Source organism: Sciurus carolinensis, chromosome 3 (assembly GCF_902686445.1).
Source record: "Sciurus carolinensis chromosome 3, mSciCar1.2, whole genome shotgun sequence".
Taxonomy (NCBI): domain Eukaryota; kingdom Metazoa; phylum Chordata; class Mammalia; order Rodentia; family Sciuridae; genus Sciurus; species Sciurus carolinensis.
In genome coordinates, this window is record NC_062215.1 from 79600311 (window position 1) to 79671098 (window position 70788).

Consider the following 70788-nt stretch of genomic DNA (forward strand, 5'->3'; position numbering starts at 1 on the left):
TTTGCGTTGTTTCCCACAATTCTTCATTTCTGAAGGTTTTATTTGTCATCATGCCTGGTTCTTCATAGGGTCTTATTGATATTTAGTTTTCAAGACTCTAGTTCTTTAGATATTTAAAATATCATCATTCTGTATGTAATGATTCTCTTTTGAAGTCCTCCATGGTGGCTTCTGTGGATTCTCACCTATGGTCTGTTGATCATAGATGCCAAATTCCTCTTTGGTTGGCATGAACTGAGGTTGTTTTGCACCAGAAAGGACTTGAATTTGCTCCTGCCAGGAGCCAAAGAGAGCTTTGTCTTGTTTGTTTGTTTGTGTTCCCATTCACTTTCCGCCCTGGTGATTTCCCTTACCCCCTGAGAGTTCAGCGTGCTTTCTAAATGTCTTTGGTCCAGGAACTAGCTATTTTGCAGCAGGAAGACCCTTCAGGAAGTGGAAGCCCTAACAAATTCTTTGGGCAGGGAAAAGTTATCACCGTTGGCTAAAATTATATTTTCAAGAGTATGTTCTGCACAGAATGGGAATTAAAATAAGCTAGATTTCTGGTCCCATAAAGAATGTGAACACTCAGTACACCAGGGGTTGATGGCTCACTTCACGGGAGGGCTGGACGTGGAGGTTTGGTTGCTTGGTACATCAAAGGGTCCATTTGTGATTGTTCATTTCTGATCTAGGAAAACAAAAAGGTAGCCAAAGCATTTTTGCTTGGAGACTAAACTGGGCAAAGATAAACTCTCTGGAGTTATGGTAATTTGTGGGGGAAAACAATTCCACTGAACAAAATCTGCTTTGTATACTTCCCAGGAAACACAATTAGATGCATTAGATGCATTTTTTTTTTTAGAAAACAAAAACAAACAAAAAACAAAAACAGAAAAACACTCTATAATCAAGTCTTTTAAAACTCCTACTATGTGTCCCTCATCAGCTCATCAGCCCCCTTTTCACTTTTTTTCAACCCTTAAGCCCAGTCTCCTTTCCCTTCAGATGCATTGTTCATTTTTCCATAAAGATGTAGATGCCACTGGAGGGGAGTCAAGGCCAGGCCTTCCCTCACTGACACCTCCTCCTTTCTCCTTCTTTTTTTTGGGGGTGCTGGGGATCAAACCCATGGCCTTGTACTTACAAGGCAAGCACTCTACCGACTGAGCTATCTCCCCAGCCCCATTCTTCTTTCCTACTTTTAAAGGACAAGCTCCCCGCTCACCGCCCACCCCACAAGTCACCTGTGCTCTGGCTCTCAGCCTTTCCTGTGCCCTCTAGGACTTTGATTTTCCTTGTCTCTGTCTCTTATGTCTTCAACCACTCCTGTTCATTGGTACGTTCCAGAAACATTTAAAACATGTTCAGGTCAGAACCATGGAAAACATAAGCAACCCTCCTTCAACTCCCCTGTGCCTTTCCTGTTACATCCTTTCTCTTCCCTCATCTTTCCAGTCAAGTTTCAAAAGAGTTGTCTAGAATTCCTGTCTTCATTTAATTTCTTTGTTTCTTCTTACTCATTCCCAATCTAGATTTTACTCCCAATGATCTATTGAAATTCAGACCATTAAGTTTTCATATTTTTAAATGTAGTCGACATTTATTGAGTTTTGCTCTTCTTGACTTCTTCATAACTTTCATCACACACACACACACACACACACACACACACATACACACATTTCTTAAACTTTATCTTAAAATGTCCGTTATAGAGCAAGAGGGTTGTGTTAGTCAGCTTTCTGTCACTGTGTCGAAATTCCTGAGGTAATTCATTTATAAGGAAGAAAAGTTTATTTTGGTTCATGGTTTTGGAGGTTTGGGTCCATGGTCAGTTGACTCCATTGCTTTTGGGTCTGTGACAACATAGTACATCAGTGCACGTGGCACAGGAGGCTGCTTACCTCAGTGTAGCCAGGAAACACAGAGATAGAATTGGGGTGGGGGTGACTGGAAGGGGCTAGGATCTGAATAGTATTCTTTAAGGGCATGCCCCCAATGACCTGACTTTCTTCCTTTAGGTCAACCAATGATGTTTAGTTGAATATCATTTATTTATCTTAAAGCCAACTTATTGTAAGATTATTGCTTAATGTAATAATTGCTATTACTGTTATAAAGGCACATTTTAGTATAAATCATCTTTATTTTTAGCTTATGTTTTTGACCTTTTGATTAAAAATTAAATGCACAGGTAAGTTATATTATTTCTAAAGTTTGTTTCAGGTGAGTAAACAGGGATTTTTAGTGTATCTGCTAGAAAAGGTTGGTGCTGGTCTGTTGGGATTCAGAATTTCAGCTTTGGTGGTACCAACTTATTCTTGGTGCAGAGACCAGAGAAACAACCCAGCACCAAAAAACTCCCAAGGGCCAACTCCATTGTTTTAGGAGAAGTTTCAATTTGCCCAATAGCCCAATGGTTCCTTAGTTCCTAGTTCTCATGTGAACGAACTATCTGAGTAGTAGGTATTTCCCACGGATTTTGTTACTTCTTTGTAAATATCACCCTCCCAGCATTAAGAGAGATTTCTCTTACATTAAACATTTTTTGAGTGAAGTTATTTTCTGGACATGGTTCTTTTTGTGGACAGTGCAGACCATGGACTCGAGATGGCAAAACCATTTTTTGGTTGTTGTTGGAAATGTTTTTTTACCTATCAGACAGCCTTCTACCCATGGGTCTCTTGTTTTCCTCCGTCTATAGCAAGACTGTCTAGTAACTTCCACAGAAAGGCCTGGCTGTGTAACGGGTGGGTGTTTCTGAAGAGAGGACCTCCTGTTCTGATGGGCACCCAGGGGATGTCGTGCATGTGATTCACAAAAGCAAAATGGAGGCTCTAGGGATGGGGTGTTTTCTCCCTCAGTCTTCATGGGAACAGCAGGGGCAGTGAGCACAGACACATGTCACCAGGGCCACCAGAGGAGGTGGATCACAGGGCAGGTTAATAGGGCAGAGAGATGTATGTGCCAGTCAGTGTGCTGTAGACTGCAGCACAACAGAATCAAAGGAAGCCAACCAAGATCTTCCTCAGAGTGTCCAAGGATCGACACCATCTGTCACCAAGGAGCTTATCAGATGCGTACAATCTCAGGACTCACCTCAGACCTTGCATTTGAACGACATCCTCATATGACTTACAGGTACATTATAATGTAAGATGCACCCCTGTTCTAACCCGCATTCAGGGCCTGGGCCTGCAGATCACCCCAGGGGGCCCCTTGCCATCCTGCTGGCCTGGGGTACTACTATCACCCCCCACCCCAACTCAGACTTTGTCACCTGGATCTTATTCATTTTCCTACTGGCCCGTCACTATGGGTCTATCTGTTTGCCCTTCCTCAGTAACTGGCTCTAATATTCTGTGTTCACCCAGGTAGTCCCAAGTCGTTGGGCACTGCCTGACTGACAGCAGGCTCCATTCAGAAGGCTGGTCAAGTCCATGACTGAACCAGCTCACACATGGTCCATACACCAGAAATTAAGCCTGAAATTCTTGGAAGGTTAGGTGTTTATTTTCATTGCTTAAGACAAGTTCTATAAGGTAAAAACAAAATACACAGGCTCAACGGCCTAGATATCAAACATCCACCTCAGACTGTAGCACTTAGGATTTCCAGAGCACTTGGGTTGAGGCACTTTTGTACCGAGACACACAGACTTTCCCAGGTGGTGGGGAGTGACCTGCTCTCTTGGGGATGCTGTTGCAGCTGCCTGGTGAGGTAGGGAGGAACAGCAGGAGACACGGGTCAGGACCAGGGTCAGGGCCCTCTCACGAGCAGATTGTCTGGTTGGTAGATGACACCGCCGCCTGTTTCCTCCTGTCACCCACCTTGGGACCATTTCTCGCCCGATAAACACCTTTGGCAGGAGGTGGGTGGGGAAAGGAAGGAAGGACCTGGCCTTTGCTCCGTGTCATCCTCTTTGGTATAAGGATGCATCCCCAGCCAGGGAGGGTTGGGGAAGGAGGGCAGCTGACACCCACTGGGGCGGGATCCTCACAGGTTCATTTGCTGGTGCTCTCCTGCTTCTCATTAGCAGGGAGTCACAGGCCCTCCTCGTGCCAAGCAAATGGCACTCTGCTTGTCCACCTTTTGGTCAGCCTCTCATCGGCTGGCACTCCATCAGGACCAATGTATATGACAAGCTTCTATCTCCAGCCTGGGGAAACACCTTAGAGAACAGACAGTTCCTCTGCACAGCCCTCTCCCATCAGTCACAGGCCTAATGAGGGGCTCCTACACTGAATTTTTACTCCTTATCACATAAGGACCCTAAAGCAGTCTGTAGACATTAGCACGTGCAGCCGCTGCGGGCTGGCGGGCACGCCTCAAGCACTCTCTGACTGGCCTCTGCATGCCCTACTCTCTTGGCTGCACCAAGACTTAACTCCTGGTCCAGGAGCCCATAGTGATCTTTGGGTTCAGAGATGACTTTTTGGTGACTGATCACCCTGGCTTGGGGAGAGACTCAGCAGAAAACAGCTGTTTATCAACAGAGAGTAAACCAGTTTCAGTCTGAATCAGTGATACATGGCGTGGGACTGGGGGACAGATGTCCTGTGGCCCTGGCTGTGGTCTGGCCTCTTGTGCGTTGGGGCAGCAACGTTTTAGATTTGTAACTTTAAAGGAAAAGTTCCACCTAGTGTTTTTGAAACAATACGGTAATCCCCTCTTATCCTCAGGGATACTTACAAGACACCCCTGCCAGTGGATGCCTGAAACCATGGGTGGTAATCGACTCTACATATACATTCTTTCATATGCATAAGTACCTGTGATAAAGTTTAATTAATAAATTAGGCTTAGGAAGAGATTAACACAAATGAAAACAAAATAGAAAAATTATAACAACATACTGTAATAAAATGTGTGGCCTCTCTATTGAAAGTCAAGACAAAATATTAATATTTTCAGACTGCAGTTAACCATGGAGAGCTGAAACTGGGGAAGATGAAACCGTGGAGAAGAGGAGACTACTGTACCCTGTGAGGGGGCACTGAGAGCCACTGTGACTTTCAGGGTGCTGGGAAGACAGTTTCCTCTGCCCGGTAGCAACAGAGGATGTTATTTTTCCAGAGAGCCAGCTTAATGAAGACAGTCCTTCAGCCTTGAGGGCAGGTCCAAGAGGGGCCTCAGCCATGATACTCAGTGAGCACGTATGTGCCCCCACCTCCCGGGGCTGATCTGCAAAGCATCTACTCTAAACCTTCCAGGGAGGCATTCAGATTAACAATGAGAAGGCGAGAAGGCACAGTGGTTTAAAGAACGGTCACCACCTACTTAATGGAGAGAAAGCAATTACACTTGTTCTGAAGACAGTTCATTAGTGACTCCACAAAGAGGTGACTTCACACCCTCAAAAGAGGATCCATTTGCAGGCTCCATGGTGACTCCTGACTTTGAGGGGAAAAAAAAAATCTCCCTGGCTCAGTGAAAACCAGGTGGAGCAGCTACAGCCCCAATCCCATCCCCACCCCACCCCAAAATGGACACGACGTTCATTCGGCTCCCAGCTCTGACTCCGGGTTCCCCCATTTCGCTATAATTCCTCCCCGACCCCCCCAGGGGGGTGAGAAGGGACCAGACCCACAACCCCTGCCCACTGACATCTCCTCAGCTCCAGGCACCTGGTGGGGCTGCAGGTAGAGCTGTTGCCTTTCTGCCACTTTAGAGTCCCAGCTCCGCATGAGCCTTGGGAGAGCAGCTGAAGGGAGATGATGGGGGAGGGCAAAGCCTCTTCTGTACAAAAGTGTGTATATCTCTGCCAAGGTCCCGATAGCATGATCTAGCTGTTTAACATCTGGTACTTGCTTTTAGCTACAAGTTGAAATATCAGGGACCCAATTTTTCAAAGCTAATAAGTATAATGGCGAATTCTGTTATATATGTGAAATAAACGTTCATATATATCACACGCGCACATGCGTGGCAATCTGAATATTACTGTGTACATTTGCGTCCCAGGAATTCGAACCTCAGACCACCCATTTGTCCATAAATATTCCACTCTACACTGTCCAAAAAAAGAAAACCCAACTGGGCTCAGCTGCCCACCCACCAGCGCCTAGAAGCCCGGCACAGGCGCCTCACACATGGCTCGTCTTCTCCACCAGAATGTGGTCTGTCGGTAGCGCGAACTTGACGGCGCCATCCTTCTCCCAGCCCCTGCGGATCTTGGCAAGTCTGCGGCTGAAACAGGGAAGGAGGAACAGGCCTTTGGCCAGGATGACCACGCAGGGGACCAGCAGCGTGAGCGTGAAGGTGGGCGGCAGGTAGAACTTGTAGCGGCTTTCCTCGAAGGCGCGGGTCCAGCCGTAGGTGAGCGTGTGCAGCGTGCTCAGCACCAGCGCCACAAAGCCCAGCGTGGACTGCGGGAGGAAAAGGCAGGAATGAGCGTCGGTGGAGGACCCAGCACTTCTGTGCGCTGGCCACCGCGAGGGGGCTTTAGGATTCAAGGCTGTGGTTTCCAGTTCCCGCCCAACCACTCAGCACAGGCACGAACTTAGAATTACTTCCTAAACTCTGAAGCATCACTAGCAGAAAAATGGGACTATCGCTTCTATGTTGAAGGTGTATAAGGGTTGGTTCATGCAGATTCAATGAGATAATGATGCTTCCCCCCAGTTGTGTTATCTGTGCCTCTGACAGCTGCCAGACAATTTTAGGTGGAATTATGTTCAAAGGAATTGAAAAACAGTTTAGTAGTTTTGTGTATATTTTAATGAAAAGTAACAAGTGTCTGCCAGCATACCAAAATCGTAATTTCACAAATAGCTGGTTTAAGTTAAGGCAGGGTAAAAAAGGAAATTGATTTTAGTTGACTTAAAGAGAAACACAAAGTAAATAATTTACAGATGGTACGTGGATAGGGCACCAACAGTTAAGGGGGTTCCAGGGACCTGTAGTCTGGTTATCTGGCACTGTACAGAAAGTCCCATGACACCAGACAGATTCTCTCAGTCAGTGTGGGCTGGTCCTTCACCTCCTGCCATGCTGAGTTATGAGCACCCCAGGTGGAACCCACTGAGCTTTACCCTTGGCCTGCGAAGAGTGATGTGGGGATAGGGGAGATAAGACCATTCCAGCTTCAACTGTTAATGGCCATCTTATACAGAACTCCACCCCTTGAGCCACAGGTGGGCTTTTGTGGGTCACTGACAGGTGTAACAAATGCCAGGAAGTGCTGATTCCTGCAACTTGCAGGAATCCCATGGACCACACAGAGGATGCAGATTCTTCCCTGGTGCTAGTTCCCACTGACAATGACCCCGTTCCAACAGAAGGTCCTGCCAGCACCCTCTTTGTGGAGGCACCAGAGTTGCAGAGATGGCTGGAAAGTGTTTTTTATCCCTGAGTTGATTAGTCTGAGACTGGTTTCAAATGTTTGCTGCACATTAAAATCACCTGGGGAAATATTAGTGCCCGCGCTCCACCCGCGGGAATTTCGATTAAATTGGTTTGGGGCAGGGCTCAGGCATCTGTTGTTTTTCAGAGTTCAGCAGATGACGCTAATATGCAGCCAGGACTAAAGCACTAATTCTGGAAACTCACATCACCCACATCTTTCTAACTTGAGGTTGAAAAGTCCACATGGGTCCCTGTGCCCATGAAGTTTGCCTGGGGAGGACTTGGACCTACCTGTTCCTTACACAAAGACCCTCTGAGGGCTTCTTGGTGCCTGTGTGCTGTGTTGTGCTTTCCTCCAGATGCGGCAGCAGCAAGAAGCTGCCCAGGCCTAGGATGGTGGTCCCACTAGCATTAGCATCTCCCTTGGGTGACATGCCCTATACTACAGAGTCTGACACATGTGGGCCCCTGGCCCCAGTCTCTAATCTGGAGAGGGATGGATGGGGCCCTGCACTGGTACAGCATGGAGATGCAACCCCCAGGCCCATCAGAGGCTGCCAGCTCCCCCTGTTCATACATTCTCATGCTCTGCCATCCCAAATCCCAGGATGCAGATGTCAGGAAGCCCTAACCTTGGGCTAAGGGTTCACAGCAAGGGCCAACAGCCAAAGGTCAGCCAATAACAAAGGACCTCTTTACTTCCCAATCCTGGTGGAAAGCCCAGATGATTCCAGTGAGTTCGTGTCCCTAAAATTCTCTCTCCTTGGGAGCAATTTAATAATCCCAGAATGGCCAAAGGAAACCCAAAAAGGGAGAGGGATTGTCACAGGGCAATTAATAACCCCCAAGCGAGGACCATTTTTATTACGTGGAAGCTTGTTAGCAGAAAAGAAACAGTCAGGTCCTCGGTGGCTCCTGCTGGTGCTCAATTACTACAGCAAGAAGGGTCTTCGGACAATCGCTCATCAAGTGGGGTCATGCTGTACTCTGTCATTATTTCAGGCAAGTGGCTGGAGTGAACAAGGTCATAGGAAGCTCCTCAAACTCTGAGACATAACTGAGGTGCTAAGAGCTGAACCTTAGTTTTTCTGTGCAGGTGAGTGGTTCCAACCTGGATATTTTGTGATGTAATGATGTTTAGCTGACTGAAGTGGAAACTAAGGCAGCCAAAACCTACACCAAAGCAACAAAACCACCCAAAGAAACAACCCAAAACTAAAACTTTGAAAACAGACTTGGAGACCAAAGGATAAATGCAAATATGATTTGCATTTATCTAATGGCTTTTAGGTAAACAAAGTATTACATTACATACCCAGGGGTCAGGCCAAGCCCACTGAGACCACAGCTGGTTTCTAAGCTCTGGTGGCTATGTGAGGGTACATGGCAGGGGAGGGAAATAGAGTCTGGTGGCTCCTCACTGCCCATGCTAACTTGACAGGAGAGGGTTGCAACTCTGCTCAAAAATCATTCAGTGAACCAGCCAGGCATGCTGGTGCATGCCTGTAAATCCAGTGACTCAGGGGCCCAAGGCAGAAGGATCACAAATTCAAGGTCAGTCTAAGCAACTTAGTGAGATCCTGTCTCAAAATAAAAAATAAAAAGGGCTTGGGGTGTAGCTCAGTGGTATAGTGCCCTTGGGTTCAAATTCAGTATACCCACCCCAAAAAAAAAAAAAAAAAAAAAAGTCATCCAACTATTATTGGGTGCATGGGTCCTGAGTTTACATATACTGGGCTTACATATTTCCAATGACCACATAAGTGAACTCAGGTACCAGGTGAGAAAGCAGAATCTCAGAGTCTGAGGAATTTGACTGATGGTGCAGGTGAGGGGAGGGTCTCGACAGGTCTGTGGTTTCACCTCCTGTGTTCACACCACCAGGGGGCGCCACACGCTGCAGCACATACACCTAGGAGTCACCCAGACTTCCAAATCATCCCTCAGTATCTGAGTTCACAGGTCTGGGGCAAGTTTGGGCATCCCTATTCTCCAGGAGTGCTCTGTGTCTTCAAACCTTTCTAATGGTGGTTTGCAGTAAGAAATGCATTTTACATTACTGCACAGGACACATGTATTTATTGCCTGAGTCAATGTAGCTGAAAACATCCTATCCTCACACCATGCAAAGTGCTCCAATGTTTTCTTTGTCATTCTATTCTATTTCACTTAGAAAATCCAGGGAGAACCCACTGAATGGAGGCATGATCCACTCCACATGTCTACTGTAGTTTGCAAACTCCAACCTGAACTGCTTTGATACCCACGGTTGAAGTCTCTTGGCCCCTATCTCGCTACCTCCAATCAGAAGACGGTGGTCAAGAGCCACCATGGTGGTGCATGACTGTAGTCCCAGTCTGGGGACTCAGGTGGTGGACATGATCCGCTCAGAGCAGGACACAGGCTGTAGACCTTCATCTTCCATGTTAGCACTCTTGGGAGACAGAGTAACTGGGTTTTGTGGGCACAGTGAAGGTATTTGATTTCCACAAATAAAATCCTGCCTTTTTACCCATCTGACCCCTCTCCCCAGCTCCTACAGTGCAGAGGGACTTTCATATTTTTATTTTGACTCTTCAATATGTAAAGCAGGGTGCGGCTGCTGGGGTCTCAGTCAGCTTTTGCTAACAAAATCAAATCCATAGGCTTTCTCTGGCAGCCAGAGCCAGGGCATGTAATCTATGGCTGCTTAAGGGAGCCACTTTCTGGTGAGAGGAGCAACCTGCGGTCTGTTTTAATTGTGGACAAGCCATGTACCCAGGATACTCCAGGCGGGAACAGGCAAATCCTAGATTTGAGTGTGAGACGCATGGGGATTAGTGGCAGATCAGTCAAATTCCCTTCCCTCCACCCTCCTGGCTAGCATGTGTCAGCTGTGAGCACTCCTCCAGGACTTCTGAGATGAGCGGAGCCCTGGAGATTCACAGACAACACTTTAAAAAACAACCACAACCGTTTTGTTCTAAGGTACGTTAAGGATCCCCAGTCACGAATAATTAATTGTGATTACATAAAAGCGGTACACTGTCACTGTCCCTGAGTCCTCGCCGCACAGGGAAGATACTGGACAGATTTTTTGTTGACAGCGGGGGTGGATGCCATGGCTGTTCTCTGCCCTGATCCAATACAATGGCGGGATCCAGCATTAGTCAGCACCTATCCACGGAGGGGGTGAGTTAATCCGCCAACACTGACCATGTCCTCTGAGTGGGGGACGGCGGCGGAGATGCCAGAGGAATGTAAGAAGTGTCTCCAGCTCAGCTGTGTCCATTATAATTGGAACAGGGCTCTGCCTGGCTTCTCCCTGTCTCATCCTGGGCCTCGTGTGATGCCTGGCATGCAGTAAGTGCCTCATAAATGTTTGCTGCCTGAACGGATGTACAAAGACCCTCTGCCACTGGCAGCCTTTCCCAGAGCACGCTCTGAAGTGGGCTGACAGCTCTGATAGCCTTCACCTGGAAAACAGGGGGGGAGGTGGCTCTCACCTTCCGTCGGTCTGGTTAACAGAGGAGGTGGTGTGTGTATGCCACAGTGTGCTGGGAATCTCTTAGGGAGGCATTTCCCAAACTTATTTGATGACAGACCTTCTTTTTCTTCTTCTTTTTTTGGTGGTGCTGGGGATATGGAACCCAGGGCCTCCTGTGTGCTAGGCAAGCACTCTACCACTAAGCAATACCCCACCCCTAACACCTCCTTTTCTCTGGATTTTCCCAGGAATGGTGTCCTTTGGGAGATGCTGTGTCTCATCCCTCATGTACAGTGATCCCAAAGCTCACCTCGCACCTGCCCTGTCTGTGTCAGAGGGTTAAAAGGAACAGTAGTCCCAGGTTGGAATGAGGGGGTGGCTTGATGGCCTGGGCTCACTGATTCACATCTACACCTGCACAATGTCCAATGACTGCATATCACAGAAATTTGTTTGGACAGTTAAAGAATGGTAGAAACTGAGAATGCTTGATCTGGGGTTCTCTGTTCTGTTCTTTTATTTTTCACAGGCCTCTACCTGGCTTTCCCTGATGTCATAAAAATGAGCTTGTCATTGGCAGTCCTGTGTCAGGAAGCCTGGAGGGTCCCCAGGGTAGGAAGGCCCTGGCATCTGACTGGGTGGAAGGAAGGTGCGGGGACAGGTGGGCTGGGGCCCACTGAGGTTCACTGATACAGAAGACACTACCTTACCTGTACAAAGCTGAACTCCCTCCAGTTGAGTGAGTTTGCGATGGATGGCAGAGAGGTGACAGCCAGCAGGGACAGTGTGCCGAGGGCCAGCACTCCCAGGGAGACATATATCTCCATTCGCCAGACTTCCTCCTCCACCCAGAGGTGGCTTTTGTTGGCCACCTGAAAGGAAAACCATGAACACAGTGACAAAGGCTGGTGCCCTGGGACGTGGGTGAGCCTGTGCTGAAAGAACAGGAGAAAGATAGCTGCTGCTGCTGCCCACACCCCACCTGACACCCAACAGGCGCCTGATTGTGTTCTAAGTGCCTCTCAGACATTATCAACTCTTTAACTTCACAACCATCCCCTGAGATGGAGATCACTGCAATCCCAATTCACAGATGAGGGAATGGAGACAAAAAGTTCAAGTCACTTTCCCAAGGTCATGGGCTCCTGGAGTCTTACACACAAGTTGCTCTGTCTGGGAGCAATCAACCAGGTAAGAGCAAGGAGCCAGAGAAGTCAACAAGAAATACACTTTGAGCAAAGCTACATCACATGGTTTCCAGTTCCCACATCACCGGAGAGCAAAGAGGGACTCTTCCAGCTCTGAATCCCCACAGCCAGGTGGGCTCACACCTCTGCTGGCTGCCTCCCCTCCCAGCCCATCTCCTCTTGGACCCTTGGTTTTCTTGGACCCTTGGTCTGCCCCTGGCTCACCCTGCAGGGCACACATAGTCGATGACCTCCCAAAATTTCCTAACTGAAGTCCTCCAGGTCCCCATCTTCCCACCTATTTATTCATTTCTGTCTGAGGCACATAGCTTTGGTTCAACTGTTGCCAGGCAACAGAGACTGACATCCATTAGCAGTTCAGCAGCCATTTAGAAAGTGCCTACTCTGTGCTGAGCAAAGAGCAAGGATACCTGCTTTCACAGAGCTCGATGGTCCCCCACTAAACTCCAGGGATGCATAAATTGGGGATCTCTGAAAATCTGGAGAGTCCCCCTCCTCTTCCCACCTGGACCAAGGAGCCCCTTCTAGCCAGGTGACAGTCACAGGCAGAGCACACTCAAGACGAAGACCTTGTGTCAAGGTCCTTCCATTAGGATCGTCATTTCCCATCCGGCCCAGGTAGCCAAGTTCCTGGAAGTCAGTGTGTTTTCTGAGAAGCCCCATGAGATGCTAGTTACTTTTATTCTCCCAGCAGAACAAGCAGCAGCGAATGTGACAGAAAATGTGACTCTCTTCAGTAGGCTGGTCCTTGCCTCTCAAAACAGAGTGACTCATACAGGTTTTTTGAATAACTACTTCAGCTAGGAAAAAAAGAAAAAAATAACCTAAGCTCGGTTACCAGATAAAATATTAAAAATGAATCCAGAGCCTGAGCAAAAATGGTTGAAAAGCTTTTTGAGGAACGTTTAGAGAAACTGAGAAAATGCTATGCACTTGGCACACCGCCTGAAATTTGCCAAAAATTATCGGGTCTGTGTTATTTTAGGATTTTAGGGTGGGATGGCTCATGTTGGGGGTCTTCTTGCTTTTTCTTTCTTTCTTCTCTTCTTTCTTCCATGGTGCTGGTGATGGGACCAAGACCTTGTACCTGCTAGGCAAGTGATCCACCACTGAGCTGCATCCCCGGCCCTCATGTTGGACCAGGAGTCTGGAGACCCTGCTTCCTGTCCTGACCACTAGTCGTGCCTCTGGAAAACTGGCTCAGGCCTCGATTTCTCTACCTGGGAGACATGGATGAGGTCATGTCTGAAACGACGGTTTGTCTCATGTGCCAGGTGTGGCAGAAACTGCGAGGGCAGCAGGAGCTAGTTGGGTGCAGCTGGGACCACACCAAGGGCACAGGTCCCCTCCACAGCGGTGCCCGAAGAGGACTGACTCACTCCCGGCAGTGTTAACCAGGCTGCCAAAGAAGTCATCTCCACGTGGCAAGTTGTTTGTTCGTCAACTCTGCTTCATTAGTCACTCCTTCCTGTGTCTGGGTAAGACCAAGCAGTTAATGTCACAAGTCAGGGTTTGGAGGATTGCACACATATACCACGCCGGCTTGCAAAATGTCTTGTTATTTTCCTCGGAGAGTTCCATTCTGCGGTGATGCTGGGAAGGGAGGGGTGAGGGGCAAGGGAGCAGTGGACGGCCAAGGACCTGCATCTTGGTCACCCTGACAGCCTGGGGGATGTGTCCTCAACCTCCCCGGCCCTGGCGCTGCATAGGCCCAAGAGTTTTCCATTCCCCTAAGGGCCCTCCGACGTGTCCAGTGATCAAAGGACTACAGACCTGGCAACTGGGGCTTCCGTGGGGGCTTTTGGTAGTCAGAAGTGGAGACCCTAGAGAGGTATTTTTACTGCTATGGCTACTCTGAGGGTACCAAGGAGAGCGCTCATCAGCCAGAGAGGGGCAGATGGCATTCAGGAGTGGGATTTTCTTTCCCTTCTGGTTATGGATTAGATGCTGTAGGACCAGGGGCGGGAGGACCAGTGAGGCTGCAGCACTGTCCCTTCCCCAAACCTCCGTGGTGGGCAGTGGTGGGGACAGACTGGTGCCCGTGGTCTGCCAAACCAGAGGAGGAGGAGCGGGGAGAGAAAGGGGCAAGTGGGGTGCAGGAGTTGAAGCATTCCCCCGCGAGCTGGACTCCGATGCTAGCTCTGCCTTGGGGCAGTTATGAGGCCCTGGGTGGCCCTTCCTTGCTAGGAGCACCTCTGTGTCTCTGGCTGTGTTACTCAAGGACTAAATGGATGGTGTTTGTGAAATGAGCACATGTGACTGGTACGAAGTAGATGCTTAATATAATAAATGGCTGGGGCTCTAGTTCTTAGTGGCAGCTGGGCAATTCAGTGAGCTCTTAGCCAGGCCTGGTGGCACATGCCTGTAATCCCAGCAGTTGAGGAGGCTGAGGAAGGAGGATTGTGAGTTCAAAGCCAGCCTCAGCAACTCAGAGAGGTCCTAAGAAACTTAGCAAGACCCTGTCTCTAAATAAAATATAAAAAAGGGTTGGGAATATGGCTCAGTGGTTAAGTGCCCCTGGGTTCAATCCCTGGTACCAAAAAAAAAAAAAAAAAAAAACCAAAACAACAACAACAAAACAAAAACTCTTGTCTGAGCTCTACATGTACTCCTCTTAGGGGATGCCTGGCTTTGGCTTTGTGGCCATTTTTGCAGTCACTCAGTGAATGTACATGGGGACTGTATTAGGAATTATGACCCTCAAGGTGTGGAAGAGCCACATGATGAAGTGGTGTGAAAGAAAAATAATAAAAGTGTGTACAAAACACAGCAGGTGCATATGCAGAAGCAAAAGGAAAGGCCGGGAGCGCTTACAAGAGGTAGGGTTTTGAAGGAGGAATAGGAGTTTGCCGGACTGCCCAGGTGTCCCAGGGTGGGTCTTCTAGGTCAAGGGGAATGAGTTCTGCCCCTTTAGAGGACAATACAGGACACAATGGGATGTGGGGTCAGTGAGACTGGAGAGGGGGTGTGGCTGCATCATGAATGGTCTACCCATATCCAAGAACATGGGGAGTCACCTTTCAGCAGTGAGGTGGCCAGATGAGGTTTAGACTGTTAAGACAGTCGCATGCAGATTCGATTTGGAGCAAGGGGGCTAGGGAGACAGTGGGTGGGTTAAACACTAATTTTGATTTTGAAACAGATCTCTAGAGAACAGCACAAGCAAATCAGAAAGCGCTATTCAAATATTAGTATTGCTGCTAATACTGTCAACAAACATGGTCTCAAAGGTCTTCTCTACAGTTGGAATCTGCTCTGCTTCCAAATCTGCAGATTCAGGGGCTTCCAGGAAATCCTGAGGGAGTTTCCTGCACCCAGGCTAATGCGTTCCTCAACCAAAAGGGCACAGTGGGCCCCTAGGGTGCAGAGCAGCGTCAGGGGGTGCTGTGGAGAGGTGGCTGAGGGCATGCAGGGAAAACCACTGGCCAGGCAGGAGCCACTGGGGAGCCCTGCTGGGAGGGATGGATGCAGAACAGGCACGGGTGCCCAGGTACAGGACAGAGCATTCAACATGGTTTAATCCAGCACCTCTAGGCTAAGCATCTCACTGCTCTGGGCTGCTTCACATCAACCCCAGCCTTCCTCTGACCATCCCCCCCGACATAGCCCATCAGTCTGTTCTATCCTTGAGAATTCTGCGGAACACACTGAAGCCCCTTTGCGTGGCCAGCCTTCGATGCCATCCCATCCTGCAGAGTGATGGTTGCCTGGCAACCTCTACAGAGCCTGCAACCCTATATGGCTTTGGAACATAAGGGAAACTACCTTGCTTGTGCCCCTCTGTGTCCTGGTATTGGCATCAAAGCAAAATTGGTTAACATACTCTCAAGGTGAGCCTTGGCCAGGTAGAGAATTTAGGGAAAGGCACAGGGCACAATCATAATCCCAATTTAGGAGGCCGAAGCAGGAGGATTGCAAGTTCAAGGCCAGCCTTGCCAAGACCCCGACTCAAAATTTTAAAAAAGAGGGGGTGGTGGAACTGGAGAGAGTTCAGGGGTACTGAACTCTCACGGGTTCAATATCCATTACTGCCAAAATAGAAAAGAAAAAGGAATTTAGAGAAAGGCAGCTGGCCAATGAGGTGTGGGGGTGGGGGAAGGGAGGAAGCAGGGATTTGCTTCAAACCCTGGGTGGGCATCCCCTGGGTGGGTTCCCCATCACTGCCTGAAACAGAGGTGAGGGCTCCCCACTCCCCACACACAGGGCTCAGGTTCTTCCACTCTTAGGGCCTGCCCGCTCCTGGGAAGCACTGTCCCCCCAAGAGCCGCACAGAGCTCCCAGTGGAGAGGAGCAGCTCTTTAGAAGTGAGAAAATATCTGCCAGCTGGGTGCCATGGCTCACACCTGTAATCCCGGTGACTAGGGAGGCTGAGGCAGGAGGATCGCAGATTCAAGGCCAGACTGGGCAACTTAGAGAGACCCTGTCTCAACATACAAAATAAAAAGGACTGGGGCTGCAGCTCAGTGGTAGAGCACTCCTGGGTTCAATCCCCAATTGAGGGGGAAAAAAAAATCTAGGAGCATCAACACTAGACGTAGGAGAGACCTTGACCATAGCCAGGGCAAAAAAGGACCTGGGATTTGCTCAATGTCAAGATCTTTGTTCTAATCAGTGACACTGGAGGATTAGAGTCCAGGGCTCTGGCCTTCAGGCCTCTACACAACACCTGCTAAAGTCAATCTTACTTCCCTCTGTACCTCCCTGGGCCCCCAACACACCCAGGGCCTGGCAGAGTAGGTGCTCAATGAATGAGTAAAGGAATGAATTACCCAGTTCTGAGATCATATACTCTATTGCTAATTTGGCTATTTTCCCAGTAAAAAGCACCATGGGTACAACATGGATCTGGAATAGAATGGCTGAGTCTGAATCCTAGCTCTGCGACTTATCGGCTTTGTGACTTTGGTCCAGTTACTTAACCTCTCTGTGCTTTAGTTTTCTCACCTATAACATAAGGCTAGTACAGTGCTTGCCTTACAGGGATAAGACAGGGATTAAATGAATTCACAGTGGGTATGTGATGCTCCTAGAATGGTACCCGGAACACAAGTTCTTTTTTAAGGGTTCGTGACTATTATTTTTTCCTTTCCTTTCATTTCCAGCAGGCATTGCGCTTCTCTGCCTGAAAGCTGGGGTTCTTCCTTTCTCTTAGGAGAGACTGAACCCACAGAGGCGATGGTGCCAGGTGTCTGTGGGTGGGGAGATGAGGGCCCCTGAGAGGCTGCCAGCAGGAGAGCAGGAGCCCCGAGAAGAGCAGGGGCTGAGGTCTGTGGTTCCCTGGCAGGCGCCTGCCTCGCTTCGCTTGGTGCCATCACGTGAGGCCGTGTGGTGGGCGGGCCTGGGGAGAGGCCAGCCTCGAAAGCTCCCTGCATCCTGAGCCGGATGGGGAGCTGCAGGGCCCGCCCAGGCTGGACCGAGGGGCGGGTGAGAAGCGCCCCACAGCGCCTGGGCCAGCCCTGCTGCTGTCTGTCCTGGAGTGGGCAGGACCCTCGCAGCCGCCGGCCGGGGGCGGGGCCTGGAGGTGGATTCAGTGGCTGGAGAGAATGAAGGGACACAGCGCTGGGGCAGTGCGGGGCTCGAGCACCAGGGCCTGTTTCTGGGAGTCCGGCTGCCAGCTGACGCCCGCCGCCTCTGTTCCACCTGGCTTGGCCCAAAGGCCCTCCCTTTCCCAGGAATGCTGCTGGCAAAGGAACACCATATGGCTTTTCCAAATCAAGAAAAATACCAGCCCCCCAAATCAAACAAAGTCCACAGACCAGAAACACTCACTCCCACGGGCCTTCGCACTTTAGCTGATGGCAACTGAATTCTTCCACGTGCTCAGACCAAAACCCCTGAGACCTCCGTGCCCCGCAGCCGGCCACCCAAAGCCCATCATTCTGTGTGCTCCAGCTTCACAGTCCATCTCCTGTCCCCTCCTGCTCCTCTGCCGCTCCATCCTGCTCCCAGCCTCCACTGGCTCCTATGTGGGTGATGTGGCTTCACCAGCATCAGGCAGCTCACCAGCAAGATTGATTCCCTGGACCCTTCACTAGCTCCCTGTTCCCCTCAAAGTCCAAGGGCAAAGTCTGTCCTTGACCTTCAAGGCCCTGGGATCTGGCTTCTGCCTCTCAGGCCTGGGAACCACCTGCCCCCTGGCTCCAGCCTCGCTGGCTCCTGGCTGTCCCTTCAGCATGCCTGACATTCTCTTGAAGTGCTGCTCCCATGGCCCAGGGCACCCCCCAGCTGCCACTGGACTACCTCTCACCTGCTTCAGGCCTCTGCTCTTACGGCACCTGCTCAGCAAGGCCACCTTGAGGACAGTGCCCCACCAGCCTCACCAGCTTTGGCCCGATCCCCAGCGCTTATCACCTCCTGGGTGCTGTCCTCACTTGGCTCCTTCTTGATTAATTAAGTCTGTGCCCATAATGGGGGTTTTCATCTGCTCTGCTCCCTGACACTGGAAATCCTGGGTGGCAGGACGTGGGCACTGCCCAAGTGGAACAGGATCTGCGGCCAGCCACTGGCACAGCAGTGCCCGGCACGCAGGTGGCACTGGGCAGGTGCACCCTGAAGGATGGGAGGGGCGGGTACGGGGCTGATACCTGCTTGACCGCCAGGTTGACCAGTTCATAGCGGTGGGAGCGCAGCAGAGGCAGACAGAAGCTGTAGATGGCGTGCAGTGCTGCGCAGAAGAAGCTGAGCAGCCCGATCTGCTTGCGGTGCTGCAGCCAGTGGTCCAGCCAGTCGGGGAAGCGGCGATATTTGGTGCCGCGCCGCAGCTGCAGGGCGGCTGCCAGCACGCCGGGCAGGTACACCAGGGACAGCAGCACGTAGGCCACGCAGGGTAGTGTGGTGTTGACCACGGACACGGGCAGCTTGTAGAACTTGTTCTTGCCCTCCTGCACGTAGGGGTGCAGCACGTCGAGGATGAAGTTGTAGGCGTAGAAGCAGACAAAGAGCCCCAGGGCCAGGAGGGCGGGCACCTTCCAGCCCGGGAGGAGGCGCAGGGGCATGGCCTCGACCTCCCGGGCTGATGCCAGGGATCCCATGTCCACCGGCATGAAGCCCATGGCGTGCACCATCTCTGAGATGGCACGCTTGGCTTCTGGCTGGTCACTGCAGATGGGCACCTGGGAGGAGGAAGGAAGAGGACAATTAGATGAGGTCACAGGCCACAGGAGGGGGACCTAAGGGACCACCTGGGCCAAACTCCTCACTGTCAGTTGAGGAAAATGAGGTGCAGAGGGGGCTTGTCCAAGTGAGAGGTCAGTCAACAGTCAGTACGAGGTGGCTGACTCCCAGGCCGGGGTCTTCTCAGGGCCCCCGTGGTCTCCCAGCTCAGGCCCAGCATGCACAGCAAGGTCCACCACTCAAGGAGGGAAGCTGCTAACAGCGAGTGAGTGTCCTGCCCAGTTCATGGACATCAACAGCCACAGGCTAAACGCCCACTGAGGTAGCCCCTCTGGGCCCCAGGAAGAGCTGCTTTCATGACTGCACCCTGCCCTGGGAGCCGCTCAGTGAGAAGTTCCAGACTTGGTCCAGAACATGTATCTGGCAACAGCTCAGCAGCAGTACAGAAGTGTCTCCTTTGACAATGTCCCTTGATTCCACAGGGTCTGCAGTCCACTCATGAGGCCTTTCTCATGCCAGCCCTGCCTGCCTTCTCCGCCCCTAGCGCACTGTTTCTTGTGAGCTCCCACTGAAGGCGCCTTGGTGTCCTCAGATCTCCAGGCACTCCTGGGGTCATTCGAGTCCCCTGACACTAACCGAGCACTTAGTGTGTGCCAGCTTTATACACATGGTCCTCAGCCTTGCCATAAGCCTCTAGGTAGTTACTATTGTCCCCATTTTTTCAGATGAAGACACTGAAGTTCGAAAGCATTGCTTCTTGCCTGTGTGATTTTTCAGGGTGTCCCCTCAGCCTGGAAATCTCTCTCTGCTACTAGAGGTAGGTCTGGCTCGAAGCCCACTTCAGCGTCTTCTCCAGTAGCTTGCTGGCTCCGATCCCTCCTGAACCTGCACCTGACACTCGCCCACTGCAGGAGTCCTGCCACGCAGACCACACACAGGCCTGCAGTCAGGGCTGGCCCAACATCTCTGGACTCTCTCAGAGCTGGCACCCAGGCTGGACTCCGGGGGGGCATTCTCCCACACGTGTGGAGTCTGGCCTTCTCCCCCAGGAAGTTGCAGGTGGCCTTTTAGCATGAAAATCCACCTTGTCTGGGTAAGAGCTCCTCCTGCCCAGAAATGCTGTTCCGGAGAGTCCTGTTTGCTAGTCCCCGCCCAAACTGCTATTGATTGTTCTAAGAAACTTACTCAGTTCTTAGAAGTCCTTGGAATAAACCAGATGAAGCTTGGGACATGCCTGTCTTCTCAGGGCCTGGTATGTTAAGTGTGTTACTTTTTTCTGAGTCCAATTCTACAAGCAAAGCTCTCCTTCTTGACTCCAAATAGTAAAAAGTCACCACCCTTTCTCCTCTCCCCTAGGAAACCAGTCACCATGAGAGAAAGAACATGGGTGTTTTGATTTGGATCAGGAACTCACAAAGGCTTGTATTGAAGGCTTAGTCCCCAGCTGGTACACTATTGGGAGGTGGCAGAAACTCTAGGAGGAAGTAAATTTCACAGTGTATCCCTGAAGGGTACATTTTGTCCCAGGCTTTCTTTCTCTGTTTGATTGGTCACCATGAAGTGAGCAACTTTTCTCCACCCTGCCTTCCTGGCCAAGATATTCTGCCTTACCATAGGCTCAGAGCAATGGAGCCAGTTGACTGCAGACTGAAACTTTTGAAACCATCAGTCAAAATAACTCTTTCCTCCTTTAAGCTGATTTATTTCAGGTATTTTGGTATAGTGACAAAAAGCTGAGTAACACAATAGGTTTCAGACTCTATGAATATTAATAGGGTTCAAATCCATCACTAGCTATAAGCTTTGAAGTAAGATCATTAGCATTCCTGTAAAATGGCTGTAAAATGGAATGTTGCAGTGATATAAGATTGGCTAAGTACATAAAAAGCTTGCCATGCTGATAGTCCTTGAAGAAAATGAGCCATTTATATTTATTGTGATGATGGTTGTTATTCCCCCAGAACCTACCTGCCTGTTTCCATCCCTCGGGCCAGCCTGCAGGGTCCAGGCGGAGATGACGTTGAAGGCCTTGACCACCATGCAGGTGGGGAAGAGAGAGGCCAGGTACTCGGCGTTGGACTCACGATGCCGAAGGTGCTCCTGCTCCGTGGGATTGCTCACGTCCACCAGGATCTTGCCAGCTAGCTGGTCGCTGAGACCACACAATGAGGAGTAGTGCTCCCTGAACACGGCCAGGAAGATGACCTCCGGGGAGCTCACTGCCTCCTCCCTCAAAGTCACCTGGGCTGAGGAGGGGAACAGCCCAGCTGTGCGCTTGGGGTTACGGCTTCCCACCACCACGCTGAAGCCAGAGCTGACAAGACGTGTAGCCAGGGAGCGGGCGAAGTCCCCACTGCCCAAGATGCCCACTTTGGGGGCCTCACTGGGAGCCTCTGCAAGGCTGCCGTCACTGTCCACCAGGCGGCGGCTGATCAGCGGCTTGTCCATCTCTCCTGACATTTTGGTGGCTGTAAGAGAAGCAGCAACTCCATCACTGAGTGCTCCCTGCTGCCCCTCCTGCCACCCCACTCCTTTTGTCCAATGCAGAGGGTCGCGCACTCACCCAGCGGGCGGGTGTTCATTGAGTGGCACCATGCGCTAGCACCAGGGGACGTGCTGAGCAAGACCAGCCCCTGTCCCAAGGAGGGCACAGACTCAGGAAGAGGAGCGGGGAGGCCACCACCCTTTGTCTTTCCTGCAGAATTATCTCCTCAGGAGGAAGTGGGGGAGGGATACCCGGACAGGAGGAAATGGCGTCTACACGGCCCACGCTGTGCAGTAACATGCTTCTTTTTCCAAAGGATCATGCTCTGGACAGTGTCACCAGCCAGGAGTGGCCACTCAACCCAACCTCATCACGGCTGGGTGTTGTTATCTGTGGTCACTGGCAGGCCACCATGCTCCTGTGCAGGGTCTCCTCTTATGACTCTGGACTCACTGTTGGTCATTGGTCCTGGCATAGAGGTGGCGCTCAATGTTTGCTGAATGCGTGAATGAACAATGAAACCCTCCTCTAGGACCTGGGGAGACCTGGGAATGGATGGGACCCTGAGATAGGGTGGGTGCCCTTAGGTGGCAAAACGATATTTTAATTGTCACCAACTTCTAATAGAAACTGGCTATTTCCTTCACAAATGAAGCAACAAATCACAGAGTATTGGCAGGACCTGTGTGTCACCAGTACTGATCAATGTCAAATCACCAATTCAACTGTCAAATAGTTCTTTGAGTACTAAACTTACCTTTATTTAAATTATGGTAGAGTGGGGGATTCAATCTGCAGTACCCCCCCACACACAAATTATGGTAGACATTAGACCTGCTACTAGATCTTGTTCCTTATGTGCTAATGAAGGATGCATATTACTGAAACCCATCTTTTTTGTGGTACCGGGGACTGAACCCATACACGCTATATATATCCCTAGCACTTTCTTTTTGGAGTCAGGATCTCACTAAGTTGCTCAGGCTGGCCTTGAACTTATAACCCTCCTGCCTCAGCCTCTGGAGTTGCTGGTATTACAGACAGGTGTCCTAGTTTAAACTGGAGAAACTGAGGCTCAAGGGTTGAGGACCTTGTTGCAGGAGGCACAGACTGTAAGCTAAGGAAGAACGGGATGCGGGTGCTTCTGCCTCGGTGGCCTGAGCTTCATTTGGTCTGCTCCCCAGAGGACAGCGTGCTGTGCAGAGACGCCCTGCAGAGGCAGGAGCAGGCGCACACAGGCCGAGAGGAGAGGTGCCGATGGACGGAAAGGCAGTGTTCTGAGAGTACAGGACACAGTTCCCATCCTGCCTCTGCTTCCTTAACCTCTCACTTTAAAGTGGTTTTAAAACATTGTCTACAGGACAGCAGGGGCTGACCAAGCTAAGCCCCGGTATGTGGCTTTGTAGGGACCATGCCTGCTTCCTGACTCCAGATGGTGGGGCCATGTCCACACAGGACACAAGGGTACAAGACACGCCCCACAGCCCGTCTCACTAGACTCGACCTCCCTGTAAAATGGGAAAGGGGATTTTCTGCCTGGTTCTGGGATGCTCCTCAGTGAGGGAGATGAGCTACTCTCTGTAAGTGCCAGTGGGTCTCCTGACCCCCCACCTTACAGACTTGAAGTGGCACACCACGGCAGGAAGGGCTCTGCTCAGCATGCTACAGGAGCCAGATGGCCTGGGTTCTGACTGACTAGCACCTACTGAGTGACCTGAAGGGGGGTTGTCGGTGACTCAGTTTCCCCAGCTGTAAAAGGGACACAATCCTGTTCCCTTCTCTATGGAGGTTGTAGGAATAAAGAGCTCAGAACAGTTCTGGGCATGTATTAAGCACACAGTAAAGGTCGAGTGATTATTAAGCACATACTGGTTGCCAGAGGATGCCAAGCTGGGCACCAGCAGCAGGCCGGAGGGGGTGGAGGAGGGTGGAGACCTCACTTGAACCCCAGCAGCCCCGGGAAGAGGATGAGAGCTGGGTGGGAGGGGAGCCAGGGTAGGGGCTCCACAAGCCAGTATCAGGGGACCTCTCAGGGATTCCAGTGTCCCTGTGGTTGGGAGGTTTAAGGTTTCCCCTGTGGTCAGTGAAGGTGGGGATGGGCAGCTCCACCCTGATGGGGAGGGAGAGAAGCCACATGGAAGCTTCCAAGCTGGCACTTCCACATTTGCTAGCATGTGGATCCCAAGTAGGCTCCCTCCTGGACAGAAGCCTGTAATCACTCTGCTCTCTGCCTCCCATCTCCTAAGTAACCATGTGGAATGCTCAGAGAAGTATAAAGATGGCAAGCCACTGTTGGCACTCGTGGCTGGTTAAGTCTCATCTGTGCATGTGTGGGGGGTGGGGCTTGGATAAGACTCATTCATCAAGGACTGGACACGGGAGCTGGGCAGCTCAGAAGGGGTGCAGGCCTGGCTGTGGCTCTTGTCCAGGGGATTGACCACCTCCCAAGAAGAAGCTGGGGAAGGCGACACACACATGCGCCATCTGATGTTGGCTTACCACCTCAACATAAATGGAGCCAACCCAAAGTTAGGGAAGGCTGTCAGACTCAGACCGTGAGTCTCACCTGCGCTGTAACCCCAGGCTCAGCATGGCAGGTGCGATGGGATTATGAGATGGCCCTCAAGGTCACTGCTCCAAACCTCAGCAAATTTGGTATCTCCTTCCTTTTAGGGAGTTGAAGGGCAGCCACAGCAGGGGAAGTCAGTGGCGGAGGCCAGGCACCTGGGTTTGGCCTCATCTCTGCTCCCAACTGGTGCTGGGACACTGGAGTATCACCAAGCTTCTCTAGGTGGCTCCTCTGACACAAGCCACTGAACCAGATCAGCTCCAAGTCCCTCCCAGTCCTGGCAGTCTAGCAATGCTGGCAGGTTCAGGTGGGCGTGGACCTGGAATTCCAGCTACTCTAGAGGCTGAGGTAGGAGGATTGCAGGTTTGAGGCCAGGTTCGAGGGTTAGCAAAACCCTCCGCAACTTACAGAGACTCTCTCAAAATACAAAAGGAAAAAGGGCTGGGGATGTAGCTCAGAGGTAAAAGCGCCCCTGGTTCAACCCCCAGTACCACCCCCAACCCACGTCCTCTAACTTACGGGCCTGCTTTCAGTTGCAGGATGAATGGAAGCTAAACATAATGCACCTCTAGAGCACTTCTTGCCACCAACATCAGTACTTGGGACAGGAAAACTCCAGGTTGACATGTGAGACCTCCCTGCCCCAGGGGCGGCTCCTTCCTCTACTGTCCTGAGGCAAAGACAGAGCCACTTGAGAGTGGGAAGCCGCTGGGTAGGTGGCGAGGGGGTCTGGGCCAGGCTGCAGGGGTCAAGTTGTGGTCACAAGATCACTAGCTAGCTGGACACCTTTGGGCAAGTTATGCAGCCTCTCTGTGCCTTAGTTCCCTCAACTTTAAAGGGGGGACATTGGTTTACTTCCTTAAGGGTTGTGTGAGGACGAATGAGCTCGTGTGCAGGAGCAGAGCTCTTTCTGCGAGTGTGTGTGTGCTAACCTTTAAGTTACTCATGGGCAGGGGCCACATCCCATTCTGCCCTCCTGGTGCCCAGCATAAATGCTGCAGGTCTGAAGGCCAGTGGGGGTGGGGGCAGGAGAGGTGACACAAGTCCTGGAGGTCCCAGAGGCCTAGTGGAGGTGCCCACCACCTCTTGCTTTTGCCTGTGGCCTGAAGGTGTGGGTGGACAAACTGGCCCGGGCCCAGGCTCCCTGAGGGTCTATTTATAGGTCCAGTGAGAGAGCAGAGAGGCGATCAGATTGCAGCTGTGGGCGGAGGCCCAGACCTGACCTGTGGAAAGGGCGAAGAGGTTCGGATGTCCTGGTCTCTCCCTGGTCTTGCCTGGGCTTGCCCGTCCCCACCCACTTCCTAGCAGGGCCAAACCTGGGCTGTGCTTGTGGCTGGGAGCCTCGCCTGGCCCAGAGGCTGCCAGTTAGCGTCCCATGCTCCTGTGCGGGCTGGTGACAGTGGGAGGTTGTAATGCCAGCACACAGGGCCCTTCAGACACTTGAGGGAGCAGAAATCCTTCCAAAATGCATTAGGCACTTTAAGAGAAGGCAGCCGAGCCTTCACCCAGAACCCAGAGATCACCCCAAGCTGTCTGGGCTTCCCCCTGTTTTTGTTTTTGTTTTTTGGTGCCAGGGATTGAACACAGGGATGCTTAACCACTGAGCCAAGTCCCCAGCACTTTTTATATTTTATTTTGAGACACGGTCTCATTAAGTTGCATAGGGCCTCATTAAATTGCTGAGGCTGCCTTTGAACTTGCAATCCTGCCTCAGCCTCCTGAGCCACTGGGGTTACAGTGTGCCACTGCACCTGGCTGATCTTTTTGTTTTTCCTTTCTTGGTGCTGGGGATGGACCCAGGGCTTTGTGCATGCTAAGCTTGTGCTCTACCACTGAACCACACCCCTCATCCCTAATGGTTTTGGAAAACATTTTTGTAGGTTCTCCACCTCCTCCCTCACTGTCAGGCCTTTGCCAAAGCTGCCTGCCTGCCCCTGCAACCCCCACCCAACCCCAGGTCCTCCACCTTGTTGCAGACAAGAAATCCCCAGAGCAGACCATCAAAGATCACCTGAAGATGAGCCAGGTGCAGGGATATACACCTGCAATCCCAGCAATTTGGGAGGTTGAGACAAGAGGATCACAAATTGGAGGCCAGCCTCAGCCTTGGCAACTTAGTGAGACCCTGTCTCCAAATAAAAAATAAAATGGGCTGGGAAAGTGCTCATGGGCTCAATCCCCAGTACCAAAAAAAAAAAAAAAAAAGGTGATGAGCACAGGAGGGTATGCACCTGTAATTCCAGCTACTTGGGAGACTGAGGCAGGAGGTTCTCAAATTTAAGGCCAGCCTAGGCACTTTAATGAGACACTGTCTCAAAATAGGAAGTAATTTTTAAAAAGGGCTGGGGATGTAGCTCAGTCATAGAGTGCCCTCCTGGGTTTAATCTCTAGCACCACCACCAAAAAAAAAAAAAAAAAAAGTTTCACCAATATTCATAGTAGCATTATTTGTAATGCCCAGAAAGTATAAATCACCCAAATATACACCAACTAATGAATGGTTCAACAAATGGTCTATCCAGATAATGGAATGATGTTTAACCATAAAAGGGAACTAAGTCTTAATACCTGCTCCAACGTGCATGAACCTTGAAAGTACTGTGCTCAGTGAAAGAAGCCAGTGGCAAAGGGCCGCATATGATACGATTATACTTATATGAGAAGTCTGGAATAGGCAAATCCATAGAGAGGGAAAGCAGATTAGTGGTTGCTAAGGAATATAAGGTTCAGAGAAAATGGGGAGCAAATGCCCACCGGGCTAGGGTTTATTTTTGCACTGATGAAAATAATATCAAATTGGTACTGGTGATGGTTGCACAGCTCTGAATAGACTAGTAACCATTAACTTGCAGACTTTATAAATGGGTGGATTGCATGTGAGGTATAACTCAATAAAGTTATTTAAAAAAAAAAAGAAAAATTGTTATTTAAAAAGCTTTTATATGCTTGCCAGCATGTGTGAGACCATCGGTTCAGTTCCCAGCACCACAAAGAAAAAAAATATGTATATATATATGAGAAAAATAGAGATGTCACAGACTGTTATTAGCATGTGATACACTAAGAGTAAGTAGGACTGAGAGCCCTTAGGGACACTCTGTGAGCTTAGTGCACGGATTGGGTAGCATCAACGCTGGTGGCTCTGCAGCCTGCTAAAGCTGATCTCCAGCTGTTTTCTGCAGTGAAGTTTCTAAGCCCTGTACCTCTAGAAGTGAGGCTCATGAGATGGAGCCCGTAGGCTGTTGCTGTAGGGGAAAGGATGGAACCTTAGGTACCTCTTGACCTTGGTGGGTGCTGTGGCTCTTGCTCATGGCTCCCTCTCTGTGCTCCGCCCACACAAGCAGACAGCCCTTCCAGGGCCATGTGCGTTGGAGACGTGCTGAGGGCTGAGGTCCACCCACCTGTTCCCAGGATGGTAGTGAACTGGACAGATGTGTCCCAGTGGGAGGGAGGTGGGAGGCAACATCTTCTATTCACCCAAATGTCTAGTGGGTTAAGTAAGGGCACACAGCTGGAAACAAGCCCACAGATGCAGATCTGCTCGCTGGGGCTACAGGTCTGATTACTTCCCCCACTATGGTTTGAATATGGTTTGTCCCCCTCTGAAACTCATGTTGAAATTTCATCCCCATTATGAGACATTAAAAGGTGGGACCAGGTGGGAACCTTGAGAGGTGATTGGGTCTGCCCTCATGAATGGGTTAATCCACTCATGCAATTACTGGATGTATGGGTTAACAGATCATCTCCAGAGGGTTTACTATAAAAGTCACTCACCATGTGATACCCTGCACCCCTCAGGACACTGCCAGCAATAAACTCATCATGAGATACAGCTCCTAGACCTTAGATCGGAATTGTGAGCCAGAATAAACCTCTTTTCTCTATAAAGTACCCAGCCTTAGGAATTTTATTATAGCAACAGAAAATGAATTAAGACATCTCCTTTTCTCCTCAAATTTATATCTTCCCTAATTAGGCAGAGGATCAGACCAGGCCCTGGGACTCTTCAAATCACATCCCCCAGTCACAATCAGTCCTTGGGAGCTTGCCCAGTCAGGTCAGTTTGATGCTCCCAATGTAGCCATCAGAACATGGGCTCAGGAAAGCATTTGAACATTCTAGATTATTTAGGATCCATCACCTTAGTAAACTGCAAGCAAGGGCACAGCATGGAGGCAGCTGGATTCATATCCCATCCTGATCGCTTACTAGCCAGGTGGCCTGAGCCCCATCTCCTCATGTACACAATCGGGTGACAGCACTTACTTCATTCAGTTGTACTGAGGGTTCTGGGAGGTAAGTGCTATACTCTGGGACTGTTAAATTCACTCAATTTTCATTTTATTCCTCTCTCTCTCTCTCTAGGATTTTTTAAAAACCTTTTTGTCTGTATAAAGCAGAAATAGATGCACCCAAATCAATATATATGGTTCTCTGCAAACTGGAAAAATGTATTTGCAAACTTTCTAACATGTGCTCTGAGATAATGCCCTAGAGGTGCACACTCATTTCCCCATGACAGCGGGAGGAGAGGAGACGCAGATGTTTGGGACTTGGGGAAGAAGAGGGGGATGATGGAGCCAAGGGAGAGGGGCAGAGCAAGGAGAAGGTAGCCTAAGGGGCAGATACCGGGGTGGTTTGGCAGTGAGGCAATGGGTTCCCTGCTAGGGACAGTCCTCATGCCATGGGGTCCCCAGGCCACCCCTCCTCAACAGGATATCCAGCTCTTGAATCAAGCCTGTACCAGCTGCCCCTCTGCCTCACTGCCCTTGGGAGCAATCATTGTCCCCTGTCTCTTCCTAGGACTCCATGCTCCTCAAAGACAGGAAACAGCAAAACTCCCCTGTGTGACCTTAGCACTCAGAGCCATGGCTGACACACGTTAGGTCAAACTGAGGTGCATGAGCATCACCTGCGGCTTGAAACCTACTGCTAGGCTCCCTCCCTGGAGCTCCTGATGTTGCTGGTCCAGGGACCACACTGAAAAATACTGCAGTAGGTACTCAAAAAAGTACCATGGAAGGGACGGATGATGTACTGAAACCACTTGCATGCAAGAGTCATTCGAGATTGGCTCCTGGGTCTTTACAGTCAAGCACAGCTCCCAGCCCACCCCCTCCATAAACCCTCCCTGACCATGCAGTCCCCTGGTATCTCCCTAGACTCCTCCTGGTCTTGAGGGTCAGGTGCATGTGCCCTTTTCCTCCCAACCAGGAGGACGTTTCCAGAGGACTGAGTGTCCTGGCAGCCTGCCATCAGGACTGTTTCACTGCCTTGATGCAACAGACCAGCTGGAAGAATCACTCTTTGGAATGCTCCATTACTACCTGTAGGAGCAGGAGGGCAGCCCGTCTGGGTGGGAAGGGGAAGTGGCTGGCCCAGGGGTCAGCACCAAGGCCAGGAGCTTTAGGCAGCAGAGGGTGCTCAAGGCCCTGGGTCCCTTTGCTACATACCCCCAAGGGTGTCTTTCACTTTGGAATTCGTGTTGGGGGTACCTATGAAGCGGTGCAGAACACAGCTGTGCAGTTTTAAGCTATGGTCAGACCTGCCAAGGCTTCTCCAAGAAATGCCCTGATTCACAATTGCCGGAGGACCTCCTATATACCCAGCAGTGAGCAAGGCATTGGGGCCATGCAGGTGGCGAGATGACAGCCTGCCTTCTTGAGGTCTGCTACAAGGTGCAAGCAGGGAGTGAAGTGCTCCAACAGGGTACGGCAGGCACCGGCGGAGCCCGGAACCAGCCTGTGGGGGCAGCCAGCTCCCAGAGGGCCAGTTAATCCAGCCAGGCTGGAGACCATCAGCAGTGGTGGCTGAATTTGCAGCCTCAGCGTCTGGGGTTAGGTTGTTTCTTGCTTTCCAGGGAGACTTGGAGCATCTTGTGGGCTGTGGCTGTCCCTCCCCTCCCCTCACCATGGTGCAGGATTTGCAGAATCAGGAATGAGCCCCGTCCCTGCTCCTAAGCAAAGAAAGGGCAGAGGTGGCCAAGACACACACACCCAGCTCCAGGGCGTCTGCCAAGCTCAGCCTGCCTCCTGGTGCCTGAGTCTTGGGCTTGTGGGGTGCATGGCTCCCCTTGGGTTGCCTAGTCATGAGGTGCCTTTTCCAGTAAGCCTCTGGGGGCCCCTCCCCTGACCCTTGGCAGCCTCTTCCTCTTGACTCATGGGAACACTGAACTTGGCTTTCACTCTCCAGCTGCCCTGCGTGGGGAACGTCATGCAGCCACTTCCCAATCCCTGTCAAAGGCCAGCTCTGACTTTTCCAAGAGTCCCAGAGAGCTCAAAAGGCTAGCCCAGGAGCAGTCCCTGACTTCCCCCTGGGCCAAAATACAGGGGACCACCAAATCTGAGACTTACTCTGCTCTTCTGTCCCATTACCATTGACTACGCTCCCTGGGTCACTTGTCTGTCACCACACCAGATGGAGGCCACTTTCTCATTTCTGTGCCTCGTGCACCTTGGTACCCAGTGGGTGCTCAATTAATGTCTGTGGTTTGAGTGATTTAACTTCTGGATTCTATGCCTAAGGACAGGGTGTGCTTATGGGTCTTCTCTTAGAACTTGCTGGGGCCCCCTGGCACCCAATAAAGTGACACCAGTTGCTTCTAATTCTACTGCAGCCTGGAGCTATTTCTAGTCCTGCCCAAGCATTTCACTATTTGATAATTAAATATTATAAAAATTATTTAAATACTGCCAATAAGCATAAAAACCTAAGTAGACTCCTGCAGCTCCAGTCAGAGTGGAAAATCAAACACCAGATCTGAGGAGCACTGAGGTGCAGCTGTGTATGGGGGTACCCATGGAGGGAGGCTTTAGAGATGCTGGGTCAAGGGCTCTAGGGCCCCAGGGCTTCTTGGGCCATGGTATATCAACTGTAGAGAGGAATCGGCCCGGCCTCCTCACGCTGGGGTGTTGACTCAGCTGCAGCCCGTGGCAGATGTGACATCTCCTTGGCCCTTCCCAGCAGGACCTACCTGGTCTACAGCCTTATGTACACCTAGACCCCTTGCTTTTTCTCTGACTTACTCTTTTTTCCTGGAAATTCCCTTCCCTCCAACTAATGAAGCTCAAGTTCCAATAGGAAGGCCTCGCTCCTCTTTAAGACAGAATTGATCTCCCCTCTCCCCTGCTTAGATTTCTGCACACAAGTGACAGGATAAAGCCAGGTACCTTCCTTTAGAGGTCCAAGAAGGTAATGGGGGCCCTATCCCCATAAACCCTCCCACATGCCAATGTTAATATTAGACCTAATGCCTTTTGATATGAATAATTCACTTTTCTCAGTCAGGTAAAATGAATAATAGCTTCTAGAAAGTTTCTCTCATTTTATTGACCTGAAACATACCCATGCTTCTTGACTTAATGATGGGGTTATAATCCAATAAGCTCATTGTAAGTTGAAAATATCAAAAATTGAAAACATTGTAACTTGCTTATTGCTAGCTGGGAAAAGATCCAAATCCAAAATGTGAAGTACAGTTTCTACTGACTGAATGTGCATTGCTTTCACCCCACTGTAAAGCCAAGAAATCCTAAATCAAACCATTCATTGTAGGTTAGGGACCATCTATAATCTGAGTAAAAATTAGGGCCCTTGCTATGCAAATAGAAGCCAGTCTTAGGGAAGGCCACTACTGACACATGACTGCCCTTATGTGGTAACTCAGGGTTTCCCCTGGGGCACAGATTGGCAATGGGCAGGCGCATCCCATCACCCAGCAAGTGCCTGGCACAAGAATATCACAATGACCAGGAGTCAAAAGACAGAAGTGGCACGGGGCGAGGCCAGACTCAGCCATGGAGAGCTCATGCCGGAGGCTGTGTGCTTTCGGGGTGTGACCTGTGGAAGCCTATCATTACTTCCACATTGCAGATCTCAAAACAGAGGCTCAAACAGGTTAAGGGACTTCCTCCAGGTCCTGGTTGCCCCTGCCTGACCCAGATCCATTGCACCCTCGCCCCATCCAATCCCAGGTTCAGACTGCCTCTGTGGTGGTGAAGGCAGCAGCTCCTTATGTGGGCGGTCACCTGGTCAGCTTGTGGCTCAGGCCCACTCCCTTCCTGTCCTGCTCCCTCCTCACTGAGCTCCTCGGCCGTCTGTTCTCAGGTTGAACTTGCACATCTGGAGTTGCCCTCTATCCCAGGCCCTGGACAAAGCAGCACAGCCCCAGGTCTTATCCTTCCTGGGCCCTCTCAGGTTTAGGAGTCCAGTGCCCTGGGTCCCTCTCCTCACCTGACTCCCAACCTCCCACAGATGACAGGAGGAGAGAGGGGACAGAGGATGCCAGTCTCAAATCATAGGGGTTTAAAAGCTGGGTGATCGCCACATTCACTTAATGAGTGCATTTCTATTTTCTCTGTGGGCATTTTCCCCTTTCTGAGGGCTCTTACAAACATTTCACTGTTACATTTCTTGTAATACTGCCTGGAATCGTTATTTAGACATCATAAAAAAATCATTATATTTTTAAAAGGAAGGAGGATATGTTCCTACCAGAGAGGAGACAGAAAGCTCAGGCGGGCACGTAGGCCAGTCCACACGTACACATACGTGCGAGTTCTGTCTGAGAGAAAACAGAATTTTTAGCCCCACACCACTTTGCAAACTAAAAGTGAATGAATAATTGATAGGGCTTTTTACAAACATCGAGATTTTCAAATCATTCTAGAAAAATCCGGTTCAATTACTTGCAGCAGCAATTCCGTGATAAACCAACACACAAATGGATACCAAGAAGTAAAATTTATAATTCCCGATGGGCTTGTATTCTACAGAAATGCATCGTAAACATTAACATTTAAAAAAAAAAAAAAAACAACACACGGGAACCCACAGAGCTGTTGCTCTCGCTACCTGCAGGTCCCACGTGTGATAAATATTTGAACCCTTTACTTTGAAAATGCTCCTGACAATCACCTAGACTCCCATCCCTCAACAGATGCGCACATGAGATGACTCCCCACTTTATTTTGGGAACCTATTAGTCTGCGCTCTTTGCTGCCAGTACCAAGAGGGCAGTTCCAGTCCTTTAAGCGACATCAAATTATTTGGACTCCCTGGAGATGTGAGGGGCACAATCCAGCCCAGGGGCTGACAGTCTGGGAGGGAGCCTGCTACTCCCCATGCCACCTCCCACCAGGATCTGTACCCTAACAGGACTTACCAACGACAGGCAGGTGTGACATCTGGATGAGAGGGTCTGAAGCTCTGGAGCTCCTGGCAGCCCCACAGCAAGCCGGGCCACCCCTTCTCTTATGGGTCTCCAACCTGTGGCCAGGGGTGCGGAAAGCGGGCTGCCTCCGTGTCAGCCTGCACTCCAGCTGCTGGCCACAGGGAAGGGACCGGGAGTGGTGACTGCTGCTCGGTTAGAGAGTGCACTGAGAGAGAGCAGTTCTGGCCTGAGACTTCCTGTTTGGGCAGGAAACCTCGCTGGGGATAATTAGTGGCTCAGACTCTGGTGTCTTTGCTACAGGAACTGAGGCGGGACAGTCAGCAGAACCCAAGATGCATAAAATGAATAAATGTCATCCAGCACAAGGCGGACTACCTCGCAGAAAGAGAGGGAGAGAGAAGTGTTGAGATTCTTGAAGATACAAAGCCAAACATAATGGCTGCAGAACGTGGCGATTCATCAATTTCTCCAGGGGTGATTCATTGCAATCACCATGACTGTCACTGGCTTAGTGATAATTCTCTCAGCATTTTGTGTTGACAAAGGTTTCACTGTCATCTTTACTTGCCAGACAGAGCCCACGGTGAGAAAAAAAGACAGACGGACAGACAGTCCTGTCTGTGGAAAAGCATATTTGATTGTTTTCAATTTATTTGAAAACTAACAATCTTGGAATATGGAATCTGAGTAACCCCGGGCATCTGATAACCGGAACACATCCCAGCAGGATTCAGGCAGGATTACTCTATAATGACAACCAACCAGAACCAGGCTGCCCCATTCTGACCGCTGTGGCCTCCTGTGTCTTGTCTCCCCTACTAGAGTGAAAACTTCTGGGGACAGGGGGAAATTCTGGAATCTCCTTAGACTCCCTCCTTCCAGTCCACTGCCTCCTCCCACTCAGCTCATTTTTCCACTGGAAGCTTTAAGATCTACCTGGCCCGTCCCAATCCCCCTTCCTTGAAGATCCATTCCAAGCTCTCGGACACTTAAGGTGCCTGCCAGTCCCGGAGAGCCTCCCAACAACTTCTCTTGCTCTAAATTCAGAGGTAGCTGTGTTAGTTGGTGCTTACTAGACGGACCCGAGTTCAGCCACCTGTTAGTGTGACAGTGGGCAGGTTGCTCTCTGTTCTGATGATTAAGTAAAACAAAACATGAGCCACCCCCAGCCCACATTTTACATAAAACTGTTCTTGCTTACATGTCCCTGCTCTGAGGGGACCACTTACCACCACCTGTGGCTCTGAACCCCTCCCCCTCTGTGGCTGCGGATGCGCTAAAATCACCCCACGGTGTCAGCTGAGGGTAGGGACCTGTACATCCCTCACCCCTGCAGGTCTACACAGCCCCTCCCTCATGTTCTGCTCTCGGTGAGGTTGCCAGATGCCTGTGGGGCCGATGGCGCTCAGGCATGGTTTTCAAACATTAGCGAACCCTGGAATCCACCAGAATTGCCCAGAGAGCCAAAGCAGCAGGTGTGCAGGCAGCCCCAAGCCCAGACACCCTGATGCAGTAGACCGGAGTGGGGTTCAGGACTCTGTTCCTATCTAAGCTGCCGGGTGCTCTCCATATTCCCTTGGAGAAGACACCCTGTGCAGAAACCACACTTCTCTAGAAAACAAAGCCATCAGACTCAGTGGAAAGGAGCTTGCAAGCACCCCACAGTCCCTCAGAGCTGCAAGTCAGCTGTGACACATCTCCCGGGGTTTTGAGACCTGCAGATTGGGATCTTGAAAACACTCTCCCATCGGTATTCCACGCATCCATGCCCGATGTTCAACAGGAATTGCAGCAAGGACCACGAAGAACAAAAAGCAGCCACACTGGAACTCCCAACAGCCAAGTGTTGTGGTCTCTGCCTTCCAGCTCTCTGATCTGGATGAGATGCCATTCCTGGATGGCAGCCCACCTGCTGGCACCCTGTTCCCTGCATCACAGTTCTTGACTTCTTGCTTCTTTCCTTTCCAGTTCTGGGTACCACCACCTCCCCACAGCCTGACATCCATCCCACAATGCCTACAGTCACAGGAGAGGTCCCTCCACCCCAGACCCCAGCACACCCACCTTAGGAACCCTACTGTCTACAGCCCAATCTACCATGAAAAGATCAGCAGCCCTCTCGCCAATCTTACATTCCATTACATTTATACCACTAATCTATGTTACAATCTTGGGGTTTTAACTTTTTTTCCCCCAGTTTAATTTCCTAATCTTACAGCTCAAAAAGACTGACAAACCAGCTGTTTGACATTCAGGGTGTAATTCAATGATAGAGCACTTGCCTAGCATGCTCAATGCCCTGAGTTCCATCCCCAGCACATTGAGAAATTATTTAAAAATGCAGCCAGGCATGGTAGTGCATGCCTGTAATCCCAGGAATTTGGGAGGCAGAGGAAGGATTGTAGGTTCAAGGCCAGTCTTAGCAACTTAGTGAGACTCTGTCTCAAAATAAAAAATAAAAGGGGTTGTGGATGTAACTCAGCGGCAAAGCGTTCAAATCTTGGTACCCAAGACGAAAATGCTCTGCTTGGTTAGAATCCAACTACCTGTCATTAAGTGGAAGAAGGAGGTAGGAATAATTTACCACCTGACTGCAGAATAAGCAGTGCTCACCTGTTGCAGGTGACGATGTGATGTATGGGGGCAGACTGACTGGGAAGGAATTCTCCAGTGGAATTCTCCAGTGACAGGGTTTTTATGTTACTGAGGAATTCTCATTTTATGTTATTGGAGGAATTCTCCAGTGACAGGGTTTTTATGTTACTGAGGCAACAAACCATGGTCATTTCAGAGCAATGTTTCTGGTACTGGCCACACTTGAAGAGGAGGGAGACAGTCTGCCCTGGGTTGAGAAACCATGCAGGAGTTTATGATTCACAAGCAGTAGCCCATCGACCCTGGCGCAGCACAGCAGTCAATACCTCCAACTGGGGGGTGGGGAGGTGTTGTCTCTGATTTTGAATCATTTTTCACAATAGCTGTGGGTCCTAGGCCTCTCTGAGGTTGTTTCCTACTTGTATTCAGAAATATGTGGATGGTAGGGGCCTCCAGGGGTGACAAATGATGACTGTGACATTCACCCTGCCAAAAGTGGGGCTCAGTCAGTCTCTAGAGTATCTGGCACAGAGTGAGTGCTCAGTAAGTGTTTGTTGAATGAATAAATGATGAAGCAGAATTTGGACAGGCATATAGTTAGTGGTTAGGAATCTCAGGTTTGGGGTTGAAAGAAGAGACTGGAATCTCATCTGTCCTTGAGAAAGTTATGTGGTTGGGAGAACAACATTATCCATCTTTTAAGAATTTGGAGGTACAAATGAGCTCATGCCCATTCTCTGCTTGGTCCAGGGCCTGGCACACAGGAGGTCGAATGGCAGGGGTGAGGACTGTCATTTCATGTGCGGTAACTGACAGGTTGTAGTGCACAGAGGCCTGGGAGCCATGGGAGGCAGAGTTGGACAGGTGGGTGGATCCAGGTGCAGGGGGCATCCAGGAGGAGGTGAAAGCTCTATAGCCAAACGTTTGTATACCCCCAGAGTACCCGCCCCTACCTGTCCCCAGGTTCTATCATCTCCACAATCTCCTGATTGTGCTGGGCCAGGGCGAGTGGAAAAGAGAGGTACCTGCCATGCTCCTTCGACTCCCAGGAGGAGGAATAGAGTCAACTTGGTCTTAGATTTTAATAACTACTGAAATTAGCAAACTTCCTCACTTTAAATCAAGGGGCCCATTTCGGGATCCCATACTAGAAAACAATTGCATGCAGTGCTTAGCATAGCTCCCACCTGCCCAGCCCAGGAACTCCTAGCAAGCAGGCATGAAAGGGAGGGCAGGAAGAGGTGGATCCAGTCGTAACTGGAAGGCAAAGGAACCCAAGTTCTTGAATGGCCTGCTTCCTACTCCACCCCAACTGCCTGAAAACCACCCCAGCCCACTGAGCTCATCTGCAGGGTGGACAAGGAATGAAGCAGACTTCTCGTCCAGGCTGGGAGGCACTGGCCAAGACATTGAGCTGGGAAACCTGGGGTCTGGAGCTGGAGCCAGCTCTTCCACAAAGAGGACCTTGGAGGTCACTCTCTGGGCTTCAGTTGCCTTTTCCAGGGAATCAGGGTTCAGACTAGAAGAGCAATGAGCCTGTAAGTTTCCATCAGATTAATACACATACCCTAGGGGAAGAGAGAGGGGCCTGATATTTAATACATCTCCACAACTCAGCACTCCACACAGTTAACCCCCAGGAAGCCATCATTGTCCCTGATGGGGATAACATATCCAAAGTTCTTGGCAAGATTTATATAGAAGAAGAAACAAGTTCAGGACTTCAATGACAGCTGAGGTTCAGGCTCTCTGCCCTATTGGCAGTTAGCTGCCACTTCCCCAACCTGGCACTTGGGTGTGAACTTCCACCAGGTACTTTCACTTTTTAATTCCCTCGAGACATTGCCTAGCACTCTGGTCTCTGATAAGTTCAGGGAGGAAAGAGCTATGGGACAAAGCGCAGAAAACATGAATGGTAGAGGAATCCACCTGTTCGATGTCTCTAGGCTGGACAGGGCACATCTGTGGTCTCAGCTTGACCAAGCTGGATTCCCAAGACCTCAGCAGACTTGGGTTAAGGCTGTTCAACTCTCAAGTGACTGATCAGGGGACCCAGCCTGAACTCCCTGTGGGCTCTAAGGCCAGCATCAGAAAGCCTCCCCGTCCTCCCCCACCCTCCAGACACGTTCTACCCCACTAGACCCACTTATCCATCAGACACTGAGGCACCTGCTCCTAGACAGTTCCTCTGCAGGTTGCTGCAGGGGTGAGTCTAGGCCCTCCAGGTGCACCTGACTGATTCCTTCCACAGAACATGGGACCTGGGCATTGGCATTTTTAACAGAGCTTCCAGGTGACTGAGGGGGCACACCCTGGTGAGAACCTTTGATCTTGGGAACATGCTGGCCCCCAGCATTGCATTCTTTGGACTGCCAGGATCCTCTGAGGACACAGCCTGTCCCTCTCCACTAGTAAGCTCCTCTTGGTTCCCAAGTAAGATAAATCAGGGTTCAAATCTTGTGCAACTTGCTAACTGAGTATCTTTGCAAAATACCCAGGTTCTCTGAGGCTCAGCATCTCCATCTGTAACAAGAGAAAATAATGATGCCTTCCTGCTGTGACGATTAGCTGGGATATTGCGTGCAGAGCCCTCCGCAAGAGGCCCGGAACACATAAATGTACAATAAATGTTTGCTATTAATTATATCATGACTGCACTCTGATGTACAGAAATGTTTCCCTGGGGGCATTTCCAGAACCCCACTTCTGCAGCCCGTCTCAGAAGGGACCCCGAACACCCTCATGCCCGGTACCAGACCTCCAAAAGAACCTGTGGGCATTTTCCTTTTCTGACCAGATCGCGCCTCCTGACTCGCACACGAATAAACAAACAGTTGCTCGCACCCCCCTTCATCTAGATGGAGTGACCAAAGTTCCAATCACACCTCTCCGGGCAGCCTGCCTCCAAATTTCGGGGAACTGGAAAGGAGGGGGAACTTTCCAGGCAAAAGCTCCGCGGGCAGGGGCGGGCACTGGGCAGGCCAGCCTCTTTGACCAAGGTCCCGCGCCCCTGCCCGCGCTGTGCTGGAGCCGGAGGCCAGTAGAGGAAGATCCAGGAAGGTCCCGCCCACGGCTGCCTGTCCTCCCCTGGGACCCGCTGTGCAGACCCTCCCGGCACGCTGGAGGCTCTGGGCTGGGGCCGCCAGGAGGGGCGCTTAGAGCTGCATCCCAACTCGGGACCTCTTCTGCACCCCGGTTCGGTTCCTGGCCCTGCCCACCCCGCCCGGCACGCGCGGCTTCCGTCCCTAGAAAGGAAGCGCACCGGTGGGGGACCAGGACTGGGTTCTTCTACCACCGGGCGCACGTGGCTCGGTCAGAAGGCATGGAGGTTGCCAGACCAGTAGCAATGGCTCGGGGTGCAAATGGACGGGCGATGGGCTGGGGTCCGGGTGACGCGGCGCAGCGCATAGCCCCGAGGCGACAGGGAAGGTCACTCACCTTTCTGGCCCGCCGCTCCGTGCAGCGGCAGTGGCTGCAGGTCCTCGGCGGAGGCGGTGGTTCGGCCCTAGGCTCCTCCTCTGCCCGCGCCCCGCCCACCCGCGGGGGCAGGAGTTGCGCGGGAGGTGGCCGCCGGCCAACCCGCCACTGCTTATCCGGCTCGGCCACCTCTCGGTCAGCAATCGCGGAGCGGCAGAGTCCTCGGTCCCCGCCCAGCCCTGCAACCCGGGCATCGGAGGAAGCGACCAACCAGCCTCCTCCTCGTGCCTCAGGCGGGAGGTTTGGAGCCAGGGCTGCTGCTTCCTTGTCGGCATGCAGTTAAAGCTAGCAGAATTCCGGTCACCTCTTAACCAGGACAAGCAGGGCATGGAGGACGAGGTGACCTCGTTCCCTGCCCTAACCCGAGGGCCACCTCAAATTCAAGCCCATTTTATAACCGAGGTCATACTGGCAGACCAAGCGGCAGGTTAAGCCTGCACAGGTGGGCAGAGGCCCAACCCCCTGGACGGAGACCTCTTTCTTTCCCTCCAATGGAAGTGAGGGCAGGAGGCCCCGCTCCTTCCCTCTAACAAGATTGAATCCAGGCATTTGTGGTCCTGTTCCATCCCTGTCTCTTGTCCGCCTTCAGGGTGGACCTTTGACCCTTCCTTATAGGTTCACAGGGCTGGGGCTGGAGGTCAACAGTACCCCAGGAGATGTGCAGGAGCCCTGTCTAGTTCCCTGTCCTAAGACACTGTCCTCTGCTGCCCCCACCCCTCATTCTACAGGCTTCATGGCACAACAGGGAGGTGGCTCACAGGTGGAGGAAACATTGTACTGTTGTCCCAAGCCCTTTCCTAGCCGAGGCCACATCTGCTGTTGACAGTGCCTCCTCTTCCTTACAGGTGAGGAAACAGGGACTGATAGTAAAGTGGCCAAGACTAACTTCACTCAGCATCTGGTAGGCTAAATAGGGGTTTCCTAACCCCTGGGACCTTTTCTAGAATATTCCAGAGGGGGGTCATATTCCACCAGCTCCTGATAAGGGGTTTCAAGTTACTCTTAGGAAGTATAAGAGTCCTGTTTCCAGGAAGTCAAACTGTATCAGAGAGATAAGCCCTAGGGAGGCCAGATGTGGGGGTGCTGGGCCTCCAGAATGGCCCTACCATAGGACCCCAAAAGGGAGATGAGGAAGAGATGAGGAAGCAGAGATTTGCTCTAAAGGCTGTGATGAGGGGCCCCTCTGCCCTCCCACCAACCCATTAGGCCACAATGAGCACCTTGTGCGTTCTCACTGCCATGGGCTTCCTCCTGCTGGCAGGGTCCCCCTCTCCCTAGCTCTGCTGGCCTGGACCACCACCTGTCTTCTTCAAGGAATGCACTCACAGGAGGTACTGAGGTGTGTTGAGCACCTTCTATGGGTCAGACTCTGGTGTTCTGAACCAGCCCAATGGCAGAACAGTGAGAGCCACCCTTACAAGACCGTTAACAGATCAAGTCACTCTGCTGTAAACCATCCCTCAGCTCCCCAGGGTGTCTCAGAGCAAAAACCAAATCCTTGGAATGGCCTCCAAGGCCTAGCATGAATGGCTCTGGACCCCATCTTCCATTCCCCATCTCTACTCAAGCTCCACCCTGCTGAACAGACCTTCTCCCTTTTCTCTAATAGATCAGGCAAGACCATGGCCCTTGCTGTTCCTTCTGTTGACCCAGGAATCCCCACGAACCCCCCACCTTCCTCCCTTAAGTCTTCGCTGAAATATGGCCTTCATGAGCCTACCCTCATCTCCTCCATCTTGCATGTTTGGATTACTTTCTCCTTTCCTTTCCCTTTCTTTCTTTCTTTCTTTCTTTCTTTCTTTCTTTCTTTCTTTCTTTCTTTCTTTCTTTCTTTCTTTCTTTCTTTCTCCCTCTCCCTCTCTCTTCCTTCCCTTCCCTTTCCTTTCCCTTTCTTTCCTTCCCTCCCTCCCCCCTTCTTCTTTTCCAAAGGCTTTATCATTTTCTAATATACTATAGAGTATACATTTCTTACATCTATTGCATGGTAATAACTTCCTCCCACAGAAATGTGAGCTCCTCCAGGGCAGGGATTCTTGTCTGTTTTACTCATTGCTAAAGTAGCGCATGGCAGGTAATAGGTGCTCAGTAAATATTTCTCAAATCAACACACTTCCTGTTGCCCTCTTTCAGCTCCTTCAGCATCTCTGGGAAGCTTCCACCAGGGCTCCTGCCCACCCTGCTGTCCCACGTGCTCAGTGATCACATGCTGCTCATAGAGAAGATCCCTACATGCATTTATGGGGTTCTGTGCCTGGGGTTGCTGAACGTTTTATTTACAGAGCCCCTGGGATCACCTTTTCCTTGAAGAGGAGACTAGCCCTTTGGCTACGAGGACAAAAGTATCCAGGATGAAGCCAGCCCTGTTGGCACATGCCTGTAATCCCAGTGACTCAGGAGGCTGGAGCTGGAGGATCATAAGTTCAAGGCAACTTAGTAAAACCCTGTATCAAGATAAATTTTAAAAGGGCTGAGGATATAGCTCAGTGGTAGAGCACCCCTGGGTTTAATCCTCAGCACCACTAAATAAACAAATAAGAGTATCTAGGAAAATAATCTAGATTCATCTTCTACTTGGACCAGAGGAAACAGGAATGTTGTTCACTCTCAGTTTCTTGGGTTGATCCAGCATTTGTAGACTAGGACAGAATACATCCATTTCACCAAATAAATACTTGAATTGACTATTAAAATGAGATGTCCACAGGAAGCCATGGACCTCAAAGAATTCTGACAGCCCTAACCAGGAGCCAGGCCACCTGGATCTGTTCCTGCCCAGCTGGGTGGGGTGGGCTGGGCTGTGTCCCAAGGAAGCTAGTGTTCCTTGCAGAATTGTGCTTCTTCCAGCACCCTGAGATTCCCCCAAGCTTTGGGAGTACAGGGAGGGAATCACCCTTCTGTGAGGGAGGGAATGAGGCAGGAAGATCCTGAGGGTGACTCAGGCAAATGGAAGAGTTATCTTTGTGTTCATGAAGATCCAGTGTCACCCATGTCAGTCACACCCGGAGCCAGAAGAATAATGCAACTAGACTGTGAGGCAAGATGGCAGAAATGTGTTGGGGCCTGGGATTTAGATATATGGCTGGTGGTGTCGAGGGCGTAACTCAGTGGTAGAGTGTTTGCCCAGCATGCACATGGCCCTGGGTTCCATCCCCAGCATGACAAAATAAAACAACAAGACTGGGCTTGGTGCTGGACACCTATAATCTCAGGGGCTCTGGAGGCCGAGGCAAGAGGACCGCAAGTTTAAATTCAGCCTCAGAAACTTAGTGAGGCCTAAGCAACTCAGTGAGATTCTGTCTCTAAATAAAATATTTTTCTTTTTTAAAAAGGTCTGGGGATGTGGTTCAGTGCTTAGGTGCCCCTGGGTTTAATCCCTGGTACAAAACAAACAAACAAACAAACAAAGAAAAAAACCCGCAACAAAAATAATCTAAAAAAAAATACATATAGATGGCTTCCACAGCATATTATTGTGAACCAGTATTGCATATTGCACAGTATTGTAAAGCCATGGCTTATGGGACACTGGAAACCCCCAACCACACCCCAAATCTCCTGGCATCCCCAAGGTCAGTAGTCTGCTGTGGTGTAAGGCAGTCCTCCTTCCAGTCCTCTGTTGAAACTTGAGCTCTTTAGAGAAGATAATTTCTCTGAGCTCAGGGTAATGAGACTGTGTGTCCACAGGGAGATTTAACAGTGGCTGACGCAAGACCATTAGGAAGGTTCTACAGGCAGGTGCTGGGGGAAGGTGGGTAAAGGACAGAGCAGGGTAGGTAAGGTACCATTTTTCTTTGGGCTTTCCTGGTACTTAGTAGGTACTAAGGTATAAACTCTTGTGTTGGATCAAGGATCCTGGCTTGTGATTAGACCAAGGTGACCAGCTCAAGTGTAGGGAAGCTGGCCCAGCACCTGCAGGAAGCGTTTGCCGAGCCCAGGAGCAGCTGCTTTGTGTCTGCGGTAGTCATGGCACTGCCTTTCCAGTTGGGGGGCTGGTTAGAATGGCACTCTTAGACAGCTAGAGGAGTCTGGGCTTCAGGCCCTTGCTACTGCATGACACCCAGGGAGGGTTTTAAAACTGCAGTGTCAGGCCGGCTCCGGCTCCTGAATTAGAACTGCAGTTTAACAAGACCCCCTAGAAAAATGTACATTAAAGATTGGAAGCACTGGTTCATAGTACAACTAAGGAAACTGACAGCTCCTTGGCACTCCAGGTCAAGGCTGGCAACAGAAGCCTCAAATTGACGGACCCTCACCCTCACCAGGTTGCGCTTCGATATCATACTCTGCTTTCCTGAAGGTCCTCAGGGAGCCAAATAGCCTCATTTATCTGATTCTGAATTTCTATAAATACGAGGCAAATAAATCTACCCTTCATAGCACTCAGTGCCTATTATACAAAACTTCAAAGAAAAAAAAAAAAGACAAATACACTTACTCTTTCCTGAACACAGTTCCTTAGACAGCTCAGCCATTCCATTGGTGGGGGTCCTTTCCAAGAACTGATCTTATTTCCCTTCCACCATGGTGGCTAGGATACTCAGAACCATGTTTCTGACTGTTTTATTCTTATTAAACACATTTAATTTCCCTTTCTTTTTCCCTAATCCAGGATTCTGTGTTTAGTTTACTATCAGCCTTCTTGTTAAGCTTTCCATTGTGAATTATCCCAAGCCGACACCAGGAACAAAATAAATTATGTAGACTACAGTGGCAAATTCCCCCTTTCCTTTTTTTTTCTTTCAGGGCTGGGGATTGAACCCAGGGAGACCTGCATGCTAGGCAAGTGCTCTACCACTGAGCCAAACCCCCAGCCCTCCCCGTTTCCTTCTGACTACTGTCAATCTCTCATGGTCATGGCATACTTCTACTGAATTCTGGAAGGAGGATGGAGGGGTTGGAAGAAGCATGCCTCCTTGGACTTCTGCCAGAAGTTGCTAAGTAAAGAAACCCCAGCAGCTGGTGGGGGAATTGGCACAGGATGCTCATCACGTGCCACTCCCTGCTTCCTCCCTGCCCATCAGAGTCCAGCTCACCAGGTCTGGGGTGGGAGGTGCTGTCCTTGTCAGGTGACTTTCCACAGTCCTGAGAAAGGATGGTAGGGCAGGCGCCCTGGTCACCAGGGACCTCAGCTGCCATGTCTCCAAGTGCTGCTCCTTCTTCTGCAGGGATCCCAGGCTGGGTGACTGCAGCTCACTCAGCACAGCTCAGGTGGTGGAGACCAGTATGGACGGAGGCTTAAGGACAGGCAGATTACAGATGAGCTCTGCAGGCGGGGCGTGTTGGTCAGTGGCCTCAGGGTCATCTGCAAATACACTGAAGTCAAGGACGGAGATAAAACCTCCCTCCAGGGTTGGGGTTGTGATTAACCTGCCCAGTTCTCTGCTTCCCTGGTCTTGTCCCCCAAGAGACATGAGGGAAGGAAATAACATTTGCTCACCTGGTGGCAAGCTATATTGAAACTGCAAAATGAATGGGACCAGCTCCATTTTTCATATGAGGATATTACCTGTTAAACATCACACAGTGAGGAAATGGTAGATCTGGAATTTGAACCAGGTTCCCCTGACTCCCAGATCTTCCCCTACCTCTCCAAGTACAAGGCTTCTGTGGGGAGAGGCCTGAACACATTTGGTGACAGCTTGAGGACTAGGGGCAGTGCATGCAGAATGACCAGAGGGAAATAATTCTCTTCCAAACACTTCTCACAATGCACCTCAGACTGCTTAGGGTGATCTGTCCCCAACATCTTGGAAGGCTGTTACTGAAAGCTGGACCCTTGCCCCCAATGCCAATCCAATAATAAGGACAAGGTTTTTTTGCTTTGCTAGCAGAGAAGAGGCACAGGGGACTCCTGTCCCAGACGCTATGATTCTGCCCATCCAGGGGAACAGGGGTCTTTTAAAGAGGTGATTCAAAGGCTACATTCCACATGTTCTCTGTCTGGAGTTGTAATTCACTTGTTAATTTGGGAGATAGTCATTTCTGAGATCTTTTTGTGCCATCCCCAATCTGAATTCCTTTGTTCCTGTGGGGTGTGCACTCAGGGACAGATAACTGCCTAGGATGGGGAAGGAAGGTGATCCTGTTTTCCCTGAGATTAGGGAGGAGCAGGGAGAGAGGAAGAGAAAGAAACATGTTCTTTTTAAAAATAAATTGTAGTGCCAGAGCAGCAAGGGCTGTATTGAAAGCATAAAGTGGACCACTGTTAAAGGTGACTGCTCCGTATTGCGTTTACCAGGGATCCGTCCAGCTGGAAAGCAAGTGTATGGGATGCCGGGTAAATTCTCAAGATTCTCATTCTGTCTGGTGTTCTGGCTGCCTTCATGACACCATGCAAGAGGGCCATCATTCAGAGCCATCCTTAGTCATTGCTGGTGACTGTAAGGCAGGGGCAAAGGACAAGTAGTCAGCGTATGATTGGGTTGGAAAGATGAAGGCTAATTATCAAAGAAAAGGAGACGGGATGCTTATGCCTCATTAGGGGAAAGGATTGGACATTCCAACACAGCAATCACCCGGGGTCTACTCTTTCCTGCCTTTGAGCACATAGACAGGAAAGAAAGGAGGTCGGGCGGGTCTATAAAAAAAGCAAGACACTCCGACTCCTGCAGGCACCAGCTCTGGGTGTCTGCCTCTCTCCAGAGAAGTCTACTATCCATTTTGTCTCTTAAGTCAAACTCACTTTCCATGCTTGCCTCGGTGTTTCTCGGGCATTTGATCTTTAACAGCAGGGGAAGAATGAGAACCCGACCCTGATTTCCAAGGCCAGTATTGACTGCAGCATGGGAGAGGCCAGATCCCTGCAAGGGGTGGGTGGGGTACATAATGGCCCAGGGCCCGCTTGTGGGCCCAGGGTCCTAGGTCACAGCAAACCAGGGTTGGGGCCTCCAGGGAAGTAGAGAGGCAAGCTTTGGCCTCTGGAGGCATTCACAGGGTCAAGAGACATGCAGTGGGCTGGGGATGGAGCTCAGAGGTAGAGAGCTTCCTGAGCATGTAGGAATCTTGGGTTCCATGCCCAGAGCCGCAAATAAGGGAAAAGAAAACGAGAAAAGGAGAGGGGAGGGGAGGAGAGGAGAAGAAAAAAGTAAAGGAAAAACATGTCTGAACTTTGGAGCCAAACAAACCAGGGTTCAAATTAACTCTCCACTAGCCTCATGGTTTCCTCCCCTGCAAAATGGGAGCTTATATACATCTTGAGCTGGTTGTGAGCATTAAGTGCAACATCACTAGGAAAGCGCCTGACATTTGGTAGGCATTCACTAAAACTCTGTCAGACCTAGCCAAGCATGGTGGTATGTGCCTGTAGTCCCAGCAATTCAGGAGGCTGAGGCAGGAGGATGGCTTAAACCCAGGAATTTAAGATCAACCTGGACAATGCAGCTAGACTTCATCTCAAAACAACAATAACAAAAAAGTGAGTCAGATGGAGACAGGGGCGAAGGACAGGTGGTCAGCATAGATAGCAGATGATCAGGTTGCACAGATGAAGACTAATTGGCTAATTATTAAGGAGAAGGAAATGGGTTGCTAACGCCTCTGGGGAATCGCTCTTCCCACCCCAAGGAGTTGCTAATGATCACACCCGGGAGGGCTCTTTTCCTGTCCTTAGGCACGTAGGCAGGTGGGTAAGGAGAGGAAACCTGGGATCTATGAAAAGGCAAGACACACCCACTCCTACGGATACCCAGCTCTGGGTCCTTTAGTCTCAGGAAAAGTTTATCTCTGTCTCTCTCAAATAGAACTTGCTTTCTACACTTGCCTGGGTGTTTCTCCAGTGTTTAATCCTGATTTCCAAGACTGGAGAGGAAGGCGGCCCGCTGAAAAAGTCATTTCCCTGAAGACACAAGCCTCCCAGAAGGCCCCTTTCCTCTCCTAGGAAGAGGACTTCCTGGGACAAGCCCAGGGAACTTGTTCTTCTCCGCTTCCATCTGTCCCAGGGGGTAAAGATGCTTGCTGGGCCTCGTGCTCCTGCCAGCTTGAGGTAGTGAGGTCTTAGTGTTGGAACCTCCCTCACTGCTGTGAGAGCTGCTGGGGACAGGCCCCGGCCTGTGCACAGGTTGGGGGCCTGAGAGGCACTGCAGGAGTCAGGGCCGGGGAGGGAGGGGCGAGCCAGCGGAGGCCCTGGTTGCCCTTGAGAAGTCAGGTTTGATCATGCTGGAGGGGGAGCCCAGGAGTATTTTAAGAGGCCCGAGTATCTGTGATAATAATGACAAGCGTTTATCTGAGGACTTGCCACATACCAGGTCCTGTTCTAAGTATTAAACATCAGAACTTCAAGACCCCACTTTGACACCCAGAAAAAACAGGCTGTTTTTCTTTTTTTTCTTTTGCAGAACTGGGTATGAAACCCAGGGCCTCTGAACATGCTAGGCAAGTGCTCTACCACTAAGTCACACCCTGCCACTGCTTTTCTTTTAAAAGAAGCTTTCCCTAGAGGAGGAAATTCCGGAGAGTTTCTCCAAACAAGGTCAGAGGGACGTGATCCTGAGGCAATGTCCACTGCCTCTCAGCATGTTGTGGCACACTAGTCTTCAGGGTCCTTTTCTGATCCTTCAGAGGCTCAATCCCCTCTGTGTCCCCAGATATAAAATGAGGGGGTCTCAAACATTCTGAAGTGTCTGAGGCCTTTGCAGATGCCCTTGGAGGAAAAGGTATTAAACAAGGGTGGGACTTTAACCTTATCCACCTCTTATCAAGACCAGGGATTTTGTCTTAAAAATCCACCCTGAGTTAAACATCCCTGAAGTCCCCTCCACACCCAAGATTCTAATCTGGGTAAGTTAAAATTTCTTGCTGGGCATGGTGGGGCCTGCCTATAATCTCAGTAGCTTGGGAGGCTGAGGCAAGAGGATCAAAGCCAGCCTCAGCAATTTAGTGAGGCACTGAGCACCTCAGTGAGACCCTGTCTCTAAAATAAAATATAAAAAGGGCTCAGAATGTGGCTCAGTGCAAAAAAAAAATTTTTTTTTTTTCTTGAAGTAGTAGAGGTGCCAAAACCATACCTATCTGAATGGAAGCCAGTAAAGGCAGTGGGCATAAATTTTTTGGTAGTCATGGGGACAGAATGGGACAGGCTCAGGACAGACACTTTTGTTCAGGGTAGGGGAGGGGCTTTGAGTGTCCTCTTGTCATGGAACCCAGGGGGCCACCTCTCTGCTGATGCCCCTTCCTGGAACTAAAAGCTGCCTGAAGACAATAATTGGCTACAGGACACACTTAGAATATAGAACTTATGCAGATTTATGCAAATAGATGCAAATGAATCTGGCCTTAGGCTGGGTGCCCTGGGATGGCAGCTGGTTGGGGGTGGGGTGCTCCCCTCCTGTTTTTCACTTCCAACTTTGCCTTAAGCCTCAGAGGACTTGGCAGGGACAGGCCCACCAGCTTTCCTTCCACAAGGTCCCTCTTCTCAGCAGTGTTCAGCAGGACAACAAGCAGCTATGGAGCACCAACTAGGAACAGGTGCCACTGAGCAAGAGAGCACCACGGCCCTGAGGGGATGCCAATGAGGCTGGGAGAGGTACAGGGGATTTCCCGGTCCCACAGCCAGAGGCAGAGGAAATGGACTCCTATCCATAGCTGCCCGGCTTTCATACTGAGATGGGAATTTGGTGATAGAGGAAAAAAAAAAGAAAAAAAAGGATAAAGTGCTGAGTATGGTGGTTTGCACCTGTAATCCCAGCTACTCGGGAGGTTGAGGGAGGAGGATCACAAATCCGAGGCCAGCCTCTGCAATTTAGGAAGACCCTGAGCAATGCAGTGAGACCCTGTCTCAAAATAGAAAATTAAAAGGGCTTGTGGATGTAGCTTAGTGGTGAAACCCCCCTAGATTTAATCCCCAGTACCAAAAATAGATAAATAAAAAACAAACAAACAAAAAACAGAGAAATGCCCATGAATTATGGAATGCAGGAAATGCCCATGAACCTTTGAAATGCCAAATAAACATTCCTGAGCACCCTGGTCCAGGTCTAGCCTGTGACCTTGGCCCATGCCCTTGATCCATGCCCTTGTCTGCCAGAAGTAACAGGAGGGCAACTTGCAAGCAGAGGGAAAATTGGCATGAAAACTACAGTACTCTGCCCCGACTCCACCTCCTGTCCAGCCCCTGCAACTGTCGCTCTATAAATATTAACACTCCTTACTTGGATTGCTGCCTCTCCCTCTGGAGATGGCCCTCCTCTCCCTCCAATGTACCCCCAAAGCTTCTCACTCTCAAGGTGGCTGGTATTCTCCTTTGCACTCAGGATCCTCCCTTGAATGTGTACTTCTTACCTTACTCCCCAAGACATCTCTGTCTTCCTTGAGATAGTTCACATTTTCTCTCAAACCTGTATCTGCTTTCCAAAATAAATCTATCGGTGTCTCTAACTGGCTCATGTTGAAATTCTTTTCCATTGCGTGAGCCAAGAACCCCCCTTGTCTTGAGTCGAGGTCCTCTTCAGAAACTCCTGCTGTGGTAATTCCATGTAGCCTCCAATTTGTGCTGCTGTGTTGCTGGGTCCATAAATCACGTGGGCTGGGGTTGAAACTCCGTGGAGGAGCCCTCGCCTAGCACACGAAAGGCCCTGGGTTCCGTCATCAGCCCTGCATAAACAAACAAACAAATAAATAAATGTTGGAAATAAATAACCTTTCAAGCATGTGTATACAGGTGGGCACAGGATCACCTAGTGCCTGGTTCCGCAAATATTAATGCACGAAAGCTGGACTTTAAGGTACACAAAGCCTCTACAAAGTTTGGAGGTCCTTGTTGCTATTTTCTTAAGTCAGCCAGGTTCAGGCCAGAATTTACCCTGGTGGTTAGGGTGGGGTTTGGGGAATGGGTATTCTGGTCATCTAGGAAAGAAGTTAATGCTGGTGGGAGGGGTGCGAGGGCAGCCTTGGACTTGTGGAGCGAGGTCGCTTGGTGCCTGGAGAACTTTGGCTTGAACACTCCGGTGTGGAGAGGGAACAGTTCCTCCTGATGGGGATGGAGCCTGCCACCTTCCTCCTTCCCTGCCCCCATTATTGAGCCTTCAGGCCCAGGGAGTTACCACGTGGGCACAGGCACAGATTGAGTGAAGCTCCACAGGCAGGCTGAGGTCTGTGTGAGCTGAGAGGACTGGACTGGGCTAAATACAGCTTTGAGTGTGTTTTGCTCAAAGTCATAGCTGGGCTTGGTCGTGCAATCAGGGATTCATCTTCTTGCTCTCCAAAGCCAGCGGGGGCGTCAGTGGTCCCCAGTGGATACAACTCATCTCATGTGATCAACATCAATGAGACATCACTGCAGTGGCCAGACCCAAGGCAGTGGTGGTGATGGGTGGGGGAGGCTCCTCACTCTCAGCCTTGGGAGACAGTTTTCTGAGAAATACTCAGAAATCGCAGTGGTGGGGTGGGTGGGTATGTGTGCCTTGGGAGGGTATGAATTTCCAGATAGATGATGGTAGGGGCTTGTGCTATAGAGATTTCCACCTCAAAAGCAAGAGTAGTCTCATTAGGACTTCACAAGGTGGCGGACTCAGGGACCCACATACCCCAACTTCACTCTGTCTCAAGGACCAGACAGGCAGAGTGTGATGAAACAACACAGCTGAGGACAGTGTGGTCTGCAGAAATAGCCAAAGGTGGCCAGGGGCCTAGGATCCCCATGGCAGTATGGGTCTCCAGACCCAGCAGCCAGGCTCCTCCACCGCCAACCTCTGAGCACTGGGGATCTTTCTCAGTACCATGTACTTCAGGATTTGACTGAATCCTAGTGACACAGGCATAACCTTTCACTTCCTGGAGTTACCACACGAGAAGCAGGTACAATTACCAGTAAAATAAGATGCCAAACCCCACAGGAGACGCTGTAGTCCTTGGCAGAGGGCAAACCAGAGCTAATGGCAGTGCAGAGTGCCGGGTTGCAGGGCAGAGGTGGGGGAGGCCCGAGCACTTAGCAGGGATGGAAGCTCAGCCGTTTCCCAGGCCCATTAGTGCTGAGGAGGTGTACGAATGCTGGCAAATGAACCACAGGCCTTGGGAACGCTCCTCGGAGAAGGGCCTCCCCTCAGGAGCTTCCACGGTGCCATGCGGCCCCAGAGCAGTGTGTGGCAGCCAGGGCTTCTCTGCCTTTTGGAAAAGGAGAGTGAGGAGGAAAACAGAAGCCTGCCTTATACAGACTTCCTCAAGAGTGTGTTCAGGCAGTGTGCCCGAGCACTGGGGTGTCTCTGGCATAGACCTGCTTGTGTCTGGGGCCGGGAACCATCTTTGACCCTTACCTGTGGCTCCTGCCGGAAGGGCCTCCCACCTGGCAGGCTCTCTGAAGACAGGCCCACGTTCCCCATTCAGCCCTCAAATGCCCTTTCTTGAGGCAGCAGCCTCACTATAGAGGCCCTACAGGAGCAGAGGCAGGAAAGGTGCTGGATAAGGGCTCCTTCAGGCTCTGGTCTCCCTCTGACTGACACTGGGCTCCTTGTGGGTGTGCGGGTGGTTCTGCTGCTCCTGTGAGCTGAGGCTACACATCCATCGTCACTAACATCTCTGCACCCTTGTAAGAGGACCTTCCATCTGCACATTTAGAAGTTGAAAATGCTGATCCTCCTGCAGTGAGAATGGAAGGAAGTCATGTGATGGATGTCGCCTTATAAACCATCAACTTACTACAGTGGTTTTTGGTTTAAACATGTTTGCTTAATTTACAACAAGCAGAAAATGAGCTGGGTTTTGTTGTGATCCCAACATTGATGCTTTAAGTGTTGTATACAGTATATTTTTTAAAGGGCCTTATAAAAATACCTTGTTATAAACTTCTACAAGAAATAAAATACCAAGTTTAATCTCACCACTTTCCTCTTTGCTAAAACTACAACCTGCTGCTACAGTTTTAAATAGGTTTTCAGTTGTTTAAACTATACAGTCAGGAAAATCTGAAGAATTAAAGAAACATGAATAAAAATGATTGCATGGCAGAATAGGAACTGCAACCACTATGGAAAAGAAAGTTAGAACTGGAGGTCGTGGCACATGCCTGTAATCCCAGCTACTAGAGAGGCTCAGGCAAGAAGACTGCAAGCCGGCCTGGACAACTTAGCAAGGTCCTGCCTTAAAATAAAATAAAAAGGAAGGAATTTAGCTCAGTGCTTTCCTAGCATGCATGAAGCCCTGGGTTCAATTTCCAGTAACACACACACACACACACACACACACACAAAGGTGTTTTTGGGTGGTTGGTTTGTCAAGTGGTATAGAATAATAGGCATATATAGTAAAATATATAAAATGGATTTTTCTAGCTTGTGTCATGTGATTGCACAACCTGACCCTGTATGTACATAATCAAATATGTTATATACCTATAAGTAAAATAAAAAGTGCTATGAGACACATTTACCCTTATGATGCATGATATGATCTGATTTCCACCCCACTCTGTACTGAGGCTGAAACCCAGTGATGCTTTACTGCTGAGCCACAGTCCCCGTCCTTTCAATTTTTAAATTTTGAGACTGGCTTTAAACTTGGTGATCCTCTTGCCTCAGCCTCCTGAATAGCTGGGATTATATGAGTATCATATACCATTAGCCCAGCTATAAAACTTTATTCTTTTTCAATAAAAGGAATGCTTGTCAGCCCATATCTTTCTTTCTTTCTATCTTTGAGTTACAACCTCAGCCCTTTCTTAATTTTTTTTTTTTTTTTGATTCAGGTTCTCACTAAGTTGCTGAGGATATCACTGACATGCTGAGGTTGGCTTCAAACTTGTGATCCTCCTGCCTCAACCTCCTGAATCGCTGGAATTATAAGTGTTTGCCACTATACCCAGTTTTGATCAATTTTACTTTCTAATAGTTACCAAAGTTTGAAAACACAGCTTGTGGCCGCCTGTCAGACGCATCATGGTTACAAAAATGGTGCTGGGTTGGTTCTGCCTTTTTGGTTGTGTACACTGGAGCCTGAGAGGGTGAGAAGGAGAGATGGAGCATTTTCTCAATTGTGTCATGTGATTGCACAACCTGACTCTGTGTGTACATAATCAAATATGTTATATACCTATAAGCAAAGTAAAAAGTGCTATGAGACACATTTACCCTTATGATGCATGATATGATCTTTGCTTATGTACCCCTAGGGTGTGCGCTATGGTTTGGATATACAGCGACCTCTCAGAACTCTTGTTACTCCAAGAATGTTCAAAGCTGAAATGATCAGATTATAAGAGCTGTAACCTAATCAGTGGATTAATTCATCTGATAGATTAATAATTTGAGTTGACTTATTGGGTGGTAACTGTAGCAGGTAGATATGACTGGAGAAAATAAGTCACTGGGAGTGTGCCTTTGGGGTTTATATTTTGTCCCTGGTGCCTCTTGCTCTCTCTTTCTCTGCTTTCTGGAGGCCATCAAACCCTTCTACCATGATATGCTGCATCTTCTCAGACCCAGAGCAACAGAGTCAGCCAACCATGGACTGAAACCTATGATTCGTGGACCAAAATGAACTTCCTCTTCTAAGTGGTTCTTGCCAGGTCTTTTGGTCACGGTGACAGAAAGCTAACACAATTGTCGCTTAGGTTAGAGGTATCTACTCTGTATCCTGAAGGAACTCAGGATTCCCTAAAAGGCCTGGTGCCTTTGACTTAGCCACTCTGTTCCAAACTCCTTATCTAAACACTGGGACTGTGTAGCCAATAACATCCATGGACCTTCTAGCCAGGGCATTCTGGGATTGTCCCAACCTGAACTTGACTTCCTTCTCCCTTAACTTATTTCATTTTTCTTTCCAGTCTTTAAAATATCCTGCCCAGAGTAACTTGGAAATATGTGAATAAAGAAATCATTCATAATTTAAAATAAAATATATGATAAAATGAAATACCCTGCCCATTTAGAGGCCAGAACCATGGTGCATGAGCCACTAGGGACTGGGGTGGGGTGTGTATGTGGCGGCCTTGCATGGAGCTGGCTAGGGTCTGGGGGAGCGAGGTGTGAAGCCCCACTGCAGAGGAGAGGCCACCATTATACCTGTCATGCACCTCCTTGCTGGGCCTTCTGCAGACCCTCAGATGTCAGCACCAGAATTTACACAAGCCAGCACCTGACCTGAGCAAAGACCGGCCCAAGCCCCCACTTACATGAGGTCTGCAGCAAGCGGTAGTCCTAGCTTTAGCCCCAGCTGTCCTGCTCTTCCCAGAGCACATCACCACTGATGTCTGTCTTGTTTGCACGGGTACAGCGATGCTTCTGTAATGAGGACAGATGAAATCTTATTTCTAAAAGGCAAGTTGAGCTCCTGGAGCTGGGAGGAGGGCAGAGGGCAGAATCCCTCCCAGAGAGGCTGAGACCTGCTCCTTTGGGACAAGATCTCTAAGGAGTCCTTTAGCTGAAAAAGGCAGACTCCTCTCCAAGCTCTTAGCCCACACCTGGGGCAGAATCCCAGACACATGGAACATAAATTGTCCTGCATCTTAAAATGACAGGAGTTTTGAATTTCAGGCCACCTGGTAAAGAATGAGGGGCTGATGCTCAAAGCCAGGTAGAAGACAAAGGGGTCCCTTAAACTCAGGATATGCTGTACCTACATAATCAAATATGTTATACACCTATAAGCAAAATAAAAAGTGCTATGAGACACCTTTACCCTTATGATGTATGATATGATCTTTGAATATGTACCCCAAGGGGCACCCGGTAGCTTCTTTCTAGAAACCATGACGTGCCACGTTCTGCTAGAAGTTGTTTCCAGCTCCACATGTCATTTCTGCACCAATGCACCCAGTCTTTCCTAGAGCTGTTGTCCTGGGCTGTTGTCCTGAGCTTCTTCCCTGTGGTCTGAGGGGGAGGAAGGGCAGCAGGCTGTGTCTGTGCCATGGGTGCAGGGACTTGCAGTCTGAGCTCTCGGAGCTGCACTGGTGTCTGGGAACACTTCTAAAGTTGTCTTGTTTGGTTATTATAGCCTTGTGTTTTTTTCCTCTTTGTTCCATGGCAGATATCCTTTCTTCTGCCTTGGATCCCACTCAGTGCCCCCAAAATCCTTTGACTGGGGACCGCAGCTGGAGCCCTGCACCTGGCTTTCTTCTCTGGCCCAAGCTCAGAGTCTCAGTGATGTCTTCACTGGAGTCCCACTAAGCACGCAGCTGCAGCCCCGTGTGCTTTGTGTTAGAGGTGGTCGTGCGCATGCGTGCAGAATGAAGGTTTTGGGATCTGGAATGAAAAAGTAGTCAAGTCAAAGGTGCATGGTTGAGCTGATCTCTGTCCGGTTCGAAGCTTCTAGGGAGTGTGTAGGCATTTGCCTCCCGACCTGCAGCACATACACCTGGACCAAGGGTTCCTACAAGGGACGGTGACTGTCCTGTGTGCTGCGGGTAATGCCTCACAGAACCAGAAAAGCCCTGGGGCAGCAGAGGGAATGAAAGCATGCAGAAGGAACAGGCTCTGTGAAAAGTCCGCAGGAGCTGAGCGCGGTGCCGGCCTGTGATCCCAGAGACTTGGGAAGCTGAGGCAGGAGAATCGCAAGTTTAAGGCCAGCCAGGGCAACTGAGCAAGGCCTTGACTCGAAATAAAAATTTCAAAAGAGCTGGAGATGTGCCTGAGTGATAGAGCACCCCTGGGTTCAATGCCTAGTACCAAAAATAAAAGTAATAAAATAAAGCCTGAGGGGCTTGGCTATGGTCAGATGGTGGCTGAGGGGGTGTGAGATAAGGCAAAGGCATCCGATACAGCCAGGGACAGTCCCAGAAGGACCACAGCATCCAAACTGACTCACAGATCACAAAACCCCTCCCTTGGGCACATCTTTCACCATCAAGCTGAGGAAAAAGCCTGAAGGTGCCGAACAATTGGTGAGGCCAGAGGACCTTATAAAATCCAGTTGCACAACCACTTAGTGGTAGATGATAATGCCAGAGCTGGAATTTATTCCTTTCTTCCTCTCTCTCTCTCTTTCTCTCTCTCTCTCTCTCCTTCCTTTCTTCTTTCCTTCCTTCTTCCTTTCTTTCTCTCTGTTGGGTCTTGCTATGTTGCCCAGGCTGTCCCTAAATTCTTAGGCTCATGTGATCCTCTTGCCACAGCCTCCCCGTAGGTGGGACTACAGGTGCATGCTACTTGCCTTGCTTGAAAGGAATTCCAAGAATCCTCTTGTTAACTCCAGTCTAATCTTCTCACTTCAAAATATGAAAATTGAGCCAGGTGTGGTGGTGCACACCTGTAATACCAGAGACTTGAGAGGCTGAGGCAGGAGGATCACAAGTTGGAGGTCAACCTCAGCAACTTTGCAAAAGCCTCAGCAACTTAGTGAGTCCCTGACTCAAAAAATTAAAAGTGCTGGGGACATGAGTCAGTAGCAAAGTGCCCCTGGGTCCAATCCCTAGTAACTAACAAACAAACAAACAAACAAAAGGAAAGGAAAATAAAATTGAGATTCATTTGAAAGAGAGTCCCTTTAAAATTAAAGGCAAAGTACGGATAACTGTTTTTCTGCATCTGTGTTTCCTCATCCTGAAGGTGGAGGTTGAAGGACTGTACCCATGGCCTGACTGGTACTGGTTTCTGATTAACACAACTAGCTATGGATATACAGGTTTATGTTCTATTTTTCTTTTGTTCCACTCTGCTTTGTCTTCTCTCTCTCTCTATTTTAAATTTTTTTTTGAGACGGTCTTATTAAGTTTCCCAGGTTGACCTCAAACTTGGTTCCTCCTAGCTCAGCTTCCCAAGTAGCTGGGGTTGCAGCATGCACCACTACACTGGCTTGCCTTCTCTTTTCTTATAAAAGTTTCCTGTGCCCCTGAACCCCTTAAAGACTTAAAGAGGAGCTTAGTGACAGAAAGTTTTCCACTACACTACCTTCCTCAAAGCCAGCTTTTTTTTTTTTTTTTTTTCCTTTTTTGGTACCAGGGATTGAACAAAGAGGTGCTTAACCACTGAGCAATATCCCCAGCCCTTATTTTAAATTTTGAGACAGGGTCTCATTAAGTTGCTTAGGGCTTCACTAAGTGGCTGAGGCTGGCTTTGAACTTGCTATCCTCCTTCCTCAGCTTCCTGAGTTGTTGGGATTACAGGTGTGCGCTGCTCAAAGTCAGCTTTGACTAAACCTATGTTCATGCCAAACTGCCTCCAGGGCTTTTAGTGGAGCAATGAGAGGTAAATGGATTCCCTCTGGTAATACATTAATCTGTATTAATTTGTTCAACATCTGTATCCATTTTATGACAGGGAAAAGGGAGAGAAGGTAAGCAACTTCCAAGGTGGCCCATGTGTGATGAGCCCTTAGGTCCTAGGAGAGCTGGTGAGTGCGGCTGGGTGTGATGGGGAGGGGTGGGCCCGGTTGGCTTCCAACAATCACCTCTGCTGACTTAGGGCACCACTGGCGAGTGAGTTCCCACTATTTTGAACACATCTAGGAAGACCTCGGGACCATTGTTAAAGTCTTTGATCATGTCCTTCAATTATTAATGGATATTGATCTGCAAATAAATGCTAAAGTGCAAAATGTATGGGCTCCACTGAAAGAATAGGCATCAATTTTTGTGGTAGAATTTGGAGTCCTGCAGTAATGTGAACACGCCTGCCCTTAACCTCTTGTTCTCTTTTTGACCTTGGGTGATGGATTTGTCCTCCCTCGGGCCTCAGTTTCCCCATCTCCATAACCCCTGTTACAGCCTTGCACAAAGACGTGCTCCATGACTGCCTGCCTGAGTGCCTGGCCAGCCCTGGGACCACAGTGCAGGCAGCACGACAAACGCCTGTGCCCAATCTCCTCTGTGAAGGTGGGGAAACCTTCACAGAAACGCCCACAAGCAAATCTAGAAGGCAGACACGTAGCCGCTACGCAAGGACAAAAGCCACAGCAAGGTGCACTCCAGGAACACGAGCATTCCCGAGAGCTGGGTGACCAAATCTGTCCAGGCAGCTTCAGATGATGGGAACTGGGCTGAAAGCAGCCTTAAATTCCCAGATGCCACAGGGGTGTTGCCAGCGGCTTGCGCCGCTCCCTGCTCCCCTTCAGTGACCACCAGGGCTCTGCCTACAAGCGACTGGGCTCTTGACAGGCTAAAGCAGGGCCTCTCCCAGAATCTAGGGAGACCTAGGGGAACACACAGGTGCTCTAGGCAGTCAGAAAGACAGATGAAGTTACAGGGCAGGGACTGTCTGGCCAGGATGCTGTGGCCTCCGACCTGGACATCAGGTGCTATCATGTGCCCTACTGCCTCTGCAGCTGGGGGCTTCTACACCACCTCAGTCAGCAAGACTTCTGACCTGCCCTGCTGCTAGGTGTCACTGTAGACCCCAGTCCCTGACTGGAGCATCTGACTTTCTGAACATGGGACATTTGCCTGTTGCCTGACTGCCCAGCTAAGGAGAGCAAGGCAGGGATTCCCCAGACCCCATCAAGAGGCAGGGCCTGCCCCTCCCCCAGACTCACCCAAGGCTCCTCCCTGAAATTGGCCCTCTCCTGTGTATTCTGCACCCTTCTGGCTCTTTGTGGTCACCTGTTTTACACCGAGCTGTTGTAAAGGGGCCGGTGGGAGGAGAAGGAGCAAGTGAGTTTGCAGTGCTCATCAGAGCCCAGCGACATGGCGTTGCCCCGTGCTTGGCTACAGAGATCTTTTCATAGTTCTCTGCCTGTGTTATAAATGTTAATTTTCTGAATGCAAAATGTCGTGCCAGGCCTTTTCCTTCCTGAAGGCAGAACTAGTCTCAAGGGCTCTGTTAGCCCTCAGGGTGATGGCTGTCAGGGAAATGGGGGGACAGCAGGAGTTTTCCTCTGACCATGTACTCCCTTCCTTTGGAGCTGATTGGCCCTGTGGCATGCTCATTGCTCAGCCAACAGGAAATGGCAGTGGCCCAAATAGATCACTCTGAGACAAGCCTTCCTTCACTTGCTTACTATGCTCATGTGTCCGTCCACCTACCTGTCCATCCTCCCACCTGTCCATCCATGCTTCTTTCATGCATCATTAGTGAACACCTGCTCATATGTGCTTGAGGACCTGTGAGGTGAGGGAAAGGCAGGGATGCGGAAATGCAAATAATGAGCAACACTTCCATGTCTTATGCGCTGATGTAAAGGAAGGTTGATTACAATAGATATCATTTGTTGCAGACTCACTGGGTTCTGGGTCCTTGATAGGCCTTACCTGGGCTTCAGACATGCTGAAAATTCCACTATGTCTCCCCTGAGATTAAAGTCTCGAGGGAGGTAGGAGCTTCATACAAAGGGCCCCTATCAGGGAAATGCCCTCTACTCTCTAGAAGCACTGGAGAAAGTGGGTTAGCTCTTGCTGGGGGAATGAAAGAATGTCACGTTATTTTATTTACTTAAAATCAAATTAAACTGGCTGCAAGCCCCCATTTGTCAAGCTAGAGGAGAAACCTGTATCTGTCAGGTTTGGGGCAGGTCTCACCCTGGGGAAGCATTCAGGCAAGAAACTTGACCAGTCCCTCCTTCGGGCATCCTTACATGTGCCCAATAGTGGATGCTATGGCATGCCACCCAGACTCCCCTTCTGGACATTTCCCCAGCTGCCTCTGGTATTAGCTGCGGATGAAGTGATGGCTGCAGTCCTCTCTGGGAATTGCCTTCTGTAGAAGGCAGATGACTTGTGGCAGCTTTCACCACCTCTGGGAGCAGTTGGCGTTCTGGCAGTGGGTTGGGGGCCATTCCACTTGCCTCAATTCGGGACAACACTGAAGGGCCATCCAGTACCAGAGCACCTCATTGGGTCAGTTGAGGCCTCAGTTGTGGCTACTTTTCTGTTTAGCTTTTCTCTCTTCCCAGTCTTGCTTTGATCTTTTCCTTGCAAATGCCTATCCCTTGCATGCAAACCCCACCTAAGATACGCCTTGGGCATTTTCTCCACATCTGTCTATTTATTCATATTCTACAATAGTACTAAAAACTTCTTGAGGGCAGGGACCATGAGTTCTTACTATGTCCCCAGCACCTGGCCCAGAAAAACAGCATACTGCTAGTCCAGAGGAGAAAATGCCAGCTAGGAAGAGTGTCTTCCATGTGGAGGTGGCTTCAGAGCGGAGACCAGAGCTCGCCCTGCATGTACCCACCTGACTGGCTAGCTATGCATAGGGGCTCAGGTGAAGGGCTCCAAGACTGGTATCCATCAGGCTCTCAAAGAGAGTGGCAACCATGAGCTCCCAATGCCCTGCAAGGGAATTCTTAAGCTTTAGCGAGGATGAGAATCCACAGGGAGAAAAGTGTGGGCAGCCAAGACCATCAGTGGGAAGTCTGACAGGGCAGGAGGAGGCAAGGCTGACCCTGGAGCCTGAAGCCTGAGCGAGCAGGAGATGGGGAACGGTGGTCCGTGGTGCTGCTTCCGGTGGACTGATCATGTGGAGGAGGGGTGAAACCTTTGCAAACACATCTCTGGAGCTGAGGGGAAGTTTGGGGAGAGGTGGATGGACACACAGACTTGGCAGGTATAGGGGCAAGCACAAATTGAACCAACTGGATAATGAAACCACATTTCAACTGGATAATCTGGAGGGAGAGGACAGCCTGAAATCTAACTTGGAGGTAGGGAGGGGAATAGAGACAGAGTAGGAGAGCCAGGAGTCAGAGGGTGTGAGACAGGGAGGGAGGGCTCATTAGGGGAGCCAGTGTTGATTGAAAGTCAAGGAAGCCTGGGCCACAAGGAGTCGTGGTCTTGGCCTTGGAAGGCCTCTGGTGGCTTTGAGAGGCTGGCTGGCTAGGGCATCAGTTGGGAGTGTTACTGGAATCCCAGGCTAGAGGTCTGATTCTGAGGCTTCCAACAAATCAGGTCCAGCTACTCACCCCAAAGCCAAATGGAAAAAGTAATGGTAAAGAGCAGGAAAGGAACTTGAATCAATGTGCCACGTTGGGCAGATGAGTGCGATCAACCTCTCAGCCCTGTCTTCAGGGACTGACAGAGCTATAGATTTAAGTAGAGGAAGGACTGGGGAAGAAGGTGAGGGAAATGCTTGGTCAAACAGTCTTGGTCAGACTGTGGCCTGGTTGATCGTTGCCTCAGTTAGGTTCTGCAGGTGACTCCGGAGAAGTTTTTATCACTGGAGGGGACAGTCTCCATTTGCTTCACAGGATGTTTATCATCAGGCATGTGCTGCCAGAAGGGGACAACTGGGTTCCCATGAGATGATTGCTCCTGCTTAGGGGGACAGTATCGTCATGGGTGTTCTGCCTGGAAGGTTCCGCTGTTCCTGGAAGGTGAAGGGCAATGGCTATATTACTGGAGGAGAGACATCCCTTGAAGAGGGTCCCAAGGAGTTCCCAGAGAGACGGGACACTCGACTCAGGACAGCGAGGTCCTTGACCTACATGGTGGAAAAGAATCTTAGCATATGTCAGTAGAGGCACTGAGATTTATTTAGGAAAGTCTGGGATACACATTCAAGGGAGAAGGTGGGTTGTCACAAGAGTGAGAGATGTGTTTTGGGGGTTCCTGGCTCTTCTTTGAAAGGAAACTTGATGAGGGGTGGGTATGGGAAGGTAGGTAGGGATGACATCAATTTGGTGATCATAAGATAGTTTATGGTGGTCTGGTCGTTCTCAGGCTCCTTAGGCTGATGTGGTAGGCTGATTGGTAGATAATTCTGGAAAGACCCCCTAAATTATAGGTTTCTCAAAATAGTCTATTTCTCTTTGCTTGATCTATTTATTGTGGGCAAATTTACAGTGCATAAGGTAATGATCATAAGAGTGAATTTATGGTTAACTTTAAGATTTGCAGATTTACCAGATATTTGGGAGTGACAGGCCTGGGAGAGAGACTGGCTTAGGGAGTGATGGGTCTGGAAAATTATGTGGTACTTTGAATTAAAATTGTATTTCCACCAGGTGTGCATGTTTGCAATCTCAGGACCTTTGGAGGCTCTGAAGCAGGAGGATAAGCTAGACTGAGGCCAGCCTCTGCAACTTAGTGAGGTCTTGTCTCCAAATAAAAATTTAAAAAATAAAAATATTTAAACAGTGCTGGAAGTATACAAGAGAGAGAGAGAGAGATAGATAGATAGATAGATAGATAGAGAGAGAGAGAGAGAGAGAGAGAGGTATCTGTGTGTACATAGTTCATTGTCTTCCTTTCTACTTTTTTTTTTTAAACTTCTCTATCCTACTTCAACTGAAGACTTCTCCAGAAGTTTGGAACAGGACATTGTGAAAGCTGGCAACTGAAGGTTCCTGCAAATCTGAAAATACCTTAGCTGCTCTTGGCTCCTCAGCCTTGAGGCAGGAGCATGACCTGTTTAGATGAACACTCCTTAAATGATTAACATGCCTATGTGCAGAGTCCAGCAGACAACAGAACCAAAGTTGAAGATGAAGGGGACAGATACCGAATGAAGGCAGAGATGTCCAGCTTTATCTTGTTTTTAGATACCTATCAGGTATCTGCAGGTCTGAGGGAGGAGTTCGTGCGTTTAGCAAAGGCAGCCTCCAAGTCTCCAGTGTAAGGTTTAAGAGTCTGAGCTGGGTTCAGGCTGCAGCTCATTCACTTGCTGCCTCTGTGTAGCTTGGAGTAATCGACTGCTCTGTGCTTGTGACACAAGGACACAATATTTGAAAAAACATGTGACAGTGCTTTCTGCCTGGCCACTGGGAATGCCAGTCACCTACAGCTGCAGTCAGTGCAGGGAGGAGAGGGCAGGAAGAGTTTTGCGAAGCTGGGGCCCATTCCACTGGGGTTTGCTTCTGAGGGAAGGGCCTGGGGTGGGCTGAGGGGAAGTGGGAAGCTGACCCTGGAGGCAATGGCTGGTGCACAGGTGAGTGGAGAGGGAAGTCTGGAAGCTTCCTTGGGCTCCTCCAGTCCAGCAGGAGCAGGTCCAGCAGTGTGAACCATTTCCCCCTCATCATGGCTCTGCTCACGACTGGAAAATGTGGGATGATGGTAGATTTGGTCATTAAGTAAATGGGATAAAGAAATAATTGGAAAATGGATCCCTGTCTGGAAGGAGTGGAATTGTTCCCTGGGCTATTGTCCGTGCCCTGCTCTCTGAGTAATCTGCCTGAGCCAGGCAAAAAAGGACGTCAGGATCAAGAGCAAAGAGAAACTCTGCCTTGAAAAGAACCGGAAATTACCTGCTGCAGTAACAAGAGCTTTTGTCTCCGGAACAGGAGGAAAAAGGGCCTGAGTGTTCCCTGGGGGTGGGAGGAGAGGAAAAGGAGGAGGATGGTTACAGCGAGTCCCCGCTGACCCAGCGGCTTCCCAGGTGGGAAGGAGTGGGGGTGGGAATCCAGATCCTGTCAGGGGGCGGAAGTGACAGGGGTGCCCCAGGCTGGAGGTGGATGTGTGGGCTGCAGTGCTCTTGCCTGCAAGTCCTTCCACCCAGCCCTTGGCCTCTGCAGCTGACATTCCATGTTCAGCCTTCAGCACGCCCACCAAACCAAACTCAGCTCCTTCATAGACAGCAGGGGCAGAATGTTGGGATGGTTAGCTAGGATGCAGACGTGGAGGGAAGAATGTCTTCTGAAGAAGAGAGCGAGGGGGGGATGGATGGGTAACCCATTTCCTGTTCCCCAGATGTTTTATGCCGAACTCATGGAGTTGTATCAAGATGTCCACCAGATGGTACACAACTGTAATCCCAGTGACTCTCAGGAGGCTGAGGCAGGAGGATGGCAAGTTCAAGCCTGGGCAACTTATCAAGACTCTGTATCAAAACAAATACAAAATTAAAAAAGGGCTGGGGGAGTAGCTCAGTGGTGGAGGACCCTTGGATTTAATCCCAGTACTGGGGAGGAGGGAGGATAACCTGATATGACCGCTCTGTGACTCCAGGCCTCTTCCCTCACCCCCAGGGGCTCTCAGGAGAGCAACCTCAATGCCCACCCAGCAGGCCTCCCTACACCTGAGTGTGAAATGCACCATTAGAAATGGTGCTTTCCCCTCCCCTTGTGACTTTGTGGCACCTGCTGTTTAACAAGTTTTCTCTTCTTATGAAAGGTCAGTCAGTCCTAAGTGGAGCTTCCCAAGTTCAGTCAAAGATGTGAGAGGAACTGTATTCAGTTTCCCCATTCTAGGTTGGAAGAGCACATGGGGAAAGCTTGGTGGTGGTGGGAAGTCTGTAGCATCAGACTTCATTCACTTGTGCAAATTATAAGTTTCTTGACCTTCCTCTAGGGCCACAGAAACAAAATCCCTACAATCAAGGACTTTACTGAAATAACTAGATGCTTGACTTGAAGGGAAAACTTTCCATTTAAAGTGCCAGATTCCCTGCTGGGGATATAGCTCAGTGTGGGCCCTGGGTTCAATCCCAAGCACTGCAAAAAATATAATAAAATAAAGTGCTATATCCCTCCCCAAACACAGAGTACTCTGCATGAAAGAGTTATATGCAGAAATTGTTACAAAATTGTCCTTGGTTTTACAAAGAATGAAAAACATTGCAATTCTCTGAACCAGATATATGAGGATTTTGTTTTGTTTTGTTCAACATTGAGTGCCAAAAGCTTATGAGTAGAGAAGAAAGTTGAATGGAGGAAGGGGAACTTTACATAAAATCAACAACCCCCCACCTTTATTCACTGTCCATCAAAACATAGCATTAGTCATGCAGGAGAAAGAAAAAAAGGAAAGGAAGAAAGGAGGGGAGGCGCTGGGGTGCAGCTTAGTGGTAGAGCACTCGCCTAGCACATATGAGGCACTGGGTTCCATCCCCAGCACCACATAAAAATAAATAAAAAAAATTATTAAAAAAGAATAATGTTTAAAAAAAGAAAGAAAGGGAAGGAGGAAAAATCTTTGCACACACATTGGTGACTTTGAATACAGTTAATGAAATTAAAGGATAAAAGTAGGCAAGAGTGATCAGGATGTGGTAGAGCCCTCCTACCGCTGGAACGCAGTGGCGACAGGCTTGTCCTCCTCTTCCGATGGAGTAAGCTTCTCCTCAGCTGCCATCCAGAAAAGAGTCCGGATCTACACGGGGAGGCCCGGGAGCAGCACCAGCAGGGATCTCTTTACTTTCTGGGAGTCAGGCCTCTCAGTCTGGAACCTGCTTGGGCCAATCTCATTTTATGCTGCTCCATCTCATCTTCTCTCTCCTTCCCAGTAGCTTTCATTCCTCTTTGTCCATGGGACCCCACAGCCATATCTCCTAGAAGAGGGAAGAACAGCCAGGTGAAGGTGCTGCCTCCCATTTTTCCCTTACAGAGAGACACAACTGCTGTGATGGTTCAGTTTATGTGTCAGCTTGACAGGTCCACTGCCTCTTAACATCACTATACCGAGGCCTAAACCTCCCACCCAGGAGCCCTTGGGTGACAAACCACATCTAAACCATATCAGTCTCCAGGAGGTGGGTCATATCTGTGTTAGCTTCCTATATGCTTGGCGTTTTCTTCCTTTTTTTTTTTTTTTTTAAGCTCCAAGATACCTTGTAGCTTTGCAGTCCTTGACAATGTGGAGAAATTGCTTACCCGGTGTCTAAGCACTATTTTCTTTTCTTTTTTTTTGGCACTGACTGGGTGCTTTACCACTGAGATTAATTCCCAGCCCTTTTAAATATTTTTTTATTTTGAGCCAGGCTCTTCCTAAGTTGCTTAGGGCCTCACTAAGTTACTGAGGCTGGCCTCAAACATGCAATCCTCCTGCCTCAGCCTCCTGAGTTGCTGGGATTACAGGCATGTGCTAAAATGCCCAGCTTCTATGCAGTATTTTCTTGTTTCACATTTACTTCATGTCGTCTAGCATGGGGCTTTGTATTAGGCATTGGGGAATACAGAGTTATTATAGATCGGGAAAGAAGTTTTGCATCTTTCAAACTGTGTTCTGAACAATTTACAGGAGAACTCTAAGGCTTCAGTTCAGATTAAGAGATAGGCTGGGTGTAGTGGTCCATACCAGTAATCCCACTGGATCTGGAGAATGAGTCAGGAAGATCACCAAGTTCAAAACTATCCTGACAAAATCCTATCAAAATAAAATAAAATAAAGGGCTTGGAATGTAGCTCACCTGGCATGTGCAAGACCCCTGGGTGTTCAATCTTCCACATTGCAAACCAATAGCAACGAAAACTGCATTGTGGACTTGTGAGTGAATAAGAATAATAAAGAAAAATAGCCTCTTTGTGTGTTTATGAAAATAGTTTTTGTTAGGTATAAAGCCACCTTTTCCTCTCCCCCTTTACATCTAACTAACAGTTTTGACCTTGTGGGCCCCCAGAAACAGTCTTAAGGACTGAGTTCCGGACCACTCAAAGACCACTTGTGGAGGATCACTCACGCAGATTGGTACTGATCAATGTAGATTAATGTTAATAATATTTTTGGCTTAGTGCTTTAGCTTAGATTCCACCCAAAGCCTGAGATAAGGGATTGCATTCAGCTAGTTTATTTTGGGAAGAGATTCCAAGGATCAGAAGTTAGGGGACCTGGAAGCAGAAAAAGTCAGTCATTGCTGAGGGCAATCGGGACTGCATTTAACTGGAGACCTTCAGAGAAATCATGCAGAATTTGCCTCGCATTGTGTTCTTGACACCTGAAGGTGTGCAGTATTTGTATACTGGTTTGCATCTCCTAGAGAGCAGGAATTTGTCCAGGGAGGATTCATCCCATACACTTGCAGATTTGCCCCTGCACCAGGATGCCTGGGGCTAGAAGGAAGACATACTTGCGGTGACCCGAGGTAAAGTTGTCAGGGTACACCGGGGAGCAGGTGGTTGCCACAACAACTGCTGTGCACGAGGTGAGTCTAGAGAATGTGAGATCAAGGGACTTCAAAGATGCCCAACACTTTGTGTGGGAAAACCAAGATCCAGAATAATGTACATAGAAAACCTCCTTTATGCAAATAACAAAACCACTACCATAATAGTATATATTTTCTGAGAATACAAATAAGCACTCATGCACTGCCTAACAATGTTTGATCAATGATTCACAATACATACAACAGTGGTCCTGTAAGGTCATATGACCTAGTGCCATTGTAGCCATCTGAGTTTGTGTAAGCATACTATGTGATATTCACTCAATGACCAACAAGTATTTGTCGGAATGTATCACTGTTGTTAAGCAATGCATGACTGTATACACATGCATGCTTACATTTATATACAGATATACTACTTACACGTGTGTATATGCATATATTTACATATGCAAATATGTTAAATACATATACATGTATACATATATTTAGAAGTGTTGGATCAATATATAATTAATTTCCAGGGAAGAGATTTGGACTGGAGTTGTGGGTCATTTAAGAGAATGCTTTTTCTGTAATTTCCTACTTTCTTTGTCCTTCAATCTGTGCATACTGAAGATTGGAAATTTAAAGAGTTTACTGAAGTTAATTTGTAGTGTTTGCTCATCCCTTTCTTCCTGGGGAACAAGACAGGGACTCACATCATTCCAAACAGAGGGACATTAAGGGAATGGCTTGTGGAGTTTGGGGTACCTAGATAGTCTTAGTCCATTCATGCTGCCATAACAAAATACCCAAGACTGGATTATTTAACCCCCCTGCCAAGTTTATGGAGTCTGGGAAGTACGAGATAAGGCACCAGTAGGTCTGGTGTCTGGTGAGGGTTGCGCTGTCCTTTCAAGATGGTGTCTTATTGCTGTGTCTTCCAGCACCCTCCTTATGTGTCAGATACCTGGCAAGGTGAACAGGCCTGTAATCCTAGTGACTTGGAGCAAGACTAGTCTGTGCAACTTAGTGAGCCTCTGTCTCAAAAACAAAACAAAACAAAAAAAGTGCTTCTGTGGCAGAAGGGACCAAAGGAGTGAACTTCCCCCTTCCCTAAGGCATTGATCCAGACATGGCAGAGCCCTCACCACCTGATCACAGCACTATAAGAGGGAGACACTGCATCTCTCCTTGATTGAGTGCTTGCCCCCAGGACACCAGAGGGAATGGTCAACAAGAAAATTTGGGGCTGATGTAGCAAGGGTCCCTGAAAGTTTGGGATTAAAGAAGAGTAGATATGAGCTTTGCTTCCTGTTATAGTTTAAATATGAGGTGTTCCCCCCAAAGGCTCATGTGTGAGAATGTAAGAATGCTCAGAGGTCAAGTGATTGGGTTTATGAAGGCTTTGAATTATCAGTGGATTAATCCACTGATGTGGATTAACTGGTGGCAACTATAGGGAGGTAGGCTGTGGCTGGAGGAAGTAGGTCACTGGGGGTGTGCCTTAGGGGTTCATATTTTAGTTCCCAGTGAGCAGAGTTCTCACTGCTTCCTGTTTGCCTTGTCCTGAGCTGCTTTCCTACCACACCCTTCCACCATGATGTTCTGTCTCATCTCAGGCCCAGAGCTATGGACTCAGCCATCTATGGACTGAGACATGTGAAACCTTGAACCAAAACGAACTTCCTCCTCTAATTGTTCTTGTTAGGTATTTTGGTCACAACCATGAAAAAAACTAACTAAAACACATAAATCATAAAAAATATGCATATTGGCCTCTATCCCCAGTTCCTGACATAGAGCTTCTAAAACTCTTGTAATTTTGAGTGATAGCATCTTCTCATGAGGAGATCCTTGGTGGGCTCTGGGATGGGAGCTGTTCATCAGAAAGACCAAGCCATAACTACAAGCTTGGAGTTTTGAGTCCTTCTCCCATTCTCTTGAAAGGGGAGAGGGGCTGGAAATAGAGTTAGCAATCCATTAAGCCTCCATAAAAATCCCTGGACTATAGGGTCAAGAAAGCTTCTGGGGAGGTGAGCATATCTGCAAACTGGGCGGGGGGCATGTCCCAACACTACAGGGACAAGCACTCCTGCAAGTAAGACCCTTCCGGACCTCACCCTAAGCACCTCTCCACCTGGCTGTTCATCTGTGTCCTTAATTAGTAAACTAGCGAAGTGAAGTACAGCATTCCGTGAGTGATTCTTGGATATTCACTGAATCCATAAGGGGTGTTGGGGGAACCCCAACATGTAGGTAGTTGGTCAAAAGCACAGATTTAGGTTGGCATCTGAAGGGGTCAGTCTTGGGAACTGAACTCACAACTTGTGAGATCTGATGCCATCTCCAGATGGAGAGTGTCAGGATGCAAATGGAGGATGACAAAGTCGTGTCTGCTGGAAAACTAACTGCTTGATATGCGGGGAAGCACCCCCGCCCCATGCCCCTGGTGTTAGGAATTCTGTGTTGAGTGGTGTGTGAGTAGGAAAACACCTTGACCCTTCCTCTCTCTCCAGGGGTCAGTGGTCTGGAAGCCACTCATCCATTTTTGGTCAATGGAAAGATTTTTCTAGGAGTCAAATGAACCTCACAGAAGTCAGGCTTAAGCTATCTCCAAAGAAGCCCACCCAGGAGACCTGCCTGCCCTGGGAAGCGGTGTCCCAGGGAAAGCTGTGAGGAGAAAGAACCCCTGGGGGCCATATGGGGTGTCAAAAGAGTAGCTGATGAGCACCTTACTCATATCCAGGAACTCCTTTGAGGGGTGCAGAAACACTTATGGGGAGGGGGCCTCTTCAAAACCTACCCTGGAGGCCAAGACAGAACTGATATGTGCAGAGATTACCCACGGCCTGCCCTCTAGGATGTGGCTCCTCCCACCAGTCGCCTCCCTCACCCTGAACTCGGAGGAGTGCGGGGGCGGGTAGGACAGGTGGACCCCTCCCTCCTCCTGTCCGCAGGGCAGGTCTGAGCCAGGAGCGAAGACTCTCCTGTGAGACTGAATTTTGATTTAAACAAGGCTGTGCTCCCATGCTTGAAAATACTACCACGGTTGTGACAGCACCAAGAGCCTGAAATGTTAAGGGACTGCCCCAGCTGTCATCCAGGCCTGCGAAGGAGAGCCAACCGCACAGGTGGAGAAGAGTGATGGGAGGAAAATAAAGCCATTTCTTGAATGTGCCCATGGAGTTCTGCCATCTGGCAAACCAGTTATCCTTTGTTTATTTAACAATTTGTGTATTTAATAATTTTTAAAAAATATATTTATATAACTGGACATGGTAACATGTGTCTGTGGTCTCAGCTATGGGGAAAATGACACAGGAGGATTTTTTTGAGCCCAGGAGTTTGGGGCTAACCTGGGCAACATAGTGAAATACTGTCTTAAACAAATAAATTTTTAAAAAATCAATGAACAAAAAATAAAAATAAAAATAAAAATATGTATAAATTGGAAAATCAGATGCAAATTTATCCAATTTTTTTTTTTTTTTTTTGTACTGGGAAGTTAACCCAGGGGCTGTTTTCTACTGAGCCACATCCTCAACCCTTTTTATTTTGAGACAGTCTTACTAAGTTGCTTAGGGCCTTGCTGAAATACTGAGGCTGGTCTTGAACTTACCATCCTCTTGCCTCAGCCTCCAGAGTCGCTGGGATTATAGGCATTCACCAATTTGCCCAGCTTCCAAGTGTTTCTTGTGATGATGACTGTTGATTATTCAACCTCAAATCACCTTGCACGTATCCTACAAGAACCCCAATTTTGTGCAGGCATCCAGAC

General features: G+C 49.5%; 1 protein-coding gene across 5 annotated transcripts; it reads right to left on the reverse strand.

The window, feature by feature from the left end:
• Positions 1-5449: 5449 nt before the first annotated feature.
• Positions 5450-44625, reverse strand: Steap3 (STEAP3 metalloreductase). Of its 5 annotated transcripts, XR_007107961.1 has the most exons (6): positions 44451-44625; positions 21085-21584; positions 18588-19115; positions 13224-13477; positions 12509-12803; positions 11575-11667 (listed from the first exon to the last, which is right to left on the reverse strand). XR_007107961.1 is itself a non-coding variant. In XM_047547734.1 (5 exons), exons 1-5 carry the CDS (start codon positions 44551-44553, stop codon positions 6069-6071), a joined length of 1575 nt encoding a protein of 524 aa, XP_047403690.1. In that variant the 5' UTR covers positions 44554-44625; the 3' UTR covers positions 5450-6068. The 5 variants fall into 5 exon arrangements, 4 of the variants coding, with proteins under 4 accessions (XP_047403690.1, XP_047403691.1, XP_047403692.1 ...); XM_047547734.1 differs by lacking the exons at positions 12509-12803; positions 13224-13477 and adding an exon at positions 5450-6350 and having other exon boundaries at positions 11506-11667; XM_047547735.1 differs by lacking the exons at positions 12509-12803; positions 13224-13477; positions 44451-44625 and adding exons at positions 5450-6350; positions 39379-39445 and having other exon boundaries at positions 11506-11667.
• Between the last annotated feature and the right edge of the window lie 26163 nt (positions 44626-70788).

What these genes read in the sequence shown, in the direction of transcription:
- Steap3 (XM_047547734.1), bottom strand. Translation starts at nt 44,553, where the DNA reads ATGGCAGCTGAGGTCCCTGGTGACCAGGGCGCCTGCCCTACCATCCTT. An exon ending in CGAGGGATGGAAACAGGCAG is followed by an intron (nt 19,116 to 21,084) that starts GTAGGTTCTGGG and finishes TCCTCCTCCCAG; the next exon opens with GTGCCCATCTGCAGTGACCA. An exon ending in TCAACCTGGCGGTCAAGCAG is followed by an intron (nt 11,668 to 18,587) that starts GTATCAGCCCCG and finishes TTTTCCTTTCAG; the next exon opens with GTGGCCAACAAAAGCCACCT.